The sequence below is a fragment of the Pongo abelii genome, chromosome 23, assembly GCF_028885655.2.
Source record: "Pongo abelii isolate AG06213 chromosome 23, NHGRI_mPonAbe1-v2.0_pri, whole genome shotgun sequence".
Taxonomy (NCBI): domain Eukaryota; kingdom Metazoa; phylum Chordata; class Mammalia; order Primates; family Hominidae; genus Pongo; species Pongo abelii.
In genome coordinates, this window is record NC_085929.1 from 27,675,334 (window position 1) to 27,747,139 (window position 71,806).

Here is a 71,806-nt window from a genome sequence, read left to right on the forward strand (position 1 = left end):
GCTGCCACACAGCAAAGGAAACCATCAGCAGAGTAAACAGACAACCTACAGAATGGGGGGAATTATTCACAAACTATGCATACAACAAAGGTCTAATATTTAGAATCTATAAGGAACTTAATTCAACAAGCAAAAAACAACCCCATTTAAAAATGGGCAAAAGACATAGACACTTCTCAAAAGAAGACATACATGCAGCCAACAAACATATGAAAAAATGCTCATCATCACTAATCACAAGAGAAATGCAAATCAAAACCACAATGAGATATTATCTCACCCTAGTCAGAATGGCTATTTTTAAAAAGTCAGGCCGGGTGCGGTGGCTTACGCCTGTAAGCCCACCACTTTGGGAGGCCGAGGCGGGTGGGTCATGAGGTCAGGAGATCAAGACCGTCCTGGCTAACACGGTGAAACCCCGTCTCTACTAAAAATACAAAAAATTAGCCAGGCGTGGTGGTGGGTGCCTGTAGTCCCAGCTACTTGGGAGGCTGAGTCAGGCGAATGGCGTGAACCCAGGAGGCAGAGCTTGCAGTGAGCCGAGATCATGCCACTACACTCTAGCCTGGGCAACAGGGTGAGACTCTGTCTCAAAAAAAAAAAAAAAAAAAGAAAGTCAAAAAATAGCAGATACTGGCAAGTTTAAGGAAAAAAGGGAATGCTTATACACTGTTGGTGGGAATGTAAGTTAGTTCAGCCACTGTGGAAAGCAGTTTGGAGATTTCTCAAAGAACATAAAACAGAACTAACATTCAACCCAGCAATCCCATTACTGAATATGTATCCAAAAGAAAACAAATCATTCCACCAAAAAGACATATGCACTTGTATGTTTATTGCAACACTATTCACAATAGCAAAGACATGGGATCAACCTAGGTGCCCATCAACAGTGGACTGGATAAAAATGTGGTACATATAGACCATGGAATACTATGCAGCCACAAAAGAATGAAATTATGTTCTTTGAGGGAAAATGGCTAGAGCTGGAAGCCACTAAGGGAACTAATGTAGTAACAGAAAACAAATGCCTCATGTTCTTATAACTAGAAGCTAAACTCTGAGTACCCACGGACATGAAGATGGTGACAGTAGACACTAGGGACTGCTAGGAGGGGGAGGGAGGAAGGAAAAGGCTGAAAAACTGCTGAGTACTATGTTCAGTACCTGGGTGTTGGGATCATTCATACCCCAAACCTCAGCACCACACAATTTACCCAGGTAACAAACCCGTACATGTACACCCTGAATCTAACGTAAAAGTTGAAAAAGAAAAAACAGAATGGAATCTCTGCTTGTTCTCAACATATCAGTTGTGCCTCTCTTCAATTTGAAACTCTCACTATTGGCTATATTTGGGGGTGCCCTATTTCCCATCTCATAACTTATTTTAAGAAGCACAGCATAATAATGTGTGAGCTTGGGATTCAGTTTTTGAAATAAAACACTGAGCCTTCAGTGACCTTCCTGTACATGTAAAAGCACACCTGTCTGCATGGCAGCAGTTGGACCTCACAATGTGGATTATACCTTCACCCTGGAATGTTTATGATGCCCTATCACCATGGTGATGGGATTAGGGATCTCCTGCCCTCAGTCCTAAGTGCCACTGTCTGTGCTGAGTTTTTCAAAGGCCAGAGCAGATTGAACCTTTGTGGTTTCATTTTCCCTGATTTTGATTTTTCTTATGGGGGACCTGTGTTCCTGCATTCGAGGTATGTTCATACTGGCCTGTCAAATGTGATCTTTTCAAATTACTAGTTAATATTTTCAAAACATGTTATTTAAAAAATCCTCTGTATTTTTCATATGCAGTTATAAATATGTTTCATGGTTATGTTTTATTCCTCACTTTATGTATTTGATTCTTGTATCAAGCAGGGTGCCTTTGAACTTTTTCTTCATTTAAAAAATATGTATCATTTGGTTTTACATCCTGCACCCTTCAACGCTCCCCACCCCAAACTAAGTTATTCCCTTGGGGAGAATATGGCAAAGTCTATTTTAATGCAGTTTTTAACCTAATTAAGAACCTATGAAATCATTACTTTCAAAAAGTTTGGAACAAAGCCACGGTAGTATGGATGGGTTTGAGGCTTTTCACACAATAAAATGTACCTATCTTTGTTTTTGACATGTTTTTCCTTCCTCTCTTCTTTTTTTGTGAAGTGTGTATTTATTTTAATAAATTTGTAGTAAGTCATTTCCGTTCACATATTAATTTTTTAAAGTAATAAGAATGTGTATTGTCTATGTGTGAAATAAAACACACATTTATCTTTATGCTTTGGGAGTTATCCAAAATCAAAAATTGTCGATTACAGTCAATCACCCAACCTACTCACCTTTCCAGAGTCATCTTAGTCAAATATTTTTTTTTGTTACCCAATGAGATGCAGTATTTCAACTCAGAAAGATAAATAGAATGAATTGGTAGAGACGTTAACTAAGAACATACAGTTTTATTTATACTCAGAAACAAGTAGATCATGTACATATATATGAAGATAAAAATTAAAGGGATAATTGTATAAGTTTGCATGTAGAGAGCTTTGAAAACCTGTTTACTTGTTAATGCTGTTTTGATGTATTGTGTGACTTAGTTCTCCCGACCCATCATCCAGAGCTCTCTGCAGGAGCTAAGTGCTCCTCAGTTCCGTGACTTGGAAACTGTCTAAGTTTAGAGGCACTTGTATTTGTTAGTAAATAAGGCAAGATGTTATTGTTTCACAGGTTTTAGTACAGAAGACTGAATAGATAAGCTGCTCCATCCAGTAGTACACTGGTGTTCATTTCATGGTCATCTCATCTGTTGACCATGGATATAAAACACTGAGCCTTCAGTGACCTTCCTGTACATGTAAAAGCACACCTGTCTACATGGCAGCAGTTGGACTTCACAATGTGGATTGTGCCTTCACCCTGGAATGTTTATGATGCGCTATTGCCATGGCGATGGGATTAGGAATCTCCTGTCCTCGGTCCTAAGTGCCACTGTCTGTGCTGAGTTTTTCAAAGGCCAGAGCAGATTGAACCTTTGTGGTTTCATTTTCCCTGATTTTGATTTTTCTTATGGGGAACCTGTGTTCCTGCATTCGAGGTATGTTCATACTTGCCTGTCAAAGGCTGTCTTTTCAAATTACTAGTTAATATTTTCAAAATATGTTATTTATAAAATCCTCTGTATTTTCCATATGCAGATATAAATATGTTTCATGGTTATGTTTTATTCCTCAATTTATATATTTGATTCTTGTATCAAGCAGGGTGCCTTTGAACTTTTTCTTCATTTAAAAAATATAATTTCCTTTTACATCCTGCACCTTTCAATGCTCCCCACCGCAAATTCAGTTATTCCCTTGGAGAGAATATGGCAAAGTCTAATTTAATGCAGTTTTTAACCTAATTAAGAACCTATGAAATCATTACTTTCCAAAAGTTTGGGGCAAAGCCACAATAGTACGGATGGGTTTGAGGCTTTTCACACAATAAAATGTACCTATCTTTGTTTTTAACATGTTTTTCCTTCCTCTCTTCTTTTTTTGCGAAATGTGTATTTAGTTTAATAAATTTGTAGTACATCATTTCCATTCACATATTAGTTTTTTAAAAAGAAATAAGAATGTGTATTGTCTATGTGTGAAACGAAACACATTTTTATGCTTTGATTTCTTATTGAAATCTGAGCAGAAAACTATGACCAATATGATCAATCCTATACCCAGTGAAGACATGAATGAATGATTAAAACAGTTCTCCATGGACTCTACCATATAGATCCCTAGAAGTAATTTATAAAAAAAAAAAAATCAAGGAAGATGTAATAGTTTTCCATAAATTAGAATACCCTACATGTACAATTAAATGAAATGGCTAGTATAGTCTTGAAACCAAAACCAGATAAGGTAAATTAAATTCTGTGATATTTTAAAATACTGTAAATTCTGACTAATGTGAGTTAATCTCAAAATATGAAATGGTGGATTAACATTGAAAATGCAATAAATAAAATTAGCTACCTTAAGAGGTCAATGGAGAAAAAATGTGATTATTGCAATAGATTCAGGCAATCTGTGGATGACATTGACCACACGTTTATAGGACAACTATCTTATAAACTTTAAGTGACCTGTGACAACCATTTGAATTAATGCTGCTTTAACTGCATATCTCTTGGCTTGTTAAAAACCAGGGAAGAATTTCCATAACATTAATTTATTTTTAACACCTATATTGGGTGTGAACCCATCATAAAGTTCACCCGCTGTAAAGGTATACAATTTGATGCTTTATTAAATTGATACTGTGTGCACCCATCACCATGATCTAATTTAAATATGTTTCCCTCACCCAAGTTCTCTCTTGCCCACTGGCAGCTAATCCCCACTCCCATCTCCAGCCCTAAGCAATACTGCTATGATATTCCATCTCCATAAATTTCCTGCTTGTTTAATAGAAATGGACATATATATATATTTGGAATCTGACTTCCTTCATTTAGCATACTATGTTTGAAGTTAATTGACGCATTAGCACGTGCTGGTCATGTGTTTTCCTTCGTAGGCGCCTGTGTTTATTCATACAGATAGTGTTTATTCATTTATCAGTTAATGGACATTTATTTTTGTTATTTTCTTTGATGAGTAATGTAGCTTTGAGCATCATATACAGTCATGTAATGCATAATGACATTTTGGTCAATTTTTTATATATTTTTTGAGACCCAGGCTGGAGTGCAGTGGCACAATCTCGGCTCCCTGGAACCCCGGTTTAAGCAATTCTCACACCTCAACCTCCTAAGTAGCTGAGACAACCGGCACATGTCACCACACCCAGATAATTTTTGTATTTTCAGTAGAGACAGGGTTTTGCTGTGTTGGTCAGGCTAGTCTCAAACTCCTAGCCTCAAGTGATCCACCCACCTCTGCCTCCCAAAGTGCTGGGATTATAGGGATAAGCCACCGCACCCAACCTATTTTTTTTAAGAAACAAGAGAATCATTTTCTAAATTAGCTTTGCCAATTTATATTCTTACTAGGATGCATAGCACTAATTTCACTGTACAATGTATGGTAGGCCCCAATATATAAGAAATGATGAAAGTAACACATAAAGATTAGTATAAAACAAATAAGATTATCATTGTTGCTATCATCTTTGTCAAATTCTCAAAACAATCTGAGTATATTTTTATATAAATATGCTTGGCAACATAGCTGAAAAAAGCATTATCAGTTACATTTATCAGTAACAAAGACATAAATTTGAAGGGGGCAAAACACTTGTACTAACAATGCAATGTCAGAATTAACATAAAAATTCTGCTGGTCACTTTGGAATATTTAATTGCCTGGGGCAGTGTTTAGTAGACAAATGAGCATCTACGGAGCACCTGAAGTAGGGGAATCAACAGAACTTGGGTTTCAAAAGTTATCTGGGTTTAGAGCGTGAAACTTTGTTGGAGGACACACACCTTGCATGAGCGAGGTGCCTCGGTGTGTGTGGACGTGTTGGAGGTACAGCATAATGGTGGCTTCCTCCAGAAAGGGACATTTGGGGTGGATTCATTCCATCTAGACAACACAGCCTGATGTGGCATGGACATGAATGAAGGCGAAATGGTCAGTAGCTGAGAGGATCAGTCCTGGCAAGGTCCGAGGTGAAAAACCTGGGAACCCCTTCAGGTGTGAAGTCTTCAGTTGAAAAAGGAGATGGTCACAGGAAATACTGAGATGGGTCAGCAATGCACGGGAGACAGAGTGCTTTGCCCTGTGGAGTGAGTAGTGTGGGTTCTCAAGTTTTCTCCTCTCTCCATTAATTTCTCTTCCAATGCAGATGACTTTGAGTTTCCAGTGGATCATGAGATTGTAGACGCACCTCAGCCTGCTATCAAAGGTAAAGGAAGGCTGCTAGCAAGACTAGCATCTGGGCTTGGCTGTGTGTGTTTTCTATTGTGGGAAATATATATAACACAATATTTATCATTTTAACCTTTTAACCAAAGTGTGCACTCAGTGGCATTCAAAATATTCACAGCGTTGCATAACCAACACCACTATCTACACCCACAGTTTTGATGATTTCTTACAAAACCTTGTCCACAGTAAGCAATGTAGCACCTTTCCCCTATTTCCAGCCCATGGTGATTCCTATCCCACTTTCTCTTGTATGAATTTGATTATTCTAGGCACTTCATATAAGTACAATTATACAATATATTCCTTTTGTGTCTGGCTTATTTCACTAAGCGTAATGTTTTCAGTGTCCACCCATGTTGTATCATCTATCAAAATTGTGTTCCTTTTTTACAGATGGATGAGGCACCATTGCATGTAGACCACCTTGCTTTTATTACATTCATTTGTTCATTGATGGTTGGATTATTTCCACCTTTTGGCTCCTGTGAAAAGTGATGCTATAAACATTAGTATACAAATATCTGTTTGATTTCTGTTTTCTATTCTTTGGGGTATATACCTAAGTGTAGAATTCCTGGGTCCAACGGGAGTTCTATATTTAACCTGAGTGACTGCAGACTGTTTTTCACAGTGGCTGCAACTTTATCCATTTCTATCAGCAATGTATCAGGGTTACAATTCTTTACATCCTTGTTCACACTTATTTTCCTTTAAATCATCCTAGGAGGTGTATATTGGTGTCTACTTGTGTTTTTCATTTGCATTTCCCTAATGACTAATGATCCTGAGCAGCTTTTCCTGTGCTACTATCCGTGGGTGTATCTTCTTTAGGAAAATATATATTCAAGTATTTTGCCTATTTTTAAAGAGTTGTCTGATTTTCATTTAGTTAGTTTGTTGTTGTAGATTTTTGGGAGGTTTAAAATATATTCTAAATTTTAGTCTCTTACAAGATAAATGATTTGCAAATATTTCCCCCTTTGTGTAGAGCTTTAGATTCACACACTTCATTAATTTGTATGAAATCCTTAGCAGTTGACCCCAAACAGATAAGACTGAGGCAGTATTTTAGGAATAGTGGAAAGTATTATCACCACAAAACATAGGCGTAATCAAATCCTGGAAGCTACACATAAGGCACAATGACAAGTAAGGCAGCAAAGGGCCATTTGGTGATTAGTTCACCGCACCTGTTGCAACTGTTTGTGCTTCAGAGTTAAAATATACCAGCGTTCAACCCATGTCTCCTCTCTTGAAGTAAACTGCCCTATGTTGGCTGGCCTGAACAAGCGTAGAAATTCTCCATACTCAATTAATATACATGCATGACAAACAAAAGGAGGTCTGGATGAAAAAATATTGTGTGATTAATAATTACACTTTAATTAATTTTAAAGGATATAATTTCAGTATTTCTAATTCTCCCATCAGCAGTGATAACAAAGGATTAGTGAATAAATACAATAGACTGCTTTGCCTAGAATGGAATCCAATCTGTCTATTACACTTTGCTTTTATTCAAGTGCAAAATGCTAAAACACATAATTACTGCAGTGACAGCCACTGTGGATCCTCAGAGGATTCCACAAAAATGGTCTTGGGACATAAATCCTACTAGCTAATATTGGTTTACAGGGTTTAGAAAAACATTTAGCTGTGTTTCAAACCTCACAGTGTGAGCAGTGAGACTCTCATGAAACTATAGCGTGTGCTTCAGTACCATTTGTAGACTGACTCATTCCCGTTGCCTTAAGTTGCCATCAGCAAAATGCCAGGGACTCTATTTCTTGCTCCTCAGCTCCTTATTCTTGCCTGTCTTTCCATGAGGGAAGATTTTCTGGCAGGAGCTCAAGCTGTGCTTTTAATGAAACACATCTGCACACACTGTCCTGTTGTCCACGTTAAGGAGAGCTCCCTGAATAATTCATGAACAAAAGCATCTATGACTAACTGTTGCTGTGTGTCCTCCTAGCCTCTGAGGAGTCTCTAGTTCACAAGGACAGAGGAGATGGAGAGAGGCCGGTCAACGCGAGGGTAAGGTTGCCTTGCTTTCTCTGAAATAGAAATGTTCCTTTCTTGGTGTCTTTCTTTTTCAACTGACTTTACATGTGAAAAAATGACAATATACATGACAGGTATTAAATGCAGTTTTCTGAGGGGGTGGAAGAAGTGACTCTTAGCAATTGATATGTAATCCAAAATGGCATTTAGCTATGACAGCTTCAGGTTGTAGACTGTATCCTTGGGGTCCTAGTCCTTGGAAGCCATGTCTTCTCCTTGGATTTGGTATTTTGCACTTGCCAATCTATGTGGACCTGAGAGATCCACCATCCAGAAGTTGATGTCTTTTCCAGTGTGCATCCTACCCTTTTTGGGGGGCCTTGAAGTTGACTACACTTTCTGATCAAGTTTTCAATATTCACTGAAAGAAACAGAGCCTTGTGCAAACAATCCACAACATGACGTACCCCTCATAAAGCTTTGTTTTATGAGTGTAGGTGGTGCAGGCGGCCCCTCTGAGGTTTGGCTCTAGTAAGTATTCTGGAATTACTCACCAAGAAAACAATCTGGATGCCAAGAAAGGTGTGGCATCCTTGCCTGGTTTCAATGTGAAGAGCCACCCTGATCCTGGGATTGTGATAGGAGTAAGTATAGTGGAAGTGTTTTTTTAAAACCTGAATTCCCTGGGGAAAAATTATGGCCAATTTTTGAGGAAGCAGCTGTGCTCCCTTTTGGGTGGTGCTGAGTTGGGTGCTTGAGGATTGGTGGTGTCTTGTGTGAGGTTGCATCGTGTGGTGTGAATGTGTGTGTTTCTGTACAGGTGAGGCAGTGTGTTTTCTCAGGAGAGATTTCCCATTTATACAGCCCAATCGCCAGTGTCCACTTCTAACAATAAAATCCACCCCCGCTCTACTCTCTCTGCACAGTGACTCCTCCACCCTCATCAGAGCCATCCCTGGGTCTGCCTTATTATCCCCACTGCTCAGGTGGAGAACCTGAAGGGCCAAGGGAGTGGCCCCAGCTCCTCAGTTCCTGAATGAAAAAGTGAAAACACAAACCCAGGAGCGTAGGCCAGTGCTGACACTGACGTGCACTTAGTCATGGGGTGTTCACCACCACACAGGGAGTACAGCATTCATGTATAAGCCCTAAAGCACTGAGCCCAAAAGGCCCCAGACAGTGCCCGTCATCATAAAGTGGTTTCCGTGGTCACACAACCCAGGGCAGTTATAGGCACATCTCCGCACGGACCGGCATAGTCATCAGTGTGTCAAAAGCACATAGATCCCCAGGTGTTTGGGTCAGCTCACAGATCCTTTTTTTTTTTTTTTTAACTTTTAAGTTCAGGGGTACATGTGCAGGATGTGCAGGTTTGCTACATATGTAAATGTGTGTCATGAGAGTTTGTTGTACAGATTATTGCATCACCCATATATTGAGCCTAATATCAGTTATTTTCCCTGATCCTCCCCGTCCTCCCACCTCCCACCCTCCAGTAGGCCCCATGCTCACAAATTCTAAGAGGAGTGGGGGACCACAAAGGCCAGTGTGGCCCACTTCAGTTGTGAAGTTAACTTGCTCAGCAACTGGACAAAACCTATAAGGATGGGCAATGTATTTTAGTAGATTTAGTAATATTATCTTCCCAAGCCCTAAAATGCTCAAATCCTACCAGCCAAAAATGATGAGAAGGGACAGATAAGAACTCTGTGCAGCACGTGGTTATTAGCCTGGCTTCCAACCCCTCGTGGCAACTCTCTTGTGCATGTGGGTTAAGACTCTCAGCCTCAAGCCAAGCCTCCTCCATGAGGAACCATCTCACTGTTGACTGGCTAGTGCAGTGTATGGCCACCAGCCCAACTGAAACAAAACGTTGCTTTAAAACAAGTGTGAATCTCCTACATACAACAGGCAGATGCACAAGCAGCGTGGTCTTGAAAGTTGTAAAGAAGACAGTCGCAATTTTGCTGAACTTCAACTTGGGTAGAAGACATGAGGGAACTCTGTCACTGAATCACGGCAGAGTTCAAGGCCACTTGTAGACTATTGCATGTTACAGAAGGTGGCGTTTAGCTACTAAGCAAAGGCCTCTGTTTCTCATTTCTTTCCTGTTCATCTTCTTGGTCATCCTTCTTCCGCAAGAGAAACGAGCCCAAGCAAAAGGCAGTTTCGATATTAATTTGACCAAGGTTTTGTGCAGTTTATTATCATCCAGGTAATCAGGTGCAACCCGGTCTGCCTACCAGCCCCCCATCTCTGCTCTGTGTTTTCATTTAATAAACATTTTGGTCTACTTACTATGTGCTAGATTTTCTGGAGACCACAAAGTAAATGAGATAGAATCTTTATGTTGACAGCTAAGTTAGATTTAACATAACTGACAAAAATTAAAATTTCTGATTTCTTGTAAAAATATTTTGTACGTGCGAATGCATACTGAATGTAAAGTGGTTAAAAAAAATCACACTTGCACTCATGGAAGGCTTTTCATGAATTTGTCAATTTCTTTTTTTTTAATTTCCCCACTTCACCGGATAATGCATACCTGAACCTGGAAACTGATTCCCATGGCAGAAAGTGTTCTGAGTCGTGTCCCTTAGCTTTACTGTTGCAGGGCCACCTGGGAGGATGGCCCAGCATCAGCTTGGCCCATGCTGTGATCAGCCACCTCCATGCACCACACCAAGCAAGCCCCTGGGTGATTCACAGTCTCCACCACCAGGGCACTGACCTTTACTCTGTGTTCTCCTAGCTCCCTGTGGGGACGCTGTACAAGACTTCGCTAATGAGGATGCTGTAGAAGACATCTCTAATGAGGCTGCTGTACATGACATCTCTAAAGAGGATGCTGTAGAAGACAACTCTAATCCGGACACTGTAGAAGACATTTCTAATGAGAATGCTGTATACGACATCGCTAATGAGGACACTGTACAAGACATCTGTAAAAAAGAAGATGCTGCCAGTGTAAGACACTTTTCTTTGTCTTGAACAGAAATGTTACTTTCCTGGCTTATTTCCAATCAGATGTAGACATGAACATCTGCCAATGTGCATTATCGATGTCATCTGCAGTTTAATCGAATGTAGACATGAACATCTGCCAATGTGGATTATTTATGACATCTACAGTTCCCTTGGTGTGGTGCTATTGATTGGCAGCCTCTCACCAACCCATGCCGGGCACACTGGGGCGTGGTAGATGGCAGCATCCACGATCCACTGCAATGCAGAGGTGTTTCCCTCCACAGCGGTTTTCCCACATGGATTAAGAGTTGTGAAACTGCCAATATAAATATACTTTAAAGGTAAATTCTTTTTTTTTTTTTTTTTTTTTTTTGAGATGGAGTCTTGCTCTGTCACCCAGACTGGAGTGCAGTGGCACAATCTCGGCTCACTGCAAGCTCCGCCTCCCGGGTTCACACCATTCTCCTGCCTCAACCTCCCAAGTAGCTGGGACTACAGGTGCCCACCACCATGCCTGGCTAATTTTTTGTATTTTTAGTAGAGATGGGGTTTCACCATGTTAGCCAGGATGGTCTCAATCTCCTGACCTCGTGATCTGCCTGCCTCAGCCTCCCAAAGTGCTGGGATTACAGGTGTGAGCCACCACGCCCGGCCCTTTAAAGGTAAATTCTGTGGGAAAAGGTCTTGTCTTTTCCATAGGTGTCCTCCATGCCAGTTTTGGGGGACTTCCACCTTTGACTCAATCACTATACCCCTTCTTATTTTCTCAAGTTGTTGAGAGACTATCAGATCTGTGTGACGTGCACGGCATCACTTCACCCTCCTAATGTTTTCTTTTCTATAATTGCAGGAGCCGTTGACGCTGGAGAATGGTATGTACCCTGAAATAACTCAGTTCCTGAGGGAAAAGTACCATCTCTAGGGTACAGAAACCTGATTCTGGGCTCCTTTTGGGAAGGAGGACTTGGGGTCTGGTGAGAGCAAATGATTTTACAAGTATAAAACAATGTCCAGAGAGGCTGTAGGGATGTCTGTGAACCAGAGGAAACACCAGGGGATCCTTTATGAAGCACCATGGCTTCAGCTGGGGTCGGAGGAGTGGATGGGCCTCTCTGTGATGACTTATCCTGATATTTGTGTTTTAAATATCTGTTTTTGGAGAGCATATCCGATGATGGGGATTTGTAGGTAGGTAACTACTTTCCACGTAAGATTCAATGGGAGAGAGTTCCCAGGGGCCTTCGGGGTATCCATGCTGCTTGGGAGGTTGAGGGAGGGGGCATGAAATCAAAAAGAAAAAAGGAAATGTGTGTCAAATTGGATTTGGTCTTTTCCAGTGTTTATTGGCATAATAGTAAGAACTGTCTCTCTGGGCTGTGAGGGTGCTGTGTTATTTGAAGGTGATCTTTCCCAGAACACCTGGCTTTTTCTTTTCTGCCTCTGCCAAACATCACAGCCTTTAGGTTGGATTAGTCAGCACCCCTTGGGATTGTGCGGAAGAGGTTTGGGGTTGCATCAAGTGTCACCTGTGGTGAACAGAATCTGAGGGACACAACTCTCTCACAGGCACTTATTTCAACCTGAAGACAAAGTTCTCCTGGTGTGTGCCCAGGGGTGCAGGAGAAATTGACAGTCGGCCTCTGAACTTTCAGGACTTTAAAAAGCACTCATGTTTCCATCCTCACTGTTGACTCGTGGCTTAAAGGGATCTCCTGGGGTGAGTGAGGAGGTGGGATCGGACCCTGGCAATCTGACAACAACACCTGTGTTCCTCTGCACTGGGCCATGGATGACATTACACACCTTTGTGAGAATCAGGAATTACACACCTTTGTGAGAATCTGCATCTGGAATTGAGATGGGCCTTGATGGAAAAGATGCATTTTACTACCCTATTGAAAGAAACCATTTATTTCTCACTCCAGCAGGATAAGTGGTTTTCAGTATCCATTTAACTGCTCATTGACTCTTACTGTAGATCAGGAGGTAGCCAGCAGCCCCTGCGTTCCCCCAGTTGTAGGCCCAAGGTAACCAGCAATTGACTGGATATAATGGAAGAGTGGTGCATTCAGAGGTATCTGTATTAATGGGACCCACATGATATGGGTGAGAGCTATTAGGGTGAGAAAAAACCTGGGAGCACAATGAAATATTTAAATATTAAACAAAACATTGTTGAAATCTCCATGGTACTTTAGTTGTTGAAGTTATTCTTGTGGTCATCACTGCCCTTCCCAAACATAACAAGCTACTTAATATCACATAGACCCATGCCATGAGGAATGATGATCAGTTTGTAAAATGCCAGTAAAACAATTGCCTATATAAGCCACAATGTTTCATCCATATATTTCAATTTCCATGTAAATATAGTTCAAATGTCAAAAATTTATTATTATCTAATAGAATATGCATGGTATATCAATGAGCAATTATCATAGTTTCTATTAACAATTATTTATATGATGAAAAAAGCAGACTCCCATTCTTGGTTTTTCTCAGTTTGCACACATTAGCATGACAGCCCCATGTCCACCTGACATGTGCCAGCAGGAGGCCAGGAACAGAGGCTTTTCTTATTAACTAAGATTTCCAAATGTATTCCATATTCACATTTAGAAACTCTAAATATCATAAAAGGTTAGCAAGGAAGTTTCACTGCCACTCTGAACTTCCAAACACCAAGTCGACATTTTTGTTTGCATATCATCCCTGCAATCTATGTGCAAATAGAAACATACACCTGGAATGCATGCTGATGTGTGATCGTGTTTACACAAAGTCCTCTGCACCTCTGCATATATCACTGGGCAATGTGCCCTAGTTATCATTCCACATTTCAAATGTAAACCCATTGTATTGTTTCAGAGCTATAAAGTACTGCACCCTATGACTATTCCCAAAATTACTTAAGCACCCCGCTATGGGTATCCATTTGTTCTGTTTCCAGTCTTGCTCTTATAACAAATGCTGTAGTGAACAGCACTATGTTGAGTAGAAGTGGTGAATGTGGGCATCTTTGTCTTGTTCCAGTCCTCAGGGGAAATGCTTTCAATTTTCCCCCATTCAGAATAATGTTGGCTGTGGGTTTGTCACAGATGGCTTTTATTACCTTAAGGTATGTCCCTTCTATGCCAATTTTGCTGAAGGGTTTTAATCATAAAGAAGTGCTGGATTTTGTCAAATACTTTTTCTGTATCTATTCAGATTATCATGATTCTTTGTTTTTATTTTTATTTATGTGATGTATCACATTTATTGACTTGCATATGTTAAACCATCCCTGCATCCCTGGTATGAAACCCACTTGATCATGGTGGATGATCTTTTTGATATGCTGATGGATTCAGTTAGCTTGGATGTAGCATTTCTTGTTATTCTATCTGTGGAATGTATTGGTTTAAGTAATGAAAACATGTTCTATCTTTACTGCTTAGCACTTTGTGTTTAACAGCCTTCCCAACAGGGCAACATAAAAGCAGGAGCCCCGCTAGTCTCCCCTTAACCTGGAATTTCCCCTTCTCCACAGCTTGCTCATTGGACAGGATAGACTGGGCATCCAGGCCTCAAGGTAAGGACACGCTCCATCACCTAGAGGTGCAGTGCCTGGGAAGGCCAACCTTGGGGGGGCGCTGCCAGCTTTACAGTGATAGAGGTGTTGGGAGGGACTGACCACCAATTTATAAGGCTGTGTTTTGTTGGTGATGTAAAGGATTGTTTCACGGATTGTGGGGGAGGGACAATCCCAAGGCCTCCCCTGGCCCTGGTCCTGGCTCTGCACAAAGGCAATAAGACAGGGATGCTGGTAAGGGCTGACCTGTTGCTGTGCTGTAGAGGAAGGTGCTGGGCTGAAATTCAGGAGATAAGGATGACCTGTTGCTGTGCTGGGGAGGAAGGTGCTGGGCTGAAATTCAGGAGGCTGAGGATGCAGCAGTCCCATGGGTGGTATGTGACCTTTGGCATACATTTTCTTCATTGATGATCAATGGAAATGATAAATCATTGACTATTTTTTCTATCACTGGAATCTACTCTCTACTGCTCATGCTGTTCCTGTCTTTTGGGGAAGATGGAGGATCAATCAGTGTGTGCTGCACTGAGTAGAAGGAAGGAGAACTGCGACAAAAATTAAGGGAGGGTGAGGGATGAGAGGGCCCTTCATCCAGGCGCTCGCAGAGCCCTCCTGAGGAGGAAAGTCCCTGGGGAAGGAGCAGTGAGGACTGCATGACTCCCACAGTGAAGTTTGTGGTATGTCTGAGGACACCGAGGCCGGTTGGTGAGGAGCCAGTGGCAAAGTGGGCCTGGAGGGCAGCAGGGCCAGGAGGGTGGCTGGAGGCCAGGCTCTGGGTCATTCTCCATGTGATGGAAACAGCCAGAGCCCAGTGGGCTTGGAGGTGCAGGATGCAGTAGCTGATGACAGAACAATGTGGAGAGAGGCGTCATGTGTCAAATCCTTACTTTGTTCTGGGCATTGTGCTAAAACTTCCGATGGCTCATCCCATTTAGGGGCTGAAAGTTGCAGAGGTTTAGGAAGCTCACCCACGATACTGGAGCCCCCATCTCCTGCCCTAGTGCTGTCCCCCTTCTCACCCAGCCACCACCTGTTTCAGGGGAACACACAGAAGTGGTAACCTCTTATGGACAGGCAAGTAAATTCTGCTGTTTTTGTTATTCACAGAAAAAAAACACTGGCTCGTGTGGGTTGGGAAGGTGAAATACCAGAAGTACTTCATCTGGTTATTTCTACCTATGCGAATCCTATAGTATTGAAATGCATAGGTTAGCATTTTTGGCCAATTTACTCAGCATTCTGGGGTTAAAGGCTCTTATTTTATTTATTTATTTATTTATTTTTGAGACGGAGTTTCACTCTTGTTGCCCAAGCTGGAGTGCAACAGTGTGATCTCGGCTCACTGCAACCTCTGTCCTGGGTTCAAGTGATTCTCCTGCCTCAGCCTCCCAAGTAGTTGGGATTATAGGTGCTTGCCACCATGCCTGACTAATTTTTTGTATTTTTAGTAGAAATGAGGCTTTACCATGTTGGTCAGGCTAGTCTCAATCTCCTGACCTCAGGTGATCTGCCTACCTTGGCCTCCCAAAGTGCTGGGATTACAGGCATGAACCACCACACCCGGCCTAAAGGCTTTTAAAATTCACTTGTATAAGCTGACTTCGTTTTCTTTAACTGTGTAGAAAAATACAAAAATGGCAATCTCTTTTGTCACACAAATAATGTCTTTTTAATAGAGTTATTTTTTTTCTAATTGATGTATTATGCACTTTTCATTCACTAGTTATTAATTGCTTACATTTGAAGTATTTGATGAATTAATATTTAATTGCATAGATGAAGATGACTAGTCATAGGCATTTTACTAACCAATACTCATTAAGCATAGCATGGATTCATGTGATGTTGCAGGCCAAAAGAGGGAGGGTCATGATCAACTCGGTGTACCACTGGAGGTTATATGAGTAAACAGTAAACTGTTCTCATGAATGCAGAATGTTGGCAAACTGACAAACTATGTCTGCCACCCAGAGGGAATGCTGAGGGCAGTCATGCCTCAGGCACAGTGTTGCTTGAGATTAGGCACATCTGAAGCCTGTTAGCAATAATGTAAACCTGTGATCAGTTGAGAAGCTGACCAATCATTACCTCCTGCTCCCTGCTTTTTCTACTCAATAAATATGAAGGGCTGTAGAAGCTCATGGCTGCTGCCCTTGCTTACTAGAAGCTGGGAGCCCTCTTCTTCTTCCCTGGACCCTTCTTTAAACAGTTTCTTTTTTCCTTGGTTTTCATTTCTTCATTTGTCTTCCTTCTTTCAGTCCTGCAGTAACTGTAGCAAACCATGGGGACTGCCACAATGTGATGTCAGGGAGCTTTTTTATTTGGTAAAAGGAAAAAGATACCACAAGAATGAACGCAAGAACTGAAACAGTGGAGACACGTAGAATGACTTGTCTAAGATCTAAATCATTTTGTTGTCTTCCCAGCCTACTTATTCTCCTGATCATTGTCATCAGCGTTGTTTGGGTCCTTTTAGCACAGATTTCTCAAAATGGGCAACTCCATAACAGTTGGAAGCTTACGAATTCATATAATTTGTAAGAGGGCAATTTGGGAGTACCTATCTATTTTAAAATTCCAATAACCTGGGAATTTCATCCTATGTCTAGAGTCTTTTATGTAAAATATTTCCACAATTAGGAAAAATATGTGCATGGGGATTTTCTATGTAGCAGTCTTTTGATAGAATAGAAAGTTGGGGCAAACCAAATTTCCATCATGAAGGAAATAGTAATACACTGAATAATAATACAGTGAAATTATGCAGGCTTTAAACATCAAAAAAGAGCTCAACTTCTGACTTCCGATGATCACATTGAAGTAGGTCACTGCTGGTTTACATTTAATTTTCATGTGGGAACTCCAGGTGTCTGCCTTAGTGATTTTACATGTGGCTAAATTTAGCTAATGAAAAGCTATTCAAAGTATGGCAAAATGAAACTTTAAAACAGCGTCTTGTCAACAACCAAGTGGACCCATTTCACATAAAACCCTCACATTCATCTGCCTGCCCATCATTCTGTCTGTCCACACAGACATCATTTGTGGCTTCATCTACATCTGGGGGCATCATCCACAGCTGGGGGGCTTCATCCATGTCTGGGGGCATCATCCACAGCTGGGAGCTTCATCCACAGCTGTTTGCCTGATCTGTATCTGAGTCACAGATACAGATTATTAAACCTAGTAATTTTATTGAGTTCCACTTTAATAGTTTTTGTTTCAAAAGTTGTTTGTTGATAATTTAATGAAATAAACTAAACCAGAATTACCCCGTTTTAATTATTTCCTTGTGTCAATATAGAAAGAGTGGATTTAAGGAAACACTGAGATGCCCCTGTCCATGTTTGTAAATGGGAGTGTTGGGTCTAAAGCCTTTCTCCTCTGGTAGCTCTCCAGAAGATTGCCCTGCCTTACACTTGCTGTCTGTGGGTTCCAGAGGCTTCCATTTGAAAGGAGCCTCTCTCCCCACTCTGCCTCAACCCACACCAGCTCTCCCATAACCCACTGACTTTGTAAACTCTTTCTTCCACCTGCACCTCATCGAATTCAATACTTTGGAAAATAGTCAAAAATTCTACAAAGGTGAGAGTGGGTGTGATCTGGAAATCCCTGCTGTAATATTTTTAAGGGACTGTACCAGAAACTATTCGTTTATGTTTTAAATAAAACCATCCCTTAGCACTAGAATATCAAGCCATTCATTTTTTAACAGAACTTTAAGATATAATTCAAATACCATAAATTTCACCCACACACAGTGTACACACAATTCAATGGTTCCTAATATATTCACAGAGGTCTGCAAAAATTACCACAATTTAATTTTAGACAACATCATTTACCGATATCCTTACATGCATATAGATGTAGATATATATAATTTTAATATCATCTTGAATATTGTAGTATTTAATATTGTACTATAATATCTATTTGTGTCTTTATATTGCTGTTTTATTTTGTTATTCTGAATGATGATCTCCATGTACCTTTATATAGGTTTAAAATACACCTTTTACAACTCAAGAAATTAAATTGTTTCTAGTAAATCACATAAGAAACACATATGCTATTGTTATAAAAATTCAAATACTGCTTAGCTCTTTAGAATGAAATGTGTCACCACCAGCTCTCAGCCCACTCAGTCATCCACATCCACTTACACACAGATAGACATGCCCTTGTTTTTACATAACGTAATCCTGCTTTGTGTGTTGTTCCCTGACTGGCTTTTCCCCATAAAATAGAGTTTGGTGATCATTGCTTATCAGTACATATAGGTCTCTCTCATTCTTATTTATAGTTGCATCATTATTCAACAGGGTATTTGACCATAATTTGGTCACTTTTTCACTGTGGAATTTTTATGTTGGATTCAGTTATTTGTTACCGTTACCTACACTATCCCGGGCATACCTGTATATTCATCTTTTTGGTATATTAGTTAAGTGGGTTTTTTCTTTTATGATTGATTTCTAAAAATAAAATACTGAGGCAAAGTATAAATTTTTAATTCTTTTTCTTCTTATTTTTTTTTTGAGACAGAGTCTCATTCTGTTGGCCAGACTGAAGTGCAGTGGTGTGATCTTGGCTCACTGCAAGCTCAGCCTCCCAGGTTCATGCCATTCTCCTGCCTTAGCCTCCCAAGTAGCTGGGACTACAGGCGCCCACCACCACACCCGGCTAATTTTGTTTTTGTATTTTTACAAATAACACGGGGTTTCACCATGTTAGCCAGGATGGTCTTGATCTCCTGACCTCGTGATCTGCCTGCCTTGGCCTCCCACAGTGCTGGGATTACAGGCGTGAGCCACTGCACCTGGCCATATTTTGATAAAAAATTAAAAATATGTGTTTCAAAAAAATTTAATGATATTATACTCCCACCATCAGTAATGAGAGTTCCTATTTCCACACACCCTTAGTTACAGAGGAAATTACCAGTGCTAATCTTGGCCAATTTTATGATTAAGAAATATTTCCACTTTTAATTTGGATTTCTCCACTTATTAGAGAGATTGTGCATTTTTGCATATGTTTACTGGCCAATTGTATTTCTCATTGAGAATTCAATTATGATATGTTTTACTAGTTTTCTAATTCATGTAATGATATCCTTTATATATTCTGCACATTTATTAATTCCATGTAATTAGCAAGTTTGTTTCTTAAGGTCTGTATCATAACTTTTATTTTGTTTATATTGTTTTGAAGAAACTTTCATTTTTACATAGTCAAATTGTTGAATATTTTCCCTACCATTTCTGGATTTTGTGACTTGCTTTCAATAGTATGTACTTTTAGGGCTTTATTGATTTGTTTAAAGAACATGCTCAACTCTTACATTATTTAGTAATTTTCTTTCTCCCATTAGAGTACATGGACATTACTAATTCCAGCTAATGTAGATCAAATGTATCATTTGAATTTCTGTGTAGTAATGTGCATTGTAGATAAGTTCTGATTTCTTTATTCCCTATTAGATGGATATTAAGGTTGTTTTTAAAAATTCCCACCACTAATGACTTTTCAATAATCATCAATATACATGGATCCCACTGATGTTTTTGTTTTATATTTCTTCTTTTCTGTGGTATAGGATTCTCAAAGTGGTGTAAATGACCTATGATACATTTTAATTATAATTTTAATTATACCAGCAGATTATTTTCCAAAAAGTTGATCAATTCACACTCTTATCAACTACATAAGTAAGCCTCTTCCTATGTAGGCTAAATAATACTAAAAGATTTTTTAAATAAAAATGCTAATTTGGCTGGTGAAAAATCCCATAGATGCTTTAATTAATCAATTTTTTAATATTTCAATTAGTTGCCTATTCATAGCCTCTGTGTGTGTGTGTGTGTGTGTTGCGTGTGTGTGTGTGTTTCTATTTGGCAGTTTATGGTTGGAAAGACTCCTAAAAAAGGAAATCTAAAAAACACACAAAATACTAAAATATATTTGATGAGTAAGAATTAAATTTCTGCATATCCAAAAAACTGCTAAAAATATTAAAACTGTAGTCAAAATAGCAGCTCATGAAACAAAGCAAACAAAAATACTAAACAAAAGAAACAGGCCAGGAGCAGTGGCTCACACCTGTAATTCCAGCACTTTGGGAGGCCAAGGCAGGAGGACTGCTTGAGTCCAGGAGTTCGAGACCAACCTAGGCAACACAGCAAGAACCCATGTCTACAAAACAATTAAAAATTAGCCGGGCATGCTGATGCATGCCTGTAGCCCTAGCTTCTCAGGATACTCAGGTGGGAGGATCACTTGAGCTCAAGAGATCAATGAAGCCATGTTAATGCCACTGCACTGCAGCATGGATGACAGAGTGAGATGCTGTCTCAAAAAAAAAAGAAAAAGAATACTCTAGCTCCACTTCCCCACCACAGAAATCTAACTGGCAACTATCCACAGATGGGAATACCCTCAAGAATATATATCCCAGAACACAGGAGGAATGTTGCCCAGGCTGGACAGAGTGCAGTGGAGTGATCTCAGCTCACTACAACCTCTGCCTACTGGGTTTATGCTATTCTCCTGCCTTAGCCTCCCGAGTAGCTGAGATTACAGGTGCCTACCACCACACCCGACTAATTTTTTGTATTTTTATTAGAGATAGCGTTTCACCATGTTGGCCAGGCTGGTCTTGAACTCCTGACCTCAGGTGATCCACCTGCCTTGGCCTCCCAAAGTGCGGGATTACAGGCCTGAGCCACGGTGCTCAGCCTACTGTCTACTGACTTTTGACAAAGGCACAAAGAACACGCCAAGGGGAAAGAACAGTCTATTCAATAAATAGTGCTGGGAAAAGTGGCTATTCCTACACAGAAAATAAAATTAGACCCTTATCTTACATCATGCCCCAAAATCAACCCAAAATGGATCAAAGATTTTAACATTATGCCGGAAACTGTAAAATTACTATAAGAAAACACAGAGGAAAAGCTCCATGACACTGATCTGGGCAATGATTTTTTGGGTATGTCCCCAAAAGCACAGGCAATAAAAGCAAAAATAGAAACAGGATGGCATCAAACTAAAAAGCTTCTGCACAGCAAAAGGAACAAGTAACAAAGTAAAGAGACAACCCACATAGTGAGAAAAAATATCTGCTAACCATACATTAGAAAAGGGGCTAATATCCAAAATATATGAGGAACTCAATCAACTCAACAGCAAAAGAACAAATAAGCCAATATAAGAATGAACAAACGAACCAAACACATTTTTCAAAAGTAGACTTACAAACAGCCAACAGGTTCATGAAAAAATGCTACCTCAAAGGCAGGTCCTGGGACCAGTAACATCAGTATTACCTGGGAGTTTGTTCAAAAGGCAAAATATCAGGCCCCACTGCAGACCCACTTACCTGGAAGTTACATTTGACAAGATTCCCAGGTGATCCATATGCATTTTAGAGTTTGAGATGCTTACTATAGACAGCAAGTACTGAAGAAGCTCTGGGGCCGGAGCAGACCGGTGGCAACCTAAATCTTTAGGAAAATGCAAATTAAAACCACAGTGACATAACACCTCCCTCTCATCAGAACAAGTTTTATGAAAAAGATGGAAGGTAAGTGTTGGCCAGGATGTGGAGAAAGGGGAATCCTAGTACACTGCCGGTGTATAGTACAGCTGCGATGGAAAATGGCATGGAGGTTCCTCAAAACACTAAACATAGAACTATCGTGTGAGCCAGCAATCCCACTTCTAGGAATATATCCAAGAGAATTGGAATCAGTGTGTTCAGGGATATCTGCACTCCCATGTTCACTGTGGCCCCATTTACAGTAGCCAAGATGTGGAATCTGCCTAAGTGAATCAGCCTAAGATGAATGCATACAGAAAAGGCGGTGCATGTATACAATGAAGTACTATTCAGCCTTAAAAAGAACAAAACTCAGCCAGGAGCAGTGGCTCATGCCTGTAATCCCAGCACTTTGGGAGGCAGAGGTGGGCAGATCACCTGAGGTCAGCAGTTCGAGACTAGCCTGACCAACATGGTGAAATCCCATCTCTATTAAAAAAAAAATACAAAATTAGCCAGGTATGGTGGCGCATTCCTGTAATCCCAGCTACTTGGGAGGCTGAAGCAGGAGAATCACTTAAACCCAGGAGGCGGAGGTTGTGGTGAGCCGAGATCACGCCATTACACTCCAGCCTGGGCAACAAGAGTGAAACTCTGTCTCAAAAAAAAAAAAAAAAAAAAGAACAAAACTCTGTCATTGGGAATGACATGAATAAATCTAGAGGACACACTGCTAAGTGAAATAAGACAAATACCACAGAAAGACAAATACCACATAATCTCACATGCACGTGGAATCTTTTAAAAGTTGAATTTGGGGGCAACCTGCTTGGGTCCCCTTCCACACTGTGGGAGCTTTGTTCTTTTGCTCTTCGCAATAAATCTTGCTGCTGCTCACTCTTAAAAAAAAAAAAAAAAGTTGAATTTGGGCCAGGCGCCCTGGCTCATGCTGGTAATCGTAGCATTTTGGGAAGCTGAAGCAGGTGGATCACTTGAGGTCAGCAGTTTGAGACCAGCCTGGCGAACATGGTGAAACCCTGTCTCTACTAAAAATACAAATATTAGCTGGGCATGGTGGCAGGCACCTGTAATCCCAGCTACTTGGGAGGCTGAGGCAGGAGAATAGCTTGAGCCCGGGAGACAGAGGTTGCAGTGAGCTGAGATTGTGCCACTGCACTCCAGCCTGGGCGACAGAGTGAGACATCTCAAAAAAAAAAAAGTTGAATTCATTCAGTAGAAGGATGATGGTTACCAGAGCTGGCAAGCTGGCAGAACAAGGGAATGGAGACTTCCTCTTCAAAAGGTACAAAGTTTCAGCCAAGCAGGAGAAAAAAGTTTTGAGGTCTATTGCACAGCAGGAGACTATAGTCAATAATAATGAATATTTCAAAATAACTAAGGAAGTTTTTTTTTTTTTTTTTTTTTTTTTTTTCGGAGACAGACTCTCACTCTGCTGCTCAGGCTGGAGTGCAGTGGTGCGATCTCGGCTCACTGCAAGCTCCGCCTCCTGGGTTCACGCCATTCTCCTGCCTCAGCCTCCTGAGTAGCTGGGACTACAGGCGCCCACCACCACGCCCAGCTAATTTTTTGTATTTTTAGTAGAGGCGGGGTTTCACTGTGTTAGCCAGGATGGTGTCGATCTCCTGATCTCATGATCCCCCCACCTCGGCCTCCCAAAGTGCTGGGATTACAGGCATGAGCCACTGTGCCCAGCCCAGAAAGTATTTTTTTAAATTGAAAATAAGACAGTATACTCCACAAATCTTCTACCGGCTCCATTGTGGATTGAATTAGATGATTCTCCCTATTGTTTGCTATGTGTCCAGTTTTTCTGGGCACTCTCCACTTCCCGAGGACACTGCCTATCTCCCCAACCCAGGGCCATTTCTCAACCTACTTCTCCTTCTCCTACTACAGGGGGCGGACTTCCCAACATGAGCACCTACATTTCGCCGTGGATGGGATCCACTTGTACTCTCTGAGGTGCTCAGGCAGATTCCTTCCTTACGGAAGGGGGTCTGATACTTAATCACCCCATGCGCTAAGTACACACATCATGTGCGATCCATCAGGATAACCCCACACAACCTGCCAGTTCTTTCCTTGTAGTGGGTGCCCAATAAATGTCTGAATGCATAAAGAAAGCACTCAGATAAACAGAGACATTTGAGAGCTCTCTGGGGATGAGAAAAGAGAGAGCTATGGGAGTGAGAATTAACTTGATTGACTATGGCTGGACCTGGCAAAGAACAACTCAGAAAACTCAGAAGTATTGGCCTCGCAATTACCTTGTTCAGGCTGCTTAATCAATATTAAAAGTTTGCTGCTCCCACACAATTTTGCCAAGCTCTCCAACCCTGTGAGGATGTCAACAGTTGAAAAGGAAGAAATAATAAGCCCAGCCTGTATTTGCAGGGGAGTGTTAAAACTGCCAGTGGAGCAGGATAGTTTGCTAAACAGCCAGTTAAGAACTTTCCCAAACTGGTCAGCAGCATTGCACACAGAAGTCCCTTTTTTCGTTGACATGGAGGCTGAAAAGTTCTGAAATAAAGAAGGTGGAGCTGAAGCTTGGTAGCCAAACTGTAAGCCTAGCAGGCTGGTGTAAAACTCTAAAACAGAGCAGGCCCCAAGGAGTGGTTAGAAAGTCTGAAATTTGGCTTGTAGTGTGGATGAAAGCACAATTGGCCATGTGTGGTTGAATGGTTGTCACAGACTGAATTAGGGACGAACACTTTCACAGCTCTAGGGAGGGGTGAGCAGTGGGGTTTGTTGCTGAAGGCAGGAATTGTGGACAGCTCATTGGATGAATGAATTATTAATCGAAGCTTTGTCTGATTATGAGAAGGAAGAGAGAAGGAAGAAAAAGAGGTGCCTCTAGGAGGAGTAGAAATTATTAACTACTTGGAGGTGGGGGGCTCCACATATGAGAAGAATATCCTTCTCTAAGAGATGAGGGACCCAAAGAAGGCTGGATTCGCCTTTACCAAAGGTGGGGTTGATACTGTCGCTGAAAGTAGGTGTCAGATAGTCTACCTACTTTCAACTAAAGTTCTTTAAGATGGTGGATCACGGCCAAAATTGAAGAATATTTGCAGGTATTGCTATTCCCCTGCAAGGGATGATAGGATCACACACCAAGTGTGTGAAGGCTGTTAGACACCAAGTGCAGTCCAGTATCCTCATTGGACCAGATGATGAAACTGAGGCTGAGGGTTGGATTTACCTGCTTAAGGTCATACAGATATATTTGGTTCAATTCGCTTTATATTTTCTTTGTCTTTCTTTTTTGAGATGGAGTCTTGCTCTATTATCCAGGCTGAAGTGCATGGCATGATCTCAGCTCACTGCAACCTCTGTCTCCGGGTTCAAGCGATTCTCCTGCCTCAGCCTCCTGAGTAGCTGAGATTACAGGCGCGTGCCACCATGGCTAGCCAATCTTTGTATTTTTAGTAGAGATGGAGTTTCACCATTTTGGTCAGGCTGGCCTCGAACTGCTGACCTTGTGATCCGCCCACCTTGGCCTCCCAAAGTGCTGGGATTACAGGCGTGAGCCACCGCATCCGGCCTCCGCTCTATATTTTCTTTTAGCTCCCTTCTCCAAAAATGTGAAATTTCCCCTAATCTCTTTGCTTCCCATCTGGATAGTGTCAGAATGAAAATCCTAATTTTGCGGCAGCTTAGAGCAACAAAGTCCCCTTTATTATTATTTTTTATTTCTTGAGACGGAGTCTCGGTTCACTGTAACCTCCGCCTCCCAGGTTCAAGTGATTCTCCTGCCTCAGCCTCCTGAGTAGCTGGGACTACAGGCCCGCGCAACCACACCCGGCTAATTTTTGCATTTTCAGGGGTTTCACCATGTTGGCCACGCTGGTCTTGAACTCTTGACCTCAAATGATCCTCCCGCCTCGGTTCCCCAAAGTGTTGGGATTACAGGCGTGAGCCACCACGCCCGGCCAACAAGTCCCCTTTAAATACATCCTCCTTTCTCTCTGCTGGCAGGCTTTGGTATGCCCACCTGGTTTCTCCATTGGCCACTTCGTGCGGCTTCTCGCCCCTTCCAAGATTTCTATCCAATCACCTCTTTCCTGTCTCCCGTTGGGCTTTGGGGAATGTCCCATATGGACCTTGCGGGGAGACTGAGAGGACGAAGGGCGTGGCGACAGCTTATTTCCTTTGGCTTTTGCACATATCCCATGAGATTCTGGCAAGGCTGAGCGTGCAGGTAGCAATGGGGTCCCTGAGGACTGGAGCCGGTGCACTGAGATCTCTCGCCACCGAGGCTGGGGTCCTGTGGTCCCGCCCGAGGGCCGCAACCCCCGCCCTTCCATGTGCCCGCCCCTCCCCTGGCTGTGCCGCTGCTCTGGCTGCTGCTTACCGCGCCGGACGCCGGGGCTGCAGGACAGGGCCGCACTGGCCGGCCACGGGGACGCCGTCGCTGACGGACACCGCAGCATGAAGCGGACGTAAGGACGGGGCTTCGGGACTCCGACCCGCGCCAACAGCCCCCGGGGAGCCGCATCCTGCTCGCGCCTGAGCTCGGGGTCTCGGGCCCCGGGCTGGCCCCAGCGGGCGGCTCTGGAGCAGGTGGCCCCGCGAGCGGACGCGCGCCGAGCCTCCCGCCCGGGCAGCGCCGAGGCCGGGACCCGCTGCGGCGCGGGCGCCTCCTTCTGGCGGCGCTTATAGCTCTGCGCCCGGCGGGCTGGCCGCGAGGAAGCCCCCGCCCCGCGTTCCCGTGTGGTCACCTCCAGCCGGAGGATGCGCGGCCAGGTGCGCCGGCGGGTCCCGAGTTCTGGGGCAGCAGGCGCGGGGAAGCGCGAGGCTGCCCGCTTCAGGCGGGAGGTGAAGGGAGGGGGCTTAGCCCGGCGCTGGGCGGGGGTGCTTTTTGGGGCGGGGGAGGTCTCTGTCTTTACCGGAGTCCTCAGGCTCGGGGCCGAGGCTCCCTCGGGTCCTGCCTCCGCGGCCCGGCCCTCGGGGCCTCCCCGTCCCGCTGCCCCGGCCTGGCGCTGGCGTGCGCCAAGCGTGGGCTCCTACGACCCTGGCAGGTAGGTGGCCGAGAGGACCCCGGCGCGCCTTTCCGTTTGTGGGGGCGGTGGGTGCGGCCGGGCGATGGCAGCAGCCTGCGCCTCTGGTCTCACTGACGCCCCTTCCCTAGCTGCCTTCCGAGGGAACCGCGCTCTTGGAGGTCTCCGGGGCACATTGGAAACTCCCAGCTTAGAAACCACCTTAAGGAGCCCTACACTGAGCCGGGCTTGCCTGGCCTAGCAGAAAGCCAGCCGCAGCGAGACCCTCCACCAGGCATAAGGCACTGGTGAGCCGCCACCCCGCTTGCTCAGTAGTTAGCCGGGACGAAGGGGTCTGGCAGGCCCCTCAGGCAAGGCCTCTGTGCCGCATCCCTTTAAGGGGCGGGGACCAGCCCCATATCTTGGCTGGTTTTCCTGACTCTGAATGCAGAGAAAGTACGTCCAAGAGTTCAAACCACATTTGTGTTATTTTAATGGTGTTTAGTGCAGATGTTAATTGTGATTTATGTGAAATGGGTTGATGCAGAGGAATGAAGGTCAACTGTGGACAGGTGGACAGCTTTTGTTTTTTGTGTTTTTTTTTCCCCCTCCTAAGCTTCTTTTTAGTGGGATGTGCATGGAGAGGATGACATTTGAATATCAGGCCACCAATGTGTATTTGGTCCCATCTGACACTTTGCTCCATAGACAGTCGTTGTACCCCAGGGATGAGGATGAACTAGGTTTTAAGCTGAGAAAGACATCTTCCTACAGTCGCTGCCGCCTGCGGGAAAGCCCCGCCTAATGGTTACCTGGCCGCACACAGGCCAATTCGTTGTGGTTACCTTCTCCCGTGAGCACATCTCTGCAGCCCTCTCAGGGGATGCCGTTCATTCCATATTTGATTGCCAGATGTACTTCTCAGGTCAGAAATCCAGCCCCAGATTGTTCGAGTCCTATAGTGAGTTTTTCTTGTGCTCCAGGTTTAGAAGTTTTAAATCTTTTTTATAGTGTATTCAATAGCACAAGTTAATTTCATAATTATAGGAAAGACATGGTTTGTGTGTTCCTTCTGTAAAGGATGTTTCAGAACTTAGACCTGGTTCCTTAGTCAAGGCTGTTTATTTGTGTTTACAGCGCTAACATTTGAAACGTCTTAAAATTGACTGCATATTGTGATTCTTTCCGCCACCCCCCACCTGGGATGCTCCTGTTCCGTGGTGGTTATTCCATGGTGTTACTAGGTGTGGAAGAGAAAATGGGCTTTGGAAATAATGTGTGTGAAGAACTTAGCACAGTCCTTGGCACATAGCAGATATTCAGTAAACATAAAAGTAAATCTTTCCTCTCTTCCTTGGGTTTGAGAGACCTGGGGATGATGATATTGGATGCAGTTTTGGTTGCATGCTCCGTTTTTAAATTAGGGAGATGAGGTCCCCCCGCATTCCTCCTCCCACTCAAACTTCCAGCTCTTCAGACATTTCCGTGGTAGATTAAAAATGAAAACTCATGTCTTGGACCTAGAAATAAAAATAAGGAAAAATTGAGCTCTTCCTCCTGAATCATGTGTTGCAGTTTAAAGGAAGGATGGCACATGCCCTGGAAGAGTAGTACACCATTCAGTACAGAAGAGCAGAGGGTCAAAGTGGACCCTTTCCTGCATCTGTCGAGTAGTCCTGCAGGTGAGGATTTTGGTTGTCGTTGGTTTCACATGTCCAGGTGGAACCAGATGAATTACCTGATTTCTCCTGGCACTGGCATCTGAGGAGTGGCCCAGGATGGTTGAAGCCTGACCATTGGCAGAGTGCTAGCTTTGCTGGGCCGTGCCTCTGAACTGGGATCTGCTAGGAGCAGCCATTTGCTTCCTCCAGCTTGTAGCAGGTTCCATGTGAATAGACGAAAGGGCCATCAAACCTAATGTTCTAGAATAAGTAAGAGCCATCATTGGCTTATTTATGTTCCATAATATTATGGGGCCCGGCATTTTAATTGAAGGGGTGGCCAGCCCCTCCACACCTGTGGGTATTTCTAGTCGGGTGGGATGAGAGACTGAGAAAAAAAATAAGACACAGAGTCAAAGTATAGAGAAACAACAGTGGGCCCGGAAGACCAGCGCTTAGCATACCAAGGACCTGCACTGGAACCGGTCTCTGAGTTCCCTCAGTTTTTACTGATTATTATTTTCACTATCTCAGCAAGAGGAATGTGGTAGGAGAGCAGGATGATAATAGGGAGAAGATCAGCAAGAAAACATGTGAGCAAAGGAATCTGTGTCACAATTAAATTCAGGGGGAGGTACTATGTCTGGATGTGCACATAGGCCAGATTTATGATTCTCTCCGCCCAAACATCTCAGTGGAGTAAAGAATAACAAAGCAGCATTGCTGCCAACATGTCTCACCTCCCACCATAGGGCGGTTTTTCTCCTATCTCAGAATTGAACAAATGTACAATTGGGTTTTATACTGAGACATTCTGTTCCCAGGGGCAGGCAGGAGACAGTGGCCTTCCTCTATCTCAACTGCAAGAGGCTTTCCTCTTTTACTAATCCACCTCAGCACAGACCTTTCACGGGTGTCAGGCTGGGGGACGGTCAGGTCTTTCTCATCCCACGAGGCTATATTTCAGACTATCACATGGGGAGAAACCTTGGACAATACCCGTCTTTCTAAGGCAGAGGCCCCTGCGGCTTTTCGCAGTGCGTTGTGTCCCTGGTTTATTGAGACTAGAGAATGGCGATGACTTTTACCAAGTATACTTCTTGTAAACATTTTGTTAACAAGGCACTTCCTGCACAGCCCTAAATCCCTTAAACCTTGATTCCATACAACACATGTTTTTGTGAGCTCAACATTGGGGCAAAGTGGCTGGGGCAAAGTTACAAATTAACAGCATCTCAGCAAAGCAATTGTTCAAGGTACAGGTCAAAGTGGGATTTCTTATGTCTTCCCTTCCTACATAGACACAGTAACAGTCTGATCTCTCTTTCTTTTCCCTTCATTTAATAATAATTATGCTCTGGATTTACTACTTGTTGCTTTTCATTTGAGGAAGTGAAAGCTTTTTCATGACCTGTTGTCTCATTGATTCTTACTCATCTCTGAGGTCATCAAAGTTTAATAGGGTCTAATATTCTCATGTTATAGGCAAAGAAATGGAGATGACATGATTTGCTTTAAGTTGCAAGTGAGTTGGTCCCTGAACTGGGATCTGAATTGGGTTTTTCTTCTTCTTCTTCTTTTTTTTTTTTTTTTGAAATGGAGTCTCTTGCTCTGTCATGCCCAGGCTGGAGTACAGTGGCATGATCTTGGCTCACTGCAACCTCTGCCTCCTGGGTTCCAGTGATTCTCCTGCCTCAGCCTCCCAAGTAGCTGGGACTATAGGTGCCCGCCACCACACCTGGCTAATTTTTTGTATTTTTAGTAGAGACAGGGTTTCACTATGTTGGTCAGGCTGGTCTTGAACTCCTGACCTTGGCCTTCCAAAGTGCTGAGATTACAGGCATGAGCCACTGCTCCCAGCCCAGGTTTTCCTTCTTAAGTTTCACTTTGCTGATACCTTTAGGAGAAAAAAAATCCACACATCTTTTTCTTTTCTTTTTTTTTTTTTGGAAGCGGAAGGACTTAAAGATACCAGATCATTGTGCTTTTCTGATGACTAGATAGTGGATGATAGTTAACATTTATTGAGTGTTTATTTGCAGGAATCTGTGCTAGGTGCTGCATAGACTCAAAAACATTCAAGGTAGAACTTCTTATCCCCAGTTTTACAGATGACAAGGTTTTGTGAGGTCCTAGGTCGAGGGAGTGATAGTGAGTGACAAAGCCTTGACTGAAAGAAGGGCTGGGCTCAATCCTGGGCTTTCTGATTCCAGAACGTGTGCTCCTCCTAACCCGTGTGCTAACGGGCCTTAGGGATGACTAATGGGCAGGCCTGAGAGCCCCGATGCCTGCTGCTGCCACCACCCCAGGTCTGATGGGAGGTGGGGTTGGACGGGCTTTATGTTCTATTGCAGTACAGTTTTCACACCCTGGCCTTTTCCTTTGCTAGAAGCATTCATCTAGCCAGGTGGAGGGTCATTACTTTAGAAAAAATAATCAGAGCTGAGAAAACATCTGCATTTGCAGAGAATGAAGTATTTATTAAGACCAGATGGGCTGGGCGCAGTGGCTCACGCCTGTAATACCAACACTTTGGGAGGTTGAGGTGGGCAGGTTGCTTGAGCCCAGTAGTTTGACAGCAGCCTGGGCAACATAGCTAAACCCCATCTCTACAATAAGTACAAAAATTAGCCGGGCGTGGTGGTGTGCACCTGTGGTCCCAGCTACTCTGGAGGCTGAGGTGGGAGGATTGCCTGAGCTCAGGAGGCCGAGGTTGCAGTGAGCCAAGATCGCACACTGTACTCCAGCCTGGGTGACAGAGCAAGACTCTATCTCAAACAAAAACAAAAACAAAAACAAAAACAAAAAAAGACTAGATGGGGAGATTAGGGACAGAGAGAATCAAAGAGAATCAAAGTGGTTTGTGGACAGAGGAAATTAGTGATACTCTGACCCAGAGGCCATCTTTAGTGTCCAGGCCATTTTGCTTAAGCTGCTGGTGAAATTGTGAAACTGGAGGCATGGCACTTGGGCTAAAATCTGTGTGGTAAATAAGGCTCTCAGTTTCTCCTTTAGGTGGCAGAGTTGAAAAATCTGATTCCTTTTTGGTCTTTAGCTTCCAGCATACTTTAATGCAGTACATTGCGGGCATGGTGGGAATGTGGTTGAGAAATTTACGTAAACTCTGTGGACTTCCCCCTCTCTCCAGCCACGCACTCTGTCATCTTTGGTTCCACTCTTCAGAATTCATCTCTGATCCCCTGGAGTTGGGGGGTGATGGGTGGTGTCAGATACCCAAGTGGTTGGGTTGCTCCAGTGGAGAGAACAGCATTCTGCCCCCATGGGCCTCAGTTGTATGTGACTTGTTTTCTTGTGGGTGGCCTTTAGCCATCTCTAGCTATAAAGACACCAAGAAACTGGGAGGAATGACCAGGAAACTGTCACCCCAAGCCCTGCAGTTGATTACTTTTTTTTTTTTTTTGAGACAGCATCTCACTCTGCCACCTAGGCTGGAGTGCAGTGGCGCGATCACGGTTCACTGCAACCTTGATCGCCTGAGTAGCTGAGACTACAGGCGTGTACCACCAAGCCTGGCTAATTTTTCACATTATTTGTAGAGATGGGGTTTTGCCACATTGCCCAAGCTGGTCTAGAGCTCCTGGGCTCAAACAATTTGCCTGCCTCAGTCTCTCAAAGTGCTGAGATTACAGGTGTGAGCCACCATGCCTGGCCCCACTGACTTTTTCTCATTGGTGAGTTTAACAGAGGAGAGATGATTGCCGCAGTTTTAAAAAAAAGAGGCCAGGTGTGGTGGCTCACACCTGTAATCCCAGCACTTTGAGAGGCTGAGGTGGGCAGATCACCTGAGGTCAGGAGTTCCAGACCAGCCTGGCCAACATGATGAAATCTTGTCTCTACAAAAAAATACAAAAATTAGCCGGGTGTGGGTGTTGCACACCTGTAGTGTCAGCTACTCAGGAGGATGAGGTAGGTGGATAATTTGAGCCTGGGGGGCCAAGGCTGCAATGAGCGGATATTGCACCACTGCATTCCAGCCTTGGTAACAGAGCAAGACCTTACTGTCTCAAAAAAAGAATAGAAAAAAAAAAAAGAAATTAAAAGAAAGAAAAGTCTGGGTGCAATGGCTCATGTCTGTAATCCCAGCACATTCAGAGGCTAAGGTAGGAGTATTGCTTGAGGCCAGGAGTTTGAGACCAGTCTGGGCAACATAGTAAGACCCTGTCTCTACAAAAATTTTTAATAATTAGCCGGGCATGGTGGCGTACACCTATAGTCCCAGCTGCTCAGAAGGCTGAGGTGGGAGGATCACTTGAGGCCAGGAGCTCAAGGCTGCAGTGAGCTATAATCACGCCACTGCATTCCAGTCTGGGTGACAGAGTGAGATCCTGTCTCTTAAAAAAGAAAGGGAAGACAGAAATCAGATTAAAGAAGAGAGAAGAAGTGAGACTGTTGGCTTATACCTTGATGAAAGGTGGAAGCGGAAGGGCAAGAGCTTCTGCTAAGTAGTGAGGACCTTGGCAAGGACAACAATATCTTTTTTGTGTTCTGTTAGGCCGTGTCTCTCTAGCGCCCAGCTCAGAGTGCACGTGTGTTATGTGTGAGGGAATCTAGTGAGGAGTCTTCCTGCATTAGGCACGTCTGCAGGTGTCTGTTGAATTGTGTATCTGCTGAAGGATTCAGTCTGGTTAACTCTGGCAGGAGATTCGGTCTGGTTAACTCTGGCAGGAGATTCGGTCTGGTTAACTCTGGCAGGAGATTCGGTCTGGTTAACTCTGGCAGGAGATTCGGTCTGGTTAACTCTGGCAGGAGATTCGGTCTGGTGAACTCTGGCAGGAGATTCGGTCTGGTGAACTCTGGCAGGAGATTCGGTCTGGTTAACTCTGGCAGGAGATTCGGTCTGGTTAACTCTGGCAGGAGATTCGGTCTGGTTAACTCTGGCAGGAGATTCGGTCTGGTTAACTCTGGCAGGAGATTCGGTCTGGTTAACTCTGGCAGGAGATTCGGTCTGGTTAACTCTGGCAGGAGATTCGGTCTGGTTAACTCTGGCAGGAGATTCGGTCTGGTTAACTCTGGCAGGAGATTCGGTCTGGTTAACTCTGGCAGGAGATTCGGTCTGGTTAACTCTGGCAGGAGATTCGGTCTGGTTAACTCTGGCAGGAGATTCGGTCTGGTTAACTCTGGCAGGAGATGGACAGACAGCACAGCCACGTGGTTAACTAGTAGCTTTTATTGACTTTTCCTGTGTAAAGGTGAAATGAAACCTTAGTGGGTGCCAGCCTTCTCCCCTCTCCTGCCCATGCTTCCTTTTTTTTTTAATTTTTATTTTTTTAATTTTTTAGACAGTGTCTTGCTCTGTGGCCCCAGCTGGAGTGGCGTGATCTCAGCTCACTGCAGCCTTGACCTCCTGGGCCCAGGCCATCTCCTGAGTAGCTGGGACTACAGGCCCACACCACCACACCCAACTAATTTTTAAATTTTGTGGAGAGATAAGCTCTCTCTGTGTTGCCCAATCTGGTCTTGAACTGCTGGGCTCAAGCAATCCTCCTGCCTTAGCCTCCCAAAGTGCTGGGATTACAGGCATCCCACTGCACCCAGCCCCCTGTCTCTTTTCTGTTGCCAGTTGAAGTCTGGAGGTGGCATGGGTCCCGGGAGGCCAGTGCCAGTGTTGGAAGCTTGGGAAGAGAGGAGGAGCAGCTTGGTCAGGGGGAAGATGGAGAGTGCTCACTCCTGGCACCTGCAGCCCCCGGAGGAATGGCAGCTACCCTTTAGCGTGGACTGTCCCCAGCCCACAGAAAGTCAGCTTACAAAGGTTCTAGCCATATTCCTCCCTCCTCCACCAACAAAGCTCCTTGTTGTGGCTGAGAATTGTCGGGCTCTGATGGGGCAGGGACAGGGGTGGGAGAGCAGCACCTGGTGCTGATGAGCACAGCAGCGATGGTAGCAGAGATGCTTAGAGACCATTGGCCATGCCGCGCTCTGTCCTGAGTGCCTACGTGTCTTAATGCGCTCAGTCCTCACCACAGTGGACAGGCTGAGTGCTGTTATGATCCCTGCTTTTCACACTAGGAAGTGGGGCACAGAGGGCTAAAAAAAAAGTGGTGGCATCAGGATTTAGATGAAGGCATTGGGTTTTGGACTTGTGCTGTCACAGACCAGTTGAGGGCAACTGACTTGGGCATATTCCACAGGGTTACCTCCATCCTGGGGGTCACCCCTTCCTGTCTTCAGACCCCTCCTCCATATTTCCCTCTCTTCACTCTTGAGTTATCTCTCTGAAATGCCAGGAGAGGTGCATTGATGTTAGTTGGCATATTCCTTGAAATATTCCTGGCCTGTTTCTCAGGAGGCAGAGTCAGGAGGTAATTCTGAAGCACTGGGAGGAGAGTGTGGGCACAGGGGGGCTTCCCAGGGGGGCACTTAGGATGCTGTGTGTTCAGGAACCTGGGGACTGTGCCTTGGGATCCAGAGAGTGCTGAGGGCAGCCCTGCTCTTGGAAAAGGTGAGGAAGCGCTTCCCTTCCTTCTGATTCCCAAGTTGTGGAACCCAAGCAGATCCATTATTGCCCCAGCTGAACTCCTTTATGATGATTCTTTTAAGAGAATGAGCTGGGCCGGGGGTGGAGGAAGGCAAGGGGAGGGAGAGCATTAGGACAAATTGTTGTGCCTACGCGAGTGAAAATGTGCCACACTTTAGGAAGAATTAAGAGTCCTTTATTAAGCCGGCGGCCAAAGAGACAGCTAATGCTCAAAATTCTCTCGGCCACGAGGAAGGGGCTCGATTAACTTTTATACCTAGGTTTAGGAAGGGGAGGAGGACTCAAATCTAATAATTTTACAGAAGTAAAAACATGAAAGAATCAAAAGAAGCAAAATGGTTACAGAATGATAAACAACTTAAAAGACAAATGGTTACAAGAAGAGCAACGGTACCAGGTGCAAGGTTCTAAATCTTTTATTATAATTAGATATAGGGTGTATGCTGGACAGGAACTCAAGGTTTTATGTTGTTATCTCTTGGAGAAAAATCCTGGGAACTTTATACATTGTTGGTGTTAGTACCTTATCAGTTAATTGGGCTCCTTTGAAATGCTGAGGATCTGTTTACCCAGGCCAACTCCTCACGAAAGGGGGTTTGGGTGAGGAGCCCCCAGTGTCTTGTAAACTAAGGGGTCAATTGGAGTTTGTCTGGCCTTCCTAGCTAGAGAGAGTCTTATTTACATGAGAAGCAAGGCTAGGTGATTAAAGAGACAAGCAGGACAAAATTCAAAGTAAGGACTTAAAGTAAAAACAAGGTTAGGCATTTCATTTCCCCACTTGTGTTTTAGGGGAATCAAATCATTGATTCTTCAGTTACAACAAGGGGGTTATATTGAGTTCTTAGATACATAAGTTTGACAGAGGCTATGCGTTATTTTACAAAATTAAGGAACCAGTTTAATATGCAAAGCCTAAAAATTAAACTCAATAATATGATGATGATGGGTCCAGCTAACCCAGTGATTAAAGTAGTTAGCCAGGGGTTCCAATTGAACATGCTTTGATACCAGGGTGTGTCATTTTCTCGTTCTTGTTGGTGCCTATCTAGATTTTCTCGAACTTTTTGGAGTGTATCTTGTATGACTCCAGACTGATCGGCGTAAAAGCAACAGCTTTCTCCTAGAGCTGCACATAATCCTCCTTGAGAGAGGAACAGCAGATCTAAGCCTCAGCGGTTTTGAAGTACTACTTCAGCTAGAGACTCTACCTGGGAATGCAGTATATCTATGGCAGACTGAAGGTTATTTAAATCAGCATCTACCTGTTGGGACAAGGACATTAGTCCAGTTTCTCCTTGAACCAGGGCAGCCGTACCAATAGCTGCTGACTCAGCTATGCTAAGATTGGCTAAAAGAGGAACCAGTAGTGGGGCAGCTCTGCGTAGCCTGGGATGTAATTCCGGGGAAGCGATGAGGAGTTGTCCTTCTGATCCACTGTACACGTATACCTGGGGAAGAACATGAACCAGAACACACAAGAGAGGTCCTGATTTTGTTCCATTAATGCAGCAAGTGAGACCTGTGATGCAGGCCAGCCAGGTATTGTTAGGCACTTGGTAAGAGACTGAGGTGCTCATGGGAGTAAGCAGAGACTGATTATAAATAGCCTGAAAAGGAGAAATAGATAAGTCATATCCAGTACTAATTAGACAAGAAGCACTTCCAGACACATCTCCTAATGTGAAAGCATGAGGTCGTGCATGACAGGATAAAGGACCACCTTTAAGTGAGACCTCTACTCCTAATCCTATATAAAAAGGGGGTTTTGCTTTTAAACATAGCCAACAATCCTGGGCTAGTTAAGGCTGGGTGAGGTTAAGGAAATGATGTACTCCACGAAGTATAGACATCAGACTGGTTGGAATTGATGTCTTTGCAGCTGGGTCTTAGGAACTGAGAATGGTGGGGGAACAGTTAAATTAACTTTGTCAGGGTGTTTTTGGAACATAGGGTCCCCTAGATCAGTTAAAGACCCAATTGGCTTGGGTAGGCTCCAGGGGACCAAAATTTTATTTTGGATGGTGAACATAGTTCCAATATCGAATCCTGGGACGTAAAGTCTTAATCCCCATGACATACCGTAATACCATTGAGCTGAATTCAGTTCATGGACAATGATATTAAGAGGTTACAATTATTTTTAGAATGTGATTTGGGATGAGAAGCATGACTTATTGAAAGAGTTGGAGATCTAGTTGATCCCCCAGAGTAAGTGGCTAAAGTTACACATGTCCAATCCGGGCAGAAAAACTGGTAGGTATCTCAACAGCTAGCATCAGGGTGATTTCCAGGACAGAGGTAAAAGTCAACTTTTTGGAGTCCTTTTTCAGCACCTTTGGAGCTTCCACATCTGGCTTGGCTCCCAGAGTGTCCAAATCCTGCTGCAAGGTCGACACCTCCTGCTCCCATGACTGGCACGTCATGATGTTCTTCGTGGGTACGAGCCGGCTCTGAGAACAGTATACATAAGTCGACTGCAAAGGTGACTTCCTTGGAGGTACCAGCCTTCCAAGTAGTATTGGCAAAAACACGTCCTGTTGTGAAAGAGGTGAGGAGGAAGGAGTAGGAAGGCACAGAAGACATTACAGGCAAGGATAAACAAAAGAAGTAAATAAAAAGAATTAATTTAACAGTTTCACCTGACTTAGGCACAGTTTTAAGGGGCCTGACCCAGGCTTGGGGATCCATGTTTCTGTTTGGGCTTTGTTGGCCTTTTTGATGTGGGAGTGATGAATCCAAGCAGGAATTCCGTCCACCTTCAGAGCTGTTGGTGTCGTGAGGATGATGGTGTGAGGTCCCTTCCAAGCAGGAGTTAGTCCTTCTCTCTGGAACTTTTTAACAAACACCAGGTCACCAGGCTGGAATGAATGGCAGGGCCCTGTCTGGTCAGGAACTGGACTGGGATGGGCTTCTTGAACAAGTGGCAGAATGATCTCTTGTACCTGTTGGAGAGACTATAGGTACTGCAATAAATTAGCTTGTGATATTTCTGCCAAATGGGCATCTTTTAGCTTAGGTAAGATAGGCAGTGCCCGCCCATACATAATTTCAAAAGGTGAGAACCCAGCCCGATAAGGGGTGCACCTTACTCTAAGTAGGGCTAAAGGAAGGAGACTTATCCAATTTTCACCAGTTTCTAGAATTAATTTTGTAAGAGTGTTTTTTAGGGTACGGTTTATGCATTCTACCTGTCCAGAGCTCTGGGGTCAATAGGCACAATGGAGCTTCCACTGGATGTTTAATGTCTTACTGACTGACTGAGCTATGGACGAGGTGAAGGCAGGTCCATTATCAGACCCTATGCAGCAGGCAGTCCATATCGGGGGATGATTTCATTGAGTAAGAACTTAACTACTGTATTAGCTGTCTCGTTCTTGGTAGCAAATGCCTCAGTCCATCCGGAGAAGGTGTCTACTAATACTAAAAGGTATTTGTGCCCAGCCCAGTGTGGCTTTACTTCTGTAAAGTCAATTTCCCACTTTTCTCCTGGCGAGTTTCCTCGGAGACGGTGACCTGGGCTGGGTTTAGGACCTTGCTTGGCATTTGCCTGGGCACAGGCTGTGCACCGGAGAACTGCTTGATCTGTTAGGCTTTGTAGATGAGAGATCTTAAAACAGCTCTGGAGGATCTGGGCTAATTTTGCCCCACCTAAATGGGTGGTAGAATGTAGGTGACTGACTAAAGTTTCTCCAAGAGCTTGGGGTATGAAGATTCTAGAGTCAGGAAGAATCCACCAACCTTTTTGATTTTTATTTGCTCTAAGATTTGAAGCCAATTTTTCTTCTTCTATTGAGTACATAGGGTTGTCAGGCAGATCTGGCTGTGGAAAAGAAACTGCCGGCAGCAGGTTTATGGGTGGAACTGAAGACCGCGCCACTTCCCGAGCTGCTGAATTGGCTTTTTGGTTACCGCGGGCAATGGCCATGTTTTCTTTTTGATGTCCTTTACAATGGATTACAGCCACCTGCTGAGGGAGCCACACAGCTTCAAGCAGGGCTAGAATTTTCTCTTTGTTCTTGATCATTTTTCCGGCTGATGTGAGCAACCCGCACTCTTGGTAAATGGCTCCATGTACATGCACAGTAGCGAAAGCATACCTGCTGTCAGTGTAAATGTTAATACATTTATTCTTACCCCATCGGAGAGCCTGAGTAAGGGTGATCAATTCAGCTTTTTGCGCTGGGGTGTTCGCTGGTAAAGCCTGAGCCCATAACACATCTGTCTCTGTGGTAACAGCTGCACCGGCTTTTCATATCCCCTGCTCGAGAAAACTGCTGCCGTCCGTGAACATGGTGCCGTCCGCCTTTTTCAGGGGCACATCTTGAAGATCTGGCCTGCCAGTTTTGGTAGCTTCTAACAGCTCCTGACAGTCATGGACAGGAATATTAGAATCTGGATCTGGGAGTAGGGTAGCAGGATTTAAACACCTTGTGGGAGAGAAAGTCAAACGATGCTGATCCAACAGTAAACTCTGATATTGTAAAATGCGAGTATTTGACATCCATTTACCTGAAGCACTTCGTAGTAAAGTCTCTACAGCATGAGGAGCTGTAAGGGTTAAATTCTGGCCTAGAGTTAACTTATCAGTTTCTTGGACTAGGCTTGCTGTAGCCTCTACCGCTCGCAAGGAACTTGGCCATCCTGAGGCCACAGGATCCAGCTTCTTAGATAAATAAGCCACTGGGCATCTCCAAGGTCCTAAAGTCTGAGTAAGCACTCCCTTAGCAACTCCCTGGCTCTCATGGGCAAACAGATGAAAAGGCTTTGAGATATTTGGGAGGGCTAAAGCAGGGGCTGCAGTTAAAGCCTTTTTCAGATTTTGAAAAGCCTGTTCTCTGGTGTCTGTCCAAATCAGTGGGCCATTACCTTTTGTAGCAGTGTACAAAGGCTTTGCAATCTCTGCAAACCCCAATATCCACAGACGACAATATCCCATGGCTCCCAGGAATTCACGTACCTGTCTTGGTGGTGGGAGTGGGGATTCGCAGGGTGGCTTCTTTCCAGGCACTGTTGAGTGCCCTTTTTCCTTGGTTTATCTCATACCCCAGGTAGGACACTCTGGGAAGACAAAGCTGGGCCTTTTTGGCTGAGACTAGATACCCAAGCTCCTGAAGGAGGTAGAGCAGGTCCCTTGTGTGTTGTAGACAACTGTCCATAGTTTCAGTAGCTATTAAAATATCATCCGCATATTGAAGAAGAGTACAGTTAGGGTGACTAGCTCGGAAGAGTATAAGATCTTGCTGAAGAGCCTCTCCAAAAAGGGTGGGGGAATTTTTAAAACCCTGAGGTAACCGAGTCCAAGTCAGCTGGGTAGTGTCTCCTGATCTTGGATCTGCCCATTTGAAAGCAAAAATCGGCTGGCTTTTGGGGGCCAGAGGAATAGCAAAGAAAGCATCTTTCAGGTCAAGGACAGTGTATACTATATGTTCTGGTGGGAGCAGGCTGAGTAGAGTATAGGGATTAGGGACACTTGGGTGGACAGTAACAGTCCATTTATTAACTTCCCTCAAGTCTTGTACTGGCCAGTAATCATTTGTTCCAGGTGTCTGGACCGGCAAAAATGGCGTGTTCCAGGCAGACTGGCTTGGGGTAAGTATGCCAGCTTGTAACAGTCATTGATTGTGGGGATTTATCCCCTCTCTAGCCTGCTGACTCATGGGGTACTGCTTTACCTGGACCGGTATGGCAGTGGCCAAGAGTTCTACAACTACTGGCGGATGGTGTTTAGCCAGTCCACGAGGGTTCGGCTTGGCCCAAACTTGGGGAAAAAGTGTCTGTAGGTCCAACAAAAGAGTATTAGTATTTTCCTCCAGTGATTGTGACGGTGAAACCAGAAGGTATTCTTCTGACAGAGGGGTAGTTAGCAAGAGTTGGGCAGTGGGGGAAGTTGCATTTCCTAGTGTGAGGTGAGCCTGCTGAGCTGAAAAGGAGATTGAGGCCTGTAACTTATGGAGCAGATCTCGTCCAAGGAGAGGAAAAGGACACTCTGGAACTACTAGAAAACAGTGTGTCACTCTTTTCTGTCCCAAGTTTACTTCTGGGGAGTGTGTGACAGGATATTCTTGAGTAGCTCCAGTTGCCCCTTGTACAGTTATTTTTTTGTTTGAGACACTGCCCAAGGGAGTCTGCAGTACCGAGTGCTCTGCCCCGGTGTCTACTAGGAAACGTACAGGCTGGCTCCCCACTGTAGCAGTTACCATGGGCTCCTGGGGGCCGAGAGCGAGGGAGCCCTGGCCCCGTCAATCATCAGGCTCCTCTGTTGCGGGCAGGGTGAGAACCTTTTTGTTTTTTGATTTTTCTTTTGGCAGTAATGGGCACTCCTTTTTCCAATGCCCAGTCTGCTTGCAATAGGCACATTGGTCTTTTCCTAGAGGGGCCTGTTCACCTCTTTTACTTTTCTGGCGGGGACCCGAGGTTCCTTGGCCATTTTTCTGGAATGGGGACCTTTCCTTTTTGCCCTCTTGGATAGCTGTTACTGAGATTTTTGCTTGTCTTTTATATGCTTTATCAGCAGCTTTTTCAGTTGCCCGTGTTGCTTGTTTTTGTTTTTCAGATTCTTGGTTCTCAAAAACCTCCTGGGCTATATCTAAAAGCTGACTGATATTCATCCCAGCAAATCCTTCCAGTTTTTGGAATTTTCTCCTAATATCTGGGGCTGCCTGAGCCACAAATGCCAAATTAAGAGCACGGCTATTCTCGGGAGCCGCCAGGTCAAAAGGGGTATAAATTCAATAAGCCTCCTGGAGATGTTCTAAAAACGCTCCTGGTGACTCATCAGGCCCCTGGACAACTTTAGTTGTCTTAGACAAGTTTATGGGCTTCTGAGCGACTCCTTTAATACCCGCAAGGAGATACTGGTGAAAATCATCCAAAGCTCTCCTTCCACCTGAGGAATTTGGGTCCCAATTAGGTTGGGTGGAGGGAAAGACCTCCAGGAGGTCTCTAGCTTCCTCCTCAGGCCTACCGGCTGATGCAAGGAAGTGCTTTCTGGCCTCTCTTCAGATACGCTCCCTCTCCTCAGAGGTAAAGAGAGTTAAAAGGAGCTGTTGGCAGTCATCCCAGGTGGGTCGATGGGTCCAGAGCACGGACTCCATCAGTGAGGTCAAAGCCTGAGGCTTTTCAGAGAAGGGAGGATTATGAGTTTTCCAATTATACAAGTCAGAAGTAGAAAAAGGGACATAAACCAGGAAGGGGGCTGAGCGCTCGTCCCCTGGAGGGACTTGTGCCTGTCTCAGTGGTAGTAGAGGGGCTGCTTCCTCCTGCTGTGGTCGCAGGCAGGAGGCAATGGGCCGCGAGCCCACAGGGGACATCATCAAAGAGACATGGGATGAAGCTAGAGGGACAGGTTGGTTGTAAGGCGGTGGAACTGGGTGAGGGAGACTCTCCTCTTCTTCAGAGGGAGGCAAAACAGGGGGAGCCGAACTGGCTGAAGGTAGAGGTGAAAATGCGGCCTGGCTCAGGAGGACTTTGGAGGTGGAGTTGTGAATGGCACATGAACGAAGCCACGGAGGAGAGTTTTTAACCAAACTTAACCACTGATCAATATATGGAAACTGATCAGGGTGGCCAGGAGTTCCGGTAACAACTCGCCACATAGCTTGAACAATGGCAGGATTTAATGACCCTTCAGAGGGCCATCCAACTCCAAACTCTGGCTGTTCTAGTTCACAGAGTGTCCGGAGCTTGCATTTTTTTAAGGCGGACTCCATAGTCTTCTGAGAAACCAAGAGAAAAATTGTTCAGCATACACTGGAGAGGGCTCCAACCCTTACAGGGCTGGGAGGAAGTGTTTCCCATTTTATTATTAGTATTTAAAGGCAATTCAGCAAAGTCTCGAGCAGAGATATCAGATCCAACACGGGCAGAGAAACTCTTTCCCTGGGGGGCTGGAGTGTTGGGAAAACAGAATTAACATGATCAGGAAGAACAGAAAAACCATAACAGCTAATACCACTTGCCACATTGCTGCAGCTCTTAGATTGAGGGAGGGGAACTAGGGGCCAGCCTGAGGTGAGCAAGAAGGTCTGCAGGGTGGCTGTTTTGAACCCACCACCAGTTTAGTTTAGAAGAGGAGCAGTCACTAGGACGTGGGGTGTGACAGTCTAAATACCCGCAACCTTCATGGTGCCAGAAATTCCAATCAGGTGAATGTTCTCCACACTTTTTTCCATAGCAACACCTTACTTGTTTATGACAGAAAAGACAAGACTGTGGTGGCCAGTCTAAACGATTGATGAGAAATTTAACCTCTTGTGACAAAAAATCAGCACTAAGGACCTTGAAGAAATTTTTACCCAGACGTCGTAGACAATATCCACGTCCTGACTTGTAACACCTTAACAACTATTAAGTAAGACGATAGACACTGAACAAAACAGTAAACATAAAACAAACGATTGACCCCAGGGCATGTAAACAATTATGACAGTTTTCGCTGTTTTTCCTTCTTTATTAGACAGACAAGGGAAGGGGGTCCCGTGATGGGATCATTCAGATGCCCACCTGGCCACTCCCCCAGAGGACTTGGGCTCCTCTTAGCATTGGCAGGCCGGTATAAACCCCCGGCTCGGATCGAGCTATGCCCGATGCTGCCTTAAGCCTTATGAGGTCACCACAGAACCGCAGGTGAGGGCCCACTCGAACTCCGTAGCTTTCGCCATGGAGCTACAAACTGGAAGACAAACGCAAGCCTTTGTCCTCCCACATTCACACACCATTCACACAGAGTTTATAACAATTTTTTTTCTCTTTTTTTTTCCTTTTCTTTCCCGGAGATTCTCCAAGAAACCTGAACAAAAGAAGGATGTAAGATAGAAAAGAGAGAGAGAGAGAAAGAAAGAGACCGGTCTGCCAGAAACCAAGGCTTAACTCCCCAGCATCCTGGGCTGCGAGTTAAGTCAAGGGAGGGTCCTCATCAAGACCTCTTCCCACCCAAACCAAGACACAAAGGTGCCTACCAGAAAACCAAGGCTCAACCCACTAGCGTCCCAGAGTAATGGGCTGAGTCAAAAAAGGGACGCCCTCATCAGGACCACTCCCCTCTTAGCAGAAAGGAAGTCAAATCTGACCTACCTGACCGCAGGGTCAGAAGCTGAGGACTTGGATGTTGAATTTTAGGGCACTGACACGGTGGTCGATCCGCTCTCCTCCAGAAGGTGGTCACTCTTCAGGGACCTGAAAAAATTCTCTTCTCAGGTGGCGCCCCCCGCTCCGAGCTGGCCGTCCTTACAGGGGAGCCCAGAGCGAGACCGGCTCTCGCCCGGTGGCATTAATATCTCGGTGGGACCTCCATTTATGTTGTGCCTCTGCGAGTGAAAATACGCCACACTTTGAGACGAATTAAGAGTCCTTTATTAAGCCAGCGGCCAAAGAGACAGCTAATGCTCAAAATTCTCTCGGCCACGAGGAAGGGGCTCGATTAACTTTTATACCTAGGTTTAGGAAGGGGAGGGGGACTCAAATCTAATAATTTTACAGAAGTAAGAACATGCAAGAATCAAAAGAAGCAAAATGGTTACAGAATGATAAACAACTTAAAAGACAAATGGTTACAAGAAGAGCAATGGTACCAGGTGCAAGGTTCTAAATCTTTTATTATAATTAGATATAGGGTCTATGCCGGACACGAACTCAAGGTTTTATGTTGTTATCTCTTGGAGAAAAGTCCTGGGAACTTTATACATTGTTGGTGTTAGTACCTTATCAGTTAATTGGGCTCCTTTGAAATGCTGAGGATCTGTTTACCCAGGCCAACTCCTTATAAAAGGGGGTTGGGTAAGCACCCCTCAGTGTCTTGTAAATTAAAGGGTCAATTGGAGTTTGTCTGGTCTTCCTAGCTAGAGAGAGTCTTATTTACATGAGAAGCAAGGCTAGATGATTGAAGAGACAAGCAGGACAAAATTCAAAGTAACGAGTTAAAGTAAAAACAAAGTTAGGCATTTCAAATAATTAATGCACGTGGGGCTTAAAACCTAGATGACAGGTTGATAGGTGCAGCAAACCACCATGGCACATGTATACCTATGTAACAAACCTGCACGTTCTGCACATGTATCCTGGAACTTAAAGTAAAATTTTTAAAAAATTTAAAAAAAAGAATGAACCATCTGGGAATCCTAATCACTGTGTATAATTGGCACATGAACTTATGGAACAGTTTGGCCATGACTAGTCAGAGTCATCCATTTCCCTGTGAAAAAGGAAAAGGAAAATTTTAACTAGTGACATGGGCTTGGGTCAGTTTCTTTCCAAAACAGATAGGCTTTCTCAAAACCACCCTTGCCAGGGGTAGAAAAAACAAATAAACCTTCTGCTTTTGGTATTCTAAGTTCCTTTAGACAGTGGGGCCTGTGGACAATTATATAAGAAAGTCATAACAGTGATTGCTTCGCCTTACTATGGCCAGACTGCGCACACACCATTTCTAGTCTTCAGGTAGGGTCCTTTCACCCCATTTTACAGCAGGGAAGCTGTTCCAGTGAGGTAAAGGGCCATAAACCCAATAATTTGCATAGCTAATGACTCCAAATCCCATGAGATAAATGTTCAGGGAGCAAAAGGAAGAGGAATGGGGCAGAAAAAGACAGTATGAGGCAGGGAAAAAATTCACAGGTGGCAGCTTGAATCGGTCCTCTGGGTTTAGTGAGCACTGTGCTAGGCCCTAGTGGAGGGTGGGGACACAAACAAGCCCCTGGGCCTCAACCACCCTCAGGGAGCCAGGGAGCAGGGGGGATTCCTACTTTAGGAATCCTTTACACACTGACTTTTTTCAGCACGTTTATTGAGCACCTGTTGTATGTAAGTGCCACGTGGTAAGACAGCCTGTGTCTGCAAGAGGTTGATATTTCTAAGAGGCTAGATGCATTGTCAGCCATGCAAGTGCAGTAACCTGGATTTAACTGGCCAGGACGCCCTGGACATAGAGTGCTAAGCAAATTTATGCTAACTAGTAAAATATTCTTCTTGATTTGGTTTTATTTCTTGCACATAAGATTGAGAATTTCTAGAATTTACCTACCCCCTGTGGCTGCTGTTTGTGGAATGTTTGTGTTTTGCAAACAGGATCATTTTGCAACTCCTTCCTGAGGACCAGCCCTGCACTTTGGCTGCAGGAAAGGCTGGGACCATTTCCCTTGCCTGCAGGCTGCCCTTGGGCCCGTCACCACTTTGGACCTGGTGCTCTCAATGTGCTTGTCCTTGCCCAGCTACTCATCGAGAGGTATAGGTTCCCCAAATGGACTGGGCAGCCCTTCCTAGAGGGGGGTTTTGCAGTCTGTGCTCTTTCCTAGGTGCTCTAGCAACAGTGAGTGGCAGCAGTCCTGGGCTTGGAGGCACCTCATCCATGCTTTGGGCATTAGATTGTCCATGCTGCTTCTAGAGCTCCCTTCTAACCCTAGGACCACGGTGCTGTGTCTACCACAGCCTCGGAGCTGGTTGGAGCCTTGTAATAATGTCATCAGCCAGCACGGTAACAAGCCCCCCATTCCTCCACCTTCCTGAAGTATTTGTTTGTCATGTGCTGTATTTGGAAGCTGATGTGTTGTGGGAAAAGGCCTAATAGGACTTCTTACTACTGGATATGGTGAGTGAGATACCGTTTTGCTTGGGTTTTAACCTTTTATTTTCTAAGACCTTTGGATCCATTTGATCGGGTCCATTCAAATAGAAATTACTTATATCTTCTAGAAATGAATTAAATACCTGACTTCTGCTCCCTGCTATATTAACTGAGCTGACTTGCTAACATGAAGGACACTTTTTTTTTTTTTTGAGATGGAGTCTCGCTCTGTTCCCCAGGCTGGAGTACAGTGGCTCGATCTCGGCTCACTGCAACCTCCACCTGCCAGGTTCAAGCAATTCTCCTGCCTCAGCCTCCCAAGTAGCTGGGACTAGAGGCACGCACCACCATGCCCAGCTAATTTTTTGTATTTTTAGTAGAAATGGGGTTTCACCATGTTGGCCAGTCTGGCCTTGAACTCCTGACCTCATGATCCACCCTTTGCAGCCTCCCAAAGTGCTGGGATTACAGGTGTTAGCCACCGTGCCTGGCCCTGAAGGACACTTTTACATGCTGCTAATGACAAGTTCCCTCTGTGCATGACCACCAGCCCAAGGGAAGGGTTCATGGCTTAAAGGTATCTCTTACCCTTCAAGCAAACTTGATGTATGGAAATGTGGATTTACCTTCAAAATAAACTAGTCTGTATCTGTACTTCTTGACTTGAAATTAAATTCTTCACAGTGAAGGCATTTTGCAACAGAATTCCTTCTGTAGGAATTTTGCAACAGAATTCCTTCTGTAGGAATTTAAAAATTTACCTTGCTATAGACAACATTTTAGGCAGTCTGATATCCCACTATTGGTGGGAATGACTGCCTGTCACTTTCACCTGCCTGCCCCTCTTTGTCCCCCTACAGCACTTACACACATGCGGGCTCAGAGGCACAGGTGCTCCTGGCTCTGCCTGCAGCCTCCCAGGCCTGTCATCTGGGCCTGTTGGTGCGGCACATGGATCTAGGTTTTGTCACGGGCTGTCAGTTGTGGCATGTCCTGGCAGGGCCTGGCTGGCCCGGCCTCTGCTCATGCAGTATTCATCTGCACGCCAGGAGCCGTGTGGACCATCTCTGCTGCGCTGCCCCACTCAACTCTGTGTGCAGTTGCTTTCCTTTCTTGCTTGTCTCCAGGCCATTTTTGTAAGCTTTTATGAGGTCCAAATTCTTAGGCACAGGCAGTAGGCAGGAAAATCCAGCAGGGCATATAGATCATTCCCGGTAGTAAAAGAGGTCAAGGGGTTTGGCTAAAAACCTCACTTATATCGGGATATGGGAAAAGTGGGAGGGAACTGATTTCTCAGGAGTCCACTTCATAATATGTGTCATGTCATGATCGACTTCAATCCTCATGACAGTCTTACAAAGTTACCCATATGAGGCCCACTTGAAAGATGAAGTGCAGTGAGGTTAGATGACTTGTCTGAGATCTCTCACCTGGTAAATGGTGGAGCTAAATCAGAGTAAGACACTCAAACTGCGTTGTGGCTAAGAGCTTGGACTCTGGAACCAGACTGTGCTGTACTATACCGGTTACTAGAGTGTGTGACCTGGAGTGTGTTCCTTATCCTCCCGAGACTCAGTTTCCTCATCCGTGCAATGAAGGGCGTAACAGTCCTACTCACCTCGTATGGTCATGAGCATTTAGAATCCTCCCAGCACGTGGTAAGCACCCAGTGAGCACCCCACACATCAGCTGGTACTGTCACTGACTGGTGCTCATGAAACTTGGAATGGAATTCTGAGGCTTGGGGCTTCCTCTTATCCAGAGACAGTCTTCAGGGGAGCATGCTGGGTCCAGACTGTCCAGTGAGTCAGCACAGGTTTCTTTGCAGTGTTTGGATGGGTGAGAATGAACAGTACCACCTCCAAGGGGGAGTTCTTTCTTATCTTGCTGGTCCCCTCCTCATCCCACTTGCTCCCGCTCTCTAACTGCCTTTCTCATCAATATGAAAGCATCTGCAAAAGCCTGCTCTCTAGCTCACTCCTGATCCCCTGGGGCTTTACATTTTTTTTTTTTTTATTAGCGCTTCTTTAAACCTCCTGAAATAACTTATTTATTAAGGTTGTATCTATTGGTCCCTTCCTCCACATGTTGTGTTGTCCTGGGTTTTAGGGCAGGGGCGGCTTCATGGAAGTGTACAATGACCTTGTCTCTGCTCATGACAAACCAGCCTCAGGAGAGCCAGGGTAATATACACAACAGTTATGGAGAAGAAAAGGGATGAAATACCCAGATGGCATAGACAGTGTGATTCGGGAAGACAAGCGTGCTATTACTTCTTGAAAATCTGTTATATGCCAAGTGTCGGTTCAGAAGCTTTATATGCATTGTCAGCCCTGCAAGTTAGGGGATACTGAGTCATTCCCTCTTTGCAGATGAGGACCCAGAGACAGAAGCATCTTGTGCAAGGGCACTCGGCACATGGGTGAGAGGAGTGGGGGGGTTTGAACCTGTGACCATGTTGACTTCCGTGGGCCTACGGAGGAGATGCAATTTGAACTGTGCCCAGGCCATGGTCAGATTGTCTAAGTGAGATGTGGGGGTGCTGGGGTGAGCACAGGCCCAGGGTTGAGAGTGAGCAGCATGCATTCAGGGGCAGTGAGGAGGCCAGCCTGGCCAGGCTGGGGTTGCGTTCAGCGTTGATGAGCTGCTGTACTGGGTTCTGTCTGGGTGATGGGAGATAAGTAAAGATGTGTTCCTTGCCCTCTGGGATCTTGCATCACCTGGTGAGACAGACACACAAATAGATGATTTCAGCGCTGTGTGGTAAGAGCTATGATGAGGGTAAGTATAGGGAGCTGTGGGAGCAGAGCACAGGGAGGAAAGGCAGAGAACAGCATGAGCAAAGGCATGGCCTTGAGGGCTTTTCTTGTTTATTCTCCTGGTCGAATGGATGTCAGGGTACAGTGTGGGCTTTATGGGCATCAGGGAACCTGTTGGGGGTTTGAACACAGAGCGACAGCGGAAGTCGAGTTTTAGGTCAGTTAATCTTGTGGAGGTGGGAGAACTGAGTCAAGCATGATCAGCCGGGGAGGAGTCAGCCAACTTTTTTCTGTAGAAGGCCAGAAGGTAAATGTTTTAGGTTCCATGAACTGGTTGGACTCCGCGGCTGCCCCCCTCTGCTGTTGTGTGAAGGCAGCCACAGAGAACACAGAAGTGGATGGCTGTGGCTGGATTCCAGTAATGCTTGTATTTGTGGCCTCTGAAACTTAAATTTTATGTCATTTTTACATGTCACAAAATAGCCTCCTTTTAATTTTTTTCCCCAGCTCTTTAGAAATGTAAACACCAGGCAGGGTGCAGTGGCTCATGCCTGTAATCCCAGCACTTTGGGAGGCCAAGGCGGGTGGATCACGAGGTCAGGAATTCAAGACCAGCCTGGCCAAGATGGTGAAACCTCCATCTCTACTAAAAATAGAAAAAATTAGCCAGGCACGGTGGCAGGTGCCTGTAATCCCAGCTGCTTGGGAGGCTGAGGCAGGAGAACCACTTGAACTCGGAGGGTGGAGGTTGCAGTGAGCTGAGATCGCACCACTGCACTCCAGCCTGGGCGACAGAGTGAGACTGCTTTTCAAAAAATGAAACAAAACAAAAAACAGAAATGTAAACACCATTCTTTGCCTGTAGGCTGGATTTGGCACATGGGTGGTGGTGTGCCCACCCCTGGCAGGTGGGGATGATTCAGGTGTGACATGACAAGAAACTGGAACAGGATGTTGGCAGTGGATGTGGAAAGGAAGGGACCTGATGCCAGATACATTTTTGGGAAGAGGACACTGATTAGATAGAAGGGATAAGGAAAGGGCAGCACCCCAGATAATGCTGGGTAGGTGCCTTTCCAGCCCCTTGTTGGTAAAGCTGGCCTTGTTTCCCAACCGTCAGAAGTATGACTTGGTTCTGAAGAAAAACCCAGAGATGGTAGATGCTCACAGACTTCCATCAGCATTGTTAGCTGTCCCCATGCATGTCTCCCTGGGGGTGGTGCTGTGCCAGTTTCTCTGCTGCCTTGGCCTCGGGTGTGCTGGGCAGCAGGTGCCCCCCGCTGTGACTGGGGCAGCATGCCTGCCTGTTTGTTGAGCCACAGGTAGTCACCTTTAGGGCAACTCTATTTTGATATAATTTGCTGTTTACAGAGAAGTTGCAGGAGGAGTACTAGGCACTCGCCATCTATTACCTGGATTTATTAGATTTGATCGTTTGACCCCATTTGCTTTGTCATTCTCCCAGTGTGTAGATGCATTTTTTCCAGACCAATTTGAAAGTTGATGGCATTGTGCCCCTTTACCCTAAATAATTCAGTGTGGGTTTATCAAGAATAAGGATGTTCTTGTCCACACCACAGGACAGTGATTGGGAAAGTTCCTAGTGACAGTGCTGTTTCTGTCTTTGAAGCTAGCATCCCCTCCAATTGCCCTTGCTCACAGAGTACCTGCCATAGGTAAATAGTGATGTGGCAGCTGTTCCATACAGGTGGGTAGGTACCTGCCCATCTCTGCACCCACACGCCTGCAGCGGTTCCCCAGCACCCATGCTAGGTGGCCGGGGGGGGCAGCAGGCCCAGCAGTTGCCTAAAGAGAGAGCAGGCCTAGGGCTCAAGGGTCACTTGTCTTGAGCATCTGAGCTGCAGAGGGCAGGGACCATGTTTCCTTTACATAGCTCCTGCCAGTCCCTGCTACCTCCAGGAGGAAGGCCATCTCCTGAATGGAACAGCCACTCAGTTACAGTTTCAAACACCTTCTCTTTCAGCTTTCCTCTCCTTCATTGTCTGTCTATGGAAAATGATTCTTTTTGTTTCTTTTTCTTTCTTTTTTTTTTTCAAGACAGGGTCTTGCTCTGTCACCCACGCTGGAGTGCAGTGGCATGATCATAGCTCACTGCAGCCTGGAACTCCTGGGCTCAAGCAATCCTCCTTCCTCAGTCTCCTGAGTATCTGGGACTACAGGTATGCACCCCTATGCCTGGACAATTTTTCTTTTATGGGGTCTCGCTGTGTTGCCCAGGCTGGCCTCGAACTCCTAGTCTCAATGATTCTCCTGCCTCAGCCTCCCAAAGCATTGGAATTACAGATGTGAGCCACCATGCCCAGTCAAAAATGATTCTTCCAGGATGGATTTTTTTGTATGCTTATTCTGGAAAATAAAATGGAATTAAATTGGTGTAATCTACTTTGGAAATAAATGGGAGGAAAGAGGTGTCCTACCATTTCTGATGTAGGACAAAAAGACATTTTCTTTTGGATACTTAAAAGAATGAAACTAGAAATAGGGAAGTGTCTGATGCATATTCCTTAATTTCTTATGAGTAGCCTGCGTAGTTCAAGGGGAACTATGGGAAAGAAATCTGGGCATTCTGCATGTGATGAGACAGGAGTAGAGGGATGCATTTTTCTCTGTGTGAAGTGGGTGACTCACTGTGTTTAGCTAAATTCTCTGTGACTTAACTAAATGCTCAGTCTTTGCCTTAAGCCTACTTAGATGGGATCGGGACCCTGTACTGTTTGGTCATTACTTACCTTTTTTTTTTTTTTTTTTTTGAGACAGAGTCTCACTCTGTTGCCCAGGCTGGAGTGCAGTGGCACCATCTCAGCTCACTGCAACCTCCGCCTCCCGGGTTCAAGCGATTCTCTTGCCTTAGCCTCCCCAATAGCTGGGATTACAGGCATGTGCCATCACGCCTGGCTAATTTTTGTATTTTTAGTAGAGATGGGGTTTCACCATCTTGGCCAGGCTGGTCTTGAACTCCTGACCTCAGGTGATCCACCTACCTTGGCCTCTCAAAGTGCTGGGATTACAGGCATGAGCCACCGTGCCTGGCCCGGTCATTACTCACCTCTTAGGAGTCATTCTTGAGGCTGGGCACGGTGGCTCATGCCTGTAATCCCAGCACTTTGGGACGCCCAGGTGGGTGGATCACAAGGTCAGGAGTTCAAAAGCAGCCTGGCCAAGATGGTGGAACCCTGTCTCTACTAAAAATACAAAAATTAGCCAGGCATAGTGATGGGTGCCTGTAACCCCAGTTACTCGGGAGGCTGAGATAGAGAATTGTTTGAACCTGGGAGGTGGAGGTTGCAGTGAGCCAAGATCACACCACTGCACTCTGGCCTGGGTGACAGAGCGAGACTCCGTCTCAAAAAAATAAAATAATGATTCTTGTGTGCCAGCACATCTGAAATTCAAGAGTCATGAGTCCTCTGTGACTTCATTCTGCAGGGCCTGGGGCTGGGCCTGAGAGAAGGTGGGTGGGTTGTAAAGGAGGGTGCAGATGCAAGTGGCCTCTGCAGACTCTGATCTCCCAGTCTACATGAGAAAGCCTCGATTCTGCTGCTGCGCAGTGAGCTCAGGTGAGTTACCTGATGGTTTTGCCTTTGTCAAGTAGGGTGGAATTGGCTGCCTACCAGTTTAAAGGGGCCTACTGGGAATAAAATTTGAATATAGAATTGGGCAGTCAGGCTTTGAAAATACAGAATACAAGTGCCCTTTACTTACTGCTGCTTCCCCACCCCAGGCAGAGGCTACTGCTCACCACTAGTGTAGGAGGACCAGTGACAGAGGTGTCAGAAGCTTCCCTGGCAGGACCTGCTCGTCCTCCTAGACCTTGTAGTTTTGTGGAATCCACAAGGCAAGGAAGACAGATCCAGCAAACATCAGCTTGAAAGTACCAGGGACAGCCGGGCGCGGTGGCTCATGCCTATAATCCCAGCACTTTGGGAGGCCGAGGTGGGTGGATCACAAGGTCAAGAGATCGAGACCATCCTGGCTAACAGGTGAAACCCCATCTCTATTAAAAATAGAAAAGATTAGATGGGCGTGGTGGTGGGCACCTGTAGTCCCAGCTACTCAGGAGGCTGAGGCAGGAGAATGGCATGAACCCGGGAGGCGGAGCTTGCAGTGAGCTGAGATCGCACCACTGCAGTCCAGCCTGGGTGAAAGAGCGAGACTCCATCTCAAAAAAAAAAAAAAAAAAAAAGAAAGTACCAGGGACAAGCAGAGGGAGTAGAGGTTACAGGCTCTGTTCTCAGAGTTCACGGTTCATGTTGGAAGTCAAGATGAATACTAAAAGAGCAGCACGGGCACCAGGGAGGCAGGGAATCTGGCATGCAGCACGCACGGGCATTCTGCTGCACAAAAGGCAGGTGCTGTTCCCTCCCTGTCCGGACCTTCCTCCCATGCTCCAGGCATGCCCTGCCTCAGGGCTGTGGGACAGACTCCCCCTCCCTGAAACACTCTTTCCTGCAATATTGCATGCGAACTCCCTCAACCCTTGCGTGCCTTTGCTCAGATGTCACCTCCTCCGGGAATCCTCATGCCTCCCAGTTTAAAATGTCAGTGTGTCTCCTTCCCTCCATGCTCCAGATTCCCTTTACTCTGCTTTACTCTCCATTTTTCCGGGGCACTCACCCTCTAGCATGCTGTGTTGCTCACTCATGCTTACTGAGAGGTGGAGGGCCTGGGCTCTGGAGCCAGGCTGCCTGGGGTTGAGTTGTGGCTTCACCGCTTGCTACTCGTGTGGCTTTGGGTGGATTGTTTAACCCCTTTGGCCTTGGTTTCCTCATTTGTATGAACAATACCTAACTCAGAATTTTTGTGAGAATCAAATGAATTTATATTTATAAAATGCATAGCATAACACCTGCCATGGAGTCAGTGCTGTAAGTGTTTAATAAATACAGCTTTTATTGTCCATCTCCTCCCACAAAAATGGAAGCTTCATGAAGTCAGAAACCCTATTTGTTTTGTTCTCTGATGGATTTTGAGCAGGACCTGGGGCAAAGCAGCCCATCTGTGCTCACGGAGTGAGTAACTGGGTTGGAGGAGGGTGTGGTCTGGGAGGGTGTCAGGGAGCAGTGAGGTGTGGTGCTGTAGACGGGTCTTCTCTGGGTCAGCTGGCTGAAAAGGCCGAAGCTGCTGTGTGCCAGTGTGTTTGCACACAGTCTGGGGGAGTGGAAGGGACAGTGCTGGGCTGGGGCGGAGGGGCTGGCTGCATTTGGAGAGCGCTGGGGCCAGTCCTACTGCAAGGGGAGAGAGAGGGTCTGGCTGTCAAGAGCAGTAAGAAGCCTACAGGGCCCAGTATTTCCAAGCACTCTTCCATCCACCTCTATCCTGGCCTGACCCCCCTTCGCTTGGGAGAGCGGAGGAGACCTTGTGCGTTCAGCGGGGAGGGCATGTCCAGAGGCCTTGGCGAGGCTGCCTGCGTAGGGGAGGAACCTGGGCCCAGGTGCTCCAGGCTGCGGGTGGAGCGCAGCCAGCTGGGCTACACAGACCAGTCCCTGTCCAAGAGCCCTCCCTTTCCCACCTACGGGCCACCCTTCTGCCGCCTTGCATCTTGTACCCTTCTGCCATGGACAGCAAGCCAGCCTGGCAGTGCCCTGCTGTGCTAACCGGGACCAGGAGGCCCAGGCCATCCTCCGTGACTACCTCACAGGGTCAGGACTGCGCAAGAAATGGGTGTAGAGGCCGGCGCAAGAAATGGGTGTAGAGGCCGGCGCAGTGGCTTCGCCTGTGGTCCCAGCTAGGAGAAAGAGAGATCCATGTCGGGTGGCGTTCTCGGCCCAGGGCAATGGAGGGCATCCAGCATCCATCGGGGGCGTCAGCCTTGGAGTTCCTGGCGGCCACTGCCAGGCACGGTGCGACCTGGCAGGAGAATGGGGACTTGGGACATTTTTATATGCGGTCCCTGTGACCTCCGTTCCCCGCCAGGGACGGCTGCCAGGAAGGGGACCGACTCCCCTCGCGACTCCCGGTCTGCATCAGCACGGCCCAAGCTCCGGAGGGGTGGGGACCTTTCTCAGAGGCGGAGGCCAGGGCGCCCCGCCAGGACCTCCTTGAGCGGCGCCAGCGGCTCCAGGGCTCCCAGAGGTGGTAGATCCCGAAAACAGACCATGAAAGGAGTGGAAGAAACACGGATATGACACTTGTAATTCCATTTAATTCCTCCACTCCGAAGAATGCAGGTCTGTCTAAATCATAGAACAAAGCCCAGAAGCCATCAAGGAAATAGCCTGACCACACCAACTTCAAACAGAATTGATCTTTGCATACTGCATGACCGAGTGGAATGACAACAAACGGGTGTGGGGCGCCTTTGTGCAAATGTATCTGTGATGAGAATATTGTTCTCAGGCAAGTGTGGTGGCTCCCGCCTGTAACCCTAGTGCTTTAGGAGGAGGCAGAAGAATCGCTTGAGGCCAGGAGTTTTAGACCAGCCTAGGCAACATACTGAGACCCCATCTCCACAAAAATACAAAAAACAACAAAATCGATTTTGCATTACTTACTATAATAACAAAAAATGAAGAAGAAACCGTAAGCACTGAGAGGGGCCTAGTTAAATAAGTCCCAGTACATCTGAACAATGAAATACCATGAATTTGTGGGTTTTTAAAAATAAGGTAAATGTTGATGACAAACTCTTCAATGAAATGCACTTCACCTCACTCATACAAACAGTAACTGAAAATGGGTCACTCGCATGTTAAACATAAAACTATAAAACTTTAGGGGAGAAATTCTAAGACAAAAAATAGAGCCCTACAACTAGGTAGAGATTTGAGACTTGACACCAAAAGCATGACCCATACAAATATGGATACATCAGAATTCATCAACATTTAAAACCTAGGCTCCGTGAAACACTAGCTTAAGAGGATGAAATGAAAAAGTGCAGACCAGGAGAAAAGACAGGCATTCTTGGGAGATATTGCAGGTTCAGTTCCAGACTCCCACAATCAAAGCAAATATGGAAGTAAACTCAGTTACACAATGTTTTTGTTTCCCAGTGCACATACACGTTATGTTTACACTATGGTGTAATCTATTAAGTGTGTAATAGCATTATGTCTAAAAACCATGTACATTCCTTAATTTAAAAATACTTTCTTGGGCAGGGTGTGGTGGCTCACACCTGTAATCCCAGCACTTAGGGAGACCAGGGCAGGTGGCTCTCTTGAGCTCAGGAGTTCAAGACCCACCTTGGCAATGTGACAAAACCCTGTCTCCACAAAAAAATAAAATTAGCCGGGTGTGGTGGTACATGTCTATAGTCCCAGCTACTAGGGAAGATAAGATAGGAGGATTGCTTGAGCCTGAGAGGTCGACACTGCAGTGAACCATATTTGTGCTACTGCCCTCCAGCTTGAGTGACAGCACGAGACCCTGTCTCAAAAAAAGAAAAAAAAAAAAAAGAATGTTGGTTTGCATAATGACTTCTGATACAGAAAAAACTTTACTAAAAAATGCTAACGATTATCTGAGCCTTTAGAGACCCCTACATAATCTTTTTGATCTTTTTGCTGGTGGAGTCGCACCGTGAAGCTGATTGGCTGCTGACTGATGAGGATGGCGGTTGCTGAAGGGTTGTGCGGAGGGGGGGGGGGGGTGCTGTGGCAATTTCTTAAAATAAGACAACAATGAAGTTTGCCACATCGATTGACTCTCTTTCACATAAGATTGATCTGTAGCTTTGTAATGCTGTTTGATAGCTTCTTACCCACAGTAGAACTCCTTTCAAAATTGAAATCAGTGCTCTAAGATCCTGGTGCGGCTTTATTAACTAAGTTTATGCACTATTCTAAATCCTTTGTTGTCATTTCAACAACGTTCACAGCATCTTCCGCAGGAGTAGATTCTATCTCAGGAAACCACTTTCTTTGCTCATCCCTAAGAAGCAACTCCTCATCTGTTCAAGTTTGATCATGAAATCACAGCAATTCAATCCCATCTCCAGGCTCCACTTCTAATTCTAGTTCTCTCGCTATTTCCCCCACATCTGCAGTGACTTTCTCCACTAAGTCCCGAACCCCTCCAAGTCATCCATGAGGGTTGGAATCCACTTCTTCCAAATTCCTGTTAATTTGGCTAGTTTGACCTCATCCTATTTGATCACAGATGTTCTTAATGGCATCTAGAATGGTGAATCCTTTTGAGAAGGTTTTCAATTTACTTTGCCCAGATCCATCAGAGGAATCACCATGTATTGCAGCTACAGCCTTATGAAATGTATTTTTTAAATAACAAGGCTTGAAAGTCTTTGATCCACAGGCTGCAGAATGGATATGTTAGCAGGCATGAAAACAACACTCATCTCTTTGTACATCTCCAGCAGAGCTCTTCAGTGACCAGGTGCATTGTCAATGAGCAGTAATCTTTTGAAAAGTATCCTTTTTTCTGAGCAGTGGGTCTCAGAGTGGGCTTACAGTAAACCATGCTGTAAACAGATGTGCTGTCATCCAGGCTTTGTTGATTATTTATAGAGCACAGGCAGAGTGGATCTGGCACAATTCTTAAGGGCCCTAGAATTTTGGGAATGGTGGATAAGAATTGGCTTCCATTTAAAGTCACCAGCTGCATTGACCCCTAGCAAGAGAATCAGCCTGTCCTTTGAAGCTTTGAAGGCAGGCATTGACTTTCCTTCTCTAGCTAGGAAAGTCCTAGATTGCATCTTCTTCCAATAGAAGGCTGTTTTTTCTGCATTGAAAATCTGTTGTTCAGTGTCACCACCTTCATCAGTGAACTCAGCTAGATCTTTTGGGTAATTTGCTGCAGCTTCTACATCAGCACTTGCTGCTTCATCTTGCATTTTTATGTTATGGAGCTGGCTTCTTTCCTTCATCTCATGAGCCAACCTCCTCCACTAGCTTCAAACAGTTCTGCAGCTTCCTTGCCTCTCTGAGCCTTCATAGAATTGAAGACAGTTAATGCTTTGTTCTGGATTAGACTTTGTCTTAAGGGAATGTTGTGGCTGGTTTGATCTTCTAACCAGACCACTAAAACAAAACTTTTTCCATATCAGAAATAAGCTGTTTCACTTTGTTACCATTTGTGCGTTCACCGGAGTAGGACTTTTAATTTCCTTTGAGAACTTTTCCTTTGCATTCACGACTTGGCTAGCTGTTTCATGCAAAAGGCCTAGATTTTGGCCTATCTCAGCTTTCAACATACCTTCCTGGCTAAGCTTAATTATTTCTAGTTTTGGATTTGAAGTGAGGGATGCACAACTCTTCCATTCACTTGAACACTTAGAGGCCACTGTAGGATTATTGATTGGCCTGATTTCAATATTGTGTGTCAGAGAATAGGGAGGCCCAAGGAGAGAGAGAGACCTGAGGGAACAGCTGGTTGGTGGAGCATTCAGAGCACACACAATATTTATCAATTAGTTCATGGTCTTATATGAGTGCAGTTCATGGTGCCCCAGAACAATGACAATAGTGATGTCACAGATCACTGATGACAGATTATCATAATATATATAATAATAATGAAAAAGTTTGAAATGTTGTGATAATTACTAAAATGTGACACAGAGACCCAAAGTGAGCACATGCTGGTGGGACGATGGCTGCAATAGGTTTCCTTGATGCAGGATTGCCACAACCTTCAATTTGTAAAAAACAAATTGTACAATACAGCAAAGTACAATAAAGCAAAGATAATAAGATGAAGTCCGCTTGGATTTGCAAGTTTCAGGTCCAACCAAGTGCTAGTATCCAGAATGTGCTAAAAACTCTCAAAATGCAACAGCATTTTTTGAAAATCCAAATACAAAATAGACAAAAGACACTAATAGGCATTTCACCAAGAGTATATACAGATGTCAGGTAAGCAGATGAAAAGATGTTCGCCGTTTCCTGGCAAGGCATTGTTATGAACTGAATGTATATGTCCCGCAGATTCATGCGTAGAAGCCCTAACCCCCTGGGTGGCTGAATTTGGAGTAAGAAATAATTAAGGTTGAATGAGGTCATAAGTTGGGGTCCTGATGAGGCAGGATTTGTGTCCTTGTTAGAGGAGACCCCAGGGAGTTGGCTCCCATTCTCTCCACCTACACACACCAAGAAAAGTCCACATGAGGACAGAGTGACAGGGGCCATCTATAAGCCAGGAAGGGCCCTTGCCAGGAACTGATGCTGCTGCACTTTGATCTGGGACTTCCAACCTGTAGAATGGTGAGAAAACAGTTTAAGGTGCTGAAGTCGCCCAGCCTGTGGTATTTTGTTACGGCAGCCCAAGCAGACTAATACACATGAAGATCATGGTGCGGCAGCATGACACCCATCAGCATGCCTTAAACACAATGTAGAAACAGCACCAAGAGCTGGTGAGGATGGGGAGAAACTGGGCGACTCACACATCGCTGGGTAAATGTAATGTGGTACAGCCACTCTGGAAAAGAGTGTGGCCATTCCCCCTCCCAATACAGCAGACACCACCACCAACAGCAAAACATGCCACTACGGAACAACCTGGCAACTCAGTCCCTGGGCATTTGCCCCAGAGAAATGAACATGTACGGTGTGGCAGAGAATTAATGCAGTTGGTCTGGGATGCTCAGAACCTGCTCATTCCAAGAGAATGTCTGGCCTTGCCTGGCTTGGGGGAGGAAGCCCAGAAACCACTGAAATACTTGCCTGATAAGAGTGACTTTTCATAGCTGGGGCTGTGGGCAGTTTATGCTGATGGCCTGGTCCATGGTGGGGCCCTGGGCCAGGTGGTGTCCTTCAGGGAGTTGGGCTTCATGAAGTTCTTTGAGTCCTTCTAGGGAGTCATCCAACTCAAGGATGCCTGGAGGACCTCACCCAACAACACTTATGTTCACACAAAATTCTGGACATGAGTGACCTCAGCACACTCATTCCTCAAAGCCAAAACCCAAAAACACCTCCTCAGAGGCCTTTCAAGGGCCAAGAGGTTAAGGGCTGGGGGTGGGTGTGGAAATAAAGAGGAGTGTTTGGAGATCCATATTAGAGGAGGAATAAACAGGACTGGGCCACAGGTTGTTTAGGACATAGGGACATACAGGATGAGAAAACTCTCCCAGAGTACTAGACTAATACACAAATTAACATACATGGGCACAGGCCAGGGCCAGTGGCTCATGCCTGTAATCCCAGCATTTGGGAGGCCGAGGTGGGAGGATTGCTTGAGCCCAGGAGGTTGAAGCTGCAGTGAGCTATGATCATGCCACTGTACTCCAGCCTGGGTGACAGAGGGAGAACCTGTCTCTAAAGGAATTTTAAAAAAACACTGGTGCAATTTATTGACAGCAAGTCTGGGTCACAGCCAAATAGAGGAAGAAGACCAAGATTTGGGGGTTGGATTGTTTTTAATATGTAATGTCTATGAAACAACCAAGCCAGAAAATCAACAAGGCCGTTCTGTATCTATATAATTTTGAATGAAGATAACACCTTGGGCTTATAAGCATGGAGCTAATAATTAATGCCTTGGAAATGGATTACATCACCCAGAGGTTATGTTTTTAAGTGTAGAGATAGAATAATAAGGTCATACCTGAACTGTGATCCACTGCACATTGTAAACCCAGGCAGAGGAGTCTGCTGGCAAACGCTGCTGGGGAGGAGCATCCAGACAGGGAGGAGCAGGTTCTGATATCAGGATCCAGAAAGGAGAGGGTCCTCAGAATCTCAGGTGAGCCCCTCACCCAGACTGCTGCCAGGATGTCCAGGAAGATGGACAGTGGAAAGTGGCCATTAGGTTTTTCCCACAACAGTTCATCAGTGGCAAGAGAGAGGAGTTCTGGGGCGATCTGGTGGGAGAGCGAAGAGTGTAGGAGAAATGAAGAGGGAACCTCCAGTGACCACGGTGAAAGGCGCTGTATGTTGACTTCATGGAAATTTAACTCTGAAGGGGCCCAGACACACTGGGCTCTTGAATAAGGTTGGGCATGTGATGTTAAGGATTTTTATTTTATTTTATTTTATTTTTTGAGGCAGAATCTTGCTCTGTCACCCAGGCTGTAGTGCTCTAGCTTGATCATAGCTCATTGCAGCCTCAACCTCTCAGACTCAAGCGATCCTTCTACCTCAGCCTCCTGAGTAGCTGGGACCACAAGTCACCCAGGCAGGAGAATACAGTAATGCAATCTTGGCTCACTGCAACTTCCGCCTACTGGGTTTTTGTGCCTCAGCCTCCCGAGTAGCTGGGACTATGGGCATGTGCCATTGTGCCTGGCTCATTTTTGTATTTTTTGGTAGAGACGGGATTTCACGATGATGGCCAGGCTGGTCTCGAACTCCTGACCTCAACTAATACTCCTGCCTCAGCCTCTCAATGTGCTGAGATTACGAGTGTGAGCCACTGCACCCGGCCTCTGTCCTTTCTTAGCATGTCAATTATATTTCTTTTTTTACTTTTTTTAAGGGTTGCCCTAGAGTTTACAACATACATTTACAACTAATCCAAGTCCACCTTCAGATAACACTATACTACCTCACAGGTAATGCAAGTATCTTACAAGAACAAAATCTTTCTAACTCCTCTCTCCCATTCCTTGTGTCATTCATGTCACTTAAATGTAAGCTGTAGTCATCAAATACATTGTTGCTACTATTATTTTGAACAAATTGTTATCTGTTAGCTATATTAAGAATAAACATAAAAGTTTTTATTTTAGTTTCTTTCTTCCTTCTCTATTGCTCTTCTTTCCTTTCTGTAGATCTGAGTTTCTGACCTATATCATTCTCCTTTTCACTGAAGAAATTCTTTTAACATTTCTTGCGAGGTAACTATACTGGAGACAACTTCCCTCAACTGTTATATATGTGAGAAAGTATTTCTCCTTCAGCTTTTCCCCCAATTTTTTCTATTGTGGTAAATTACTCATAAAATTTACCGTCGTAACCATTTTTGAGTGTACAGGTCAGTGATATTAAGTACAAGCCTAATGTTATGCAGCCATCACCGCTGTCTAGCTCTGGAATCCTTTTCATCTTGTGAAACAGAAACTCTGTGCCTGCTGAACAGTATTGCCCATTCCCATCTCACCCCAGGCCCTGGCAACCACCATTCTACTTTCTGTCAATGACTGAGACTCCTCAACGTATCTTGTGTGAGTGGAATCATACTGCGGCTTTCACTCAGCATAATGTCCTTAAGGTTCGTCCGTGTGGTAGCATGTGTTAGAATTTCCTGCCTTTCTAAGGCTGAATAATAGTCCATTGTATACATAGACCACATTTTGTGTATCCTTTCATCTGTGGATGAACACTTGGCTTGTTTCCATATTTTAGCTATTGTGAGCAATGCTGTTACGAAGATGGTTGTACAGATATCTCTTTGAGAACCTGCTTTCAATTCTTTTCGGTATATGAAAGGAAAATAAATCTAAGGACCCAAAAATCACTAAGCCAAGGGAAAAGTCAAGCTAGGAACTATGTCAGGCAAATCTGCCTCCCATTTTATTCCTAAATAAGATAGCTACAAAGATTAAAAACAGTGGTCGGTCATGGTGGCTCATGCCTGTCATCCCAGCACTTTGGGAGGCTGAGGTGGGCAGATCGCCTGAGGTCAGGACTTCAAGACCAGCCTGGCCAACATGGTGAAACCCCATCTCTACTAAAAATACAAAATTAACTGGGCATGGTGGCATGCACCTGTAATTCCAGCTACTCAGGAGGCTGAGGCAGGAGAATCACTTGAACCCGGGAGGCGGAGGTTGCAGTGAGCTGAGATTGCACCATTGCACTCCAGCCTGGGCAAAAAGAGTGAAACTCCATCTCAAACAAAACAAAACGAAACAAAAACAGCTACATACCTCCCTTACAATTTGCCTACAAGGAAATTCCTTGTGGGCCTCAAGATCTAAAACAGTTCTGTTTAATTTCACTCTGGCAATATAAACTGATAGGTGATCTTCAAATATGTAGGACAGAAAGTCATCCCTCTGCTCACCTGAGACAGATGCATATTGGATTGCTTCCTCTCTCTGCCTGTTGTTTATGTAAAAATGCAAATTCACTGAGCCAGACCAAATTGTGTATTCAGTAAAAGGTTGATAAAAGACTCAGAAGAACACAACCGTTTGTCTCTTATCTACCTATGACCTGGAAGACCCTGCCTCTTTGTTGTCCCACCTTTCCACACTGAACCAATGTACATCTTACACATATTGATTGATGTCTCATGTTTCCCTAAAATGTATAAAAGCGAGCTGTGCCCCGACCACCTTGGGCACATGTCATCAGGACCACCTGAAGCTGTGTCACAGGTGTGTCCTTAAACTTGGCAAAATTAACTTTTTATTAATAAACTGATTGAGACCTGTCTCAGATATTTTGGGTTCACAGGTATATACACAGAAGTGGAGTTGCTGAAGCATATGGCAATTTAATTTTTAATATTGTGAGGAACCATCATACTGTTTTCCACAGCTGTTGTACCATCATACAGCCCCACCAACAATGAAGAAGGTTTCTGACTTCTCCACATCCTCACCAACGCTTGTAATTTCTGGGGTTTTTTTTTGTTTGTTTGTTTTGTTTTTTAATACTATTCATCCTAATGAGTGTGGTGTGGTGTCTCACTGCAGTTTTGGTTTGCATTTTCCTAATGATTTACGATGTTGAGCATCTTTTCAAGTGCTTGCTGGCCATTTGTATACCTTTAGAAAAATGTCTATTTAAGTCCTTTGCTTTTTTTTTTTTTTTTTGAGACAGAGTCTCACTCTATTGCCCAGGCTGGAGGGGCAGTGCTGTGATCTCAGCTCACTGCAACCTCCACCTCCTGGGTTCAAGTGATTCTCATGCCTCAGCCTTCCGAGTAGCTGGGACTACAGTCATGCACCACCATGCCATGCTAATTTTTGTGTTTTTTGTAGAGACGGGGTTTTGCCTTGTTGGCCGGGCTGGTCTTGAACTCCTGACCTCAAGTGATCCACCCTCCTTGGCCTCCCAAAGTGCTGGGATTAACAGGTGTGAGCCACAGTGCCTGGCTGCTTTGCTCATTTTTTAAATTGAGTTGGTGGTTTTTTTGCTGTTGAGTTTTGTATATTCTGTTTATTAATCCTTTATCAAGAATATGATTTTAAAATATTTTCTTCCATTCTGTGTGTTGTCTTTTTACTCTGTTGATGGTGTATTTTGATGCACATAAAAGTTTAATTTTCATGAAGTCTAATTTGTCTACTTTTTCCTTTGCTATTAGTGCTTTTGGTGTCATATGCAAGAAATCATTGCCAAATCCAATGTCATGAAGCTTTTCCTCTGTTTTCCTCTAGGGGTTTTATTGTTTTAGCCTTACATTTATGTCTTTGTTGCATTTTGAGTTAATTTTTGTATATGCTATTAGGTAAAGATCCAACTTCACTCTTTTGCATGTGGATGTTCAGTTTTCCTAACACCAGTTGTTGAAAAGATTGTTCTTTCCCCATTAAATGGTCTTGGTACCCTCATCAGAAATCATTTGACTATAAATCTGGGCTCTATATTCTATTCTGTCAGTCTCTATGTCTATCTTTATGCCAGTACCACACTGTTTAGATTACTGTAGCTTTGTAGTAAGTTTTGAAATCAGAAAATGTGAGTTCTTCAGCTCTGTTCTTCTTTTTCAAGATTGCTTTTAACTATTCAGGGCCCTTTGATATTTCATATGAATTTAGGATAGGTTTTTCTATTTCTGCAAAAAGATCATGGTATTTTGGTAGGGATTGCATTACATTTATAGATTGTTTTGGGTATTATTCATATCTTAACATATAAAGTTTTCCAATCCATGAACATGGAATATGTTTCCATTTATTTATGTCTAATTTCTCTCACTAATGTTTTATATTTTTCATTGTACAAGTCTTTCACCTCCTTAGTTAATTCCTACTTTTTTTTTTTTTTTTTTTTCCTGAGATGGAGTTTCACTCTTGTTGCCCAGGCTGGAGTGCAATGGCATGAACTCGACTCACTGCAACCTTCGCCTCCCAGGTTCAAGCAATTCTCCTGCCTTAGCCTCCCAAGTAGCTGGGATTACAGATATGTGCCACCATGCCTGGCTAATTTAGTATTTTTAGTAGAGATGGGGTTTCTCCATGTTGGTCAGGCTGGTCTCGAACTCCTGACCACAGGAGATTCACCTGCCTTGGCCTGCCAAAGTGCTGGGATTACAGGCATGAGCCACCGCACTTGGCCTAATTCCTACATTTTTTATGTTATTATAAATGGAGTTGTTTTCATAAATTCCTTTTTAGATTGTTAATTGTTGGTACATAGAAATGTAACTCATTTTTGCATGGTAACTCTGTATCCTGCTACTTGGCTGAATTCATTTAGTAATTCCAAGAGTTTTTTGTGGAATCTTTAAGATTTTCTACATATAAGATTATACTATCTGTGCAAAGAAATAATTTTACTTCTCTCTTTCCAATTTGGATTATTTTATTTCATCTTCTTACCTAATTGCTGTAGATAGAATTTCCAGTTCTATGTCGAATAGAAGTGGGGAAAGCAGGCATTCTTGTCTTGCTCCTGATATTAGAGGAAAAGCTTCTGATTTTTCACCATTGAGTGTAATGTTTGCAGTAGGTTTTTCATATATGGCTTTTATTATGTTAAGGTCGTTTCCTTCTATTCCTGGTTCGTTGAGTGTTTTTTTAATCATGAAAGGGTGTTGATTTTTGTCAAATGCTTATTCTGCATCAATTAAAATCATGTGTTTTTTCTCTTTATTCTGTCACCATGATGTATTACATTTATCAATTTTTATATATTAAAACATCCTTGCCTTCCAGGAATAAATCCCACTTGGTCTTGGTGTATAATCCTTTTAATATGATGCTGAATTCAGTATGCTAGTTTTTTTTTTTTTTTTTTTTTTTTTAGATGAAGTTTAGCTCTTGTTGCCCAGGCTGGAGTGCAATGGCATGATCTCAGCTCACCACAACCTCCACCTCCCAGATTCAAGCAATTCTCCTGCCTCAGCCTCCCGAGTAGCTGGGGTTACAGGCATGCGCCACTACACGTGGCTAATTTTGTATTTTTAGTAGAGACAGGGTTTCTCCATGTTTGTCAGGCTGGTCTCCAACTCCCGACCTCAGGTGATCCACCTGCCTCAGCTTCCCAAAGTGCTGAGATTACAGGCATGAGCCACCTCGCCCTGCCCAGTATGCTAGTATTTTTAAAGAGTTTTTACATCAATGATCAGAGGCATATTGATCTGTTGTTTTATTTTCTTATAGTGTTTTTGGCTTTGGTATCAGGGTAATGCTGGTCTCATAGAATGAGTTATGAGGTATTCACTCCTCTTCTACTTTTTGGAAATGCTTGAAAAGAATCAGTGTTAGTTCTTCTTTAAATGTTTGATAGAACTCAGCAGTAAAGCTATCAGGTCTAGGACTTTTCTTTGTCACGAGATTGTTTTACTACTGACTCAATTCCCTTGCTAGGTTAGGTCTATTCCAACTTTCTATTTCTTTATAATTCAGTCTTGGTAGGTTTTGTGTGTCTAGGAATTTATCTATTTCATCTGGGTTATCCAATTTATCAGCATACAATTATTTATAGTAATCTTTTATAATCCTTTCTAGGCTGGGAATGGTGGTCCATGCCTGTAATTCCAATAATTTGGGAGGCTGAGGTGGGAAAATTACTTGAGGCCAGGAGTTCAAGGTCAGCCTGGCAACATGGCAAGACCCTGTCTCTCTCTCTCTCTTTTTTTTTTTGAGATGGAGTCTCGCACTGTCACCCAGGCTGGAGTGCAGTGGTGCCATCTCGTCTCACTGCAAGCTCCGCCTCCCAGGTTCACACATTCTCCTGCCTCAGCCTCCCGAGTAGCTGGGACTACAGGTGCCCACCATCACACCTGGCTAATTTTTTGTATTTTTAGTAGAGACAGGGTTTCACCGTGTTAGCCAGGATGGTCTCCATCTCCTGACCTTGTAATCTGCCTGCCTCAGCCTCCCAAAGTGCTAGGATTACAGGAGTGAGCCTCTGTGCCTGCCTGACCCTGTCTCTTAAAAGAAAAAAAAAAAAAATTAGCTGGTATAGTGGTGGAAGCTCAGGTGGGAGGATTCCTTGAGCCCAGGAATTCAAGGCTGCAGTGAGCCGATTGTGCCACTGATTGTGGTTGCATCTGATTGTTGCCGGGGCAATGGAGCTAGGCTTTGTCTCTAAAACATAGACAGACAGACAGACAGATAGATAGAGTGATATACAGATATCCTCAAATACATTTCTGTTTTAAGTAATTTAGATCATTTCCCTTTTTCTAAGTCTTGTCAGTTTTATTAATCTTTTTGAAGAAACAACTTTTGGTTATGTTTTTTATTGTTTTTCTATTCTCTTTTCCATTTATCTCTGCCCTAATCTCTATTGTTTCCTTCCTTCTGCTAACTTTGGGTTTAGTTTTACTCTTCTTTTTCTAGTTTCTGTGTAAACTTATGTTGTTGGATTGAGATGTTTCTTATTTTTTTTAATGTGTTTATAGTTATAAATTTCCTCCTTAGCACTCCTTTCACCACGACTCATAAGTTGTGTTTTTTTGTTTGTTTGTTTTTTGAGACAAAGTCTCATTCTGTCGTCTAGGCTGGAGTGCAGTGTTAGCTCACTGCAACCTCCACCTCCTGTGTTCAAGCAATTTTCATGCCTCAGCCTCCTGGGTAGCTGGGACTACAGACATGTACCACCACTCCCAGTTAATTTTTGTATTTTTAGTAGAGACAGGGTTTCACCATGTTGGCCAGGCTGATCTTGGACTCCTGACCTCTAGCTATCCACCTGCCTCAGCCTCCCAAAGTGCTGAGATTATTGGCATGGGCCACCACGCCCGGCCACAACCCATAAGTTTTGATATAGGGTGCTTTCATTTTCATTTGTCTTTAAGAATTTTATAATTTCTTTGTGATTTCTTCTTTGATGCATTGATTGTTTGAGAGTCTGTTGTTTAAATTCTACTAATTGGTGAACTTTTTCATCTTCTGTTATTGATTTTTAACTTTATCCTGTTGTGGCCAGAGAAGATACTATGTATAATATCTACCTGTTTAAATCTATTGAGATTTTTTTTTTTCTTTTTTTGGGACAGGGTCTCGTTCTGTCACCCAGGCTGGAGTACAGTGGTACAATCTTGCCTCACTGCAGCCTCAACCTCCTGGGTTCCTAAGCAATTCTCCTGCCTCAGCCTCCCAAGAAGCTGAGATTACAGGCAAGCAGCACCACGCCCAGCTTATTTTTGTATTTTTAGTAGAGATGGGTTTCACCATGTTGGCCAGGCTAGTCTCAAACTCCTGGCCTCAAGCAATCCACCCACCTCGGCCTCCCAAAGTACTCTGGGATTACAGATGTGAGCCACTGCACCCAGCCCCTATTGAGAATTAATTTGTGATGTGTTATATGGTCTATCCTGAAAATGTCCCATGTATACTTGAGAAGTATGTGTATTATGTTGTTGGGTAGAATATCCTGTGTATGTCTATTAGGTCTAGTTCTTTTTTCAGGTATTGTTCAAGTGCTGTATTTCCTTACTTATGTCTGGTCTGGTTGTTGTATTCATTTGTGAAATGAAGACAAGGGACAAAATCCTAAGACATCCCCCTTAAAAGGGAACATGAGTAGTAGAGCAGGACCACCCACAGAAAAGGAGTGAGAGAACCCCAGAATCTATAGCTTAGCTAATTGAAGGTCTTTCTCTCCCAAAGTTAGTAAAGAGTGGAAAAGATGACTCCTTCTTCAAACGTGAAGAAAGCAATCTAAGTCTTCGAAGAACAGGAAGCATGAGAAAACATGACACCACCAAAGAAAGAAAATGAAACTCCAGTGGCTGACTCCAAAGACATGAAGATCTACAAATTGCCTGACAAAGAATTCAAATAATCATCTTAGGGTGGCATCAGCAAGATGGCAGAATAGGAGGTCCTCCACTCACCTCTCCCCACACAAACAATGATCTGGCAGCCATTCATGGACAAACTGCCTTTGCAGGAGTTTCAATATCCAGGCAGGAGGTTGCAAAACTCTATCAAAGCCCAAAACCAAGGAGAGATGCTTTGAGAAAGCAGGTCCACACACCAGTGACAGGTTCCCAGTTGCAGACTGAAGGCAGCTTTGTCCTCCTATGGACTTGGGTCCAGCTCCACTTGATCATGGTCTTGCAACTAGCCCCATCCACTAAGCACCTAGGAGGAACCATGACCATTTATGCCTCCAGTAACAGGCCTTCTAACCATGGTCCTGACTGCAGAAACGAAAGCAGCCCTGAACTGGCTTCAGCCCCACTCTACCACAGTCAGTCTTGCCTGCCCAGGAATCCAGTGATGCCTTTATGTGCCCTTGGTAACAGGCCTGCTGATCTCAGTCTCAGCTATGGACACTAAAGTAGCCCTGGGACTCCATTCCAGTCTTGCTTTGCCACAGTCTGGGCACAGTCCAGCCCATCCTGGGACCTGGTGAAAGACATTCTCCTAATAAGAGGACCACCAATCTTGAACCCAAATGTGGTCACCAAAGCTGTCCTGTGACCTGGCTGTAGCCCTGCTCTACTGTGGTCTGGAGACAGTCCTGTCTTCCCATGGACCTACCTAGTAAACCAGCAGGAGCTCAATCTGGGACCCACAGGGAGCTATACCAGTCCATGCCCTTGGTAATAGGCCTGATATCTGAAGACTTGACTGTGGAGCTAGAAGTGGCCCCATGACCTGGCTCCAGTCCTGTTCAATCAGGGTCTTAGAGGCAGTCCAGTCCTCCTGAGGATCCAGCAGAAACTGCATCACCAACCTATGCCCTGATAGCAGGCCTGCCAACTGGAGATACAGCTGCAGACCAGGCAGCAGCCACATGATATGGCTCCAGGCCCACTTGACTGTGATCCAGTCAAGGGATCCAGCAGGAAAAGATTTGTACCTGCTGAAACCAATCTATAAAGACAGGAAGAGAGGTTGGGCTTGATGGCTCACACTTGTAATCCCAGCACATTGGGAGGCCAAGGAGGGTAGACCGCTTGAGGCCAGGAGTTTGAGACCAGCCTGGCCAACACAGTGAAACTCTGTCTCTACAAAAAAATACAAAAAAATTAGCCAGGTGTGGTGGCACATGCCTGTAATCCCAGCTGCTTGAGAGACTGAGGCACGAGAATCATTTGAACCTGAGGGGCAAAGGTTATAGTGAGCTGAGATCATGCCACTGCACTCCAGCTAGGTGACAGAGCAAGACTCTGTTTCAAAAAAAAAAAAAAATGGTACTTGCTTCTTCATTGACATTAATGAAAGTCTACATAGATCATGAAGGATCAGCAAATATGACACTACTAAAATAATAAATCGCCAGTAATCGACCCCCCAAAATAGAGGTCTACAAATTGCCTGACAAATAATTCAAAATAATTGATTTAAGGTAGCTCAGTGAAATTTACTAGAATGTAGATATCAAGTCAGTAATATCATAGATGAGCAAAACTAAAAGTTCAATAAAGATATAGAAATAATAAAAAGAACCAAACAGAAATTCTGGAGCTGAAGAATACAATGAATAAAATAAAAATGCAAGCCAGGTACTGTGGCCGACACCTGTAATCCCAGCACTTTGGGAGACCAAGGCAGGTGGATCACTTGAGGTCAAGAGTTCAGGACCAGCCTGGCCAACATGGTGAAACCCCATCTCTACTAAAAATACAAAAATTAGCCAGGCATGGTGGCACACACCTGTAATCCCAGCTACTAGGGGGCTGAGGCAGGAGAATCACTTGAACTGGGAGGCGGAGGTTGGAGTGAGCCAAGATAGCACCACTGCACTCCAGCCTGGGTGACAGAGCAAGACTCTGTCTCAAAAATATATATAAATAAATAAAATGAATGAAATGAAAATGCAATAGAGAGCTTCAATGGCAGACTTGATCAACCAGAAGAAAGAATCTGAAATTAAAGATAGGACATTTGAAATATTCTGTCAGATGACCAGAAAGAAAAAATAATTTAAAAAGTAAAAGGCTTTGGGATTTATAGGACACCACCATGAAGTGGGTCAAACACATTATGAATTTCCAAGAAGTAGAAAAGATAGAAAAGACCTGAAAGTATATTTGAAGAAATAATGGGTAAAAACTTTCCAAATCCTTAGAGGCAAATGGGCTTCCAGATACATGAAGTTCAGAGGCCCCAGAAAAGGCCAGCCCAAAGAAAATAATACCAACATATTTGTAATTAAAATATCAAAAGTCAAAGACAAAAAGAGAATTTCAAAAGCAGCAAGAAGAAAGGAAATCATCACATACAAGGAAACTTCAATAAGGCTATCAGTGGGTTTCTGAGCAGAAACCTTACAAGCCAGGAGAGAATAGAATGCTATATTCAATGTGTTGGAAGAAAAAAGCTGCCAATCAAGAA

General features: G+C 44.5%; 1 protein-coding gene across 17 annotated transcripts; it reads left to right on the plus strand.

Annotated features, from left to right (window-relative positions):
• Positions 1–1,558: 1,558 nt before the first annotated feature.
• LOC129052709 (uncharacterized) lies at positions 1,559–47,386 on the plus strand. 17 transcript variants are annotated; one of them, XR_008517834.2, is made up of 10 exons: positions 1,585–1,715; positions 2,734–3,100; positions 5,836–5,895; positions 7,891–7,952; positions 8,417–8,563; positions 10,672–10,886; positions 11,052–11,227; positions 11,428–11,548; positions 11,737–11,860; positions 12,453–13,200. XR_008517834.2 is itself a non-coding variant. In XM_054543617.2 (7 exons), exons 2-6 carry the CDS (start codon positions 3,073–3,075, stop codon positions 10,717–10,719), a joined length of 345 nt encoding a protein of 114 aa, XP_054399592.1. In that variant the 5' UTR covers positions 1,579–1,715; positions 2,734–3,072; the 3' UTR covers positions 10,720–10,886; positions 11,737–13,196. The 17 variants fall into 17 exon arrangements, 5 of the variants coding, with proteins under 5 accessions (XP_054399592.1, XP_054399593.1, XP_054399594.1 ...); XR_008517833.2 differs by lacking the exons at positions 8,417–8,563; positions 11,052–11,227; positions 11,428–11,548 and adding exons at positions 14,416–14,457; positions 37,488–47,386 and having other exon boundaries at positions 11,737–11,758; positions 12,453–12,603; XR_008517835.2 differs by having other exon boundaries at positions 11,737–13,199.
• Positions 47,387–71,806: the final 24,420 nt, after the last annotated feature.

Excerpts from the sequence above, each read along its gene's own strand:
- LOC129052709 (XM_054543616.2), top strand. The coding sequence starts at position 3,073 with ATGGGGAACCTGTGTTCCTGCATTCGAG. Across the intron at positions 3,101-10,671 it reads CCTGTGTTCCTGCATTCGAG|CTCCCTGTGGGGACGCTGTA; the intron begins GTATGTTCATAC and ends GTGTTCTCCTAG. Across the intron at positions 11,759-12,452 it reads GCCGTTGACGCTGGAGAATG|GCACTTATTTCAACCTGAAG; the intron begins GTATGTACCCTG and ends ACTCTCTCACAG.